Source organism: Orbicella faveolata, unplaced genomic scaffold (genome assembly GCF_042242905.1).
Source record: "Orbicella faveolata isolate gen_17 unplaced genomic scaffold, um_ofav_v1 contig_13, whole genome shotgun sequence".
Taxonomy (NCBI): domain Eukaryota; kingdom Metazoa; phylum Cnidaria; class Anthozoa; order Scleractinia; family Merulinidae; genus Orbicella; species Orbicella faveolata.
This window is the reverse complement of record NW_028301540.1, coordinates 25866629-25935878: the sequence shown is the minus strand read 5'-3', so window position 1 is coordinate 25935878 and position 69250 is coordinate 25866629. Positions and strand designations below refer to the sequence as shown.

General features: G+C 38.5%; 8 protein-coding genes across 13 annotated transcripts in view; 5 read left to right on the top strand and 3 right to left on the bottom strand.

Moving 5' to 3' along the window:
• The window catches only part of LOC110058672 (uncharacterized), a 6606-nt gene extending 3070 nt beyond the window's left edge, over nt 1-3536 (top strand). Inside the window, exons 4-8 of the mRNA XM_020765325.2 lie at nt 87-149; nt 389-490; nt 1191-1238; nt 1336-1398; nt 1784-3536. Of these exons, the coding sequence (XP_020620984.2) occupies nt 87-149; nt 389-490; nt 1191-1238; nt 1336-1398; nt 1784-2478 (971 nt within the window). The 3' untranslated portion in view covers nt 2479-3536. The remainder of the gene's footprint in view (nt 1-86; nt 150-388; nt 491-1190; nt 1239-1335; nt 1399-1783) is intronic.
• A 2196-nt stretch (nt 3537-5732) lies between these two features.
• Nucleotides 5733-12744, top strand: LOC110058579 (uncharacterized). Its single transcript, XM_020765230.2, has 7 exons — nt 5733-5868; nt 6528-6627; nt 6972-6992; nt 7897-8004; nt 8482-8538; nt 11668-11736; nt 12123-12744. Exons 2-7 carry the CDS (start codon nt 6537-6539, stop codon nt 12518-12520), a joined length of 744 nt encoding a protein of 247 aa, XP_020620889.2. The 5' UTR covers nt 5733-5868; nt 6528-6536; the 3' UTR covers nt 12521-12744.
• Nucleotides 12745-14720: 1976 nt separating this feature from the next.
• On the top strand, nt 14721-21517 carry LOC110058639 (uncharacterized). Of its 2 annotated transcripts, none has more exons than XM_089285201.1 (6): nt 14721-14916; nt 15042-15147; nt 17538-17978; nt 18139-19139; nt 19856-19934; nt 20363-21517. In XM_089285201.1, exons 2-6 carry the CDS (start codon nt 15060-15062, stop codon nt 20848-20850), a joined length of 2097 nt encoding a protein of 698 aa, XP_089141327.1. In that variant the 5' UTR covers nt 14721-14916; nt 15042-15059; the 3' UTR covers nt 20851-21517. The 2 variants fall into 2 exon arrangements, with proteins under 2 accessions (XP_089141327.1, XP_020620950.2); XM_020765291.2 differs by having other exon boundaries at nt 14722-14881.
• Nucleotides 21518-25471: 3954 nt separating this feature from the next.
• On the bottom strand, nt 25472-33843 carry LOC110058636 (protein lifeguard 2-like). Its single transcript, XM_089285202.1, has 12 exons — nt 33475-33843; nt 33363-33376; nt 30942-31006; nt 29962-30015; nt 29284-29334; nt 28805-28844; nt 28225-28262; nt 27752-27797; nt 27282-27323; nt 26758-26847; nt 26389-26436; nt 25472-25898 (listed from the first exon to the last, which is right to left on the bottom strand). The coding sequence occupies exons 1-12, from the start codon at nt 33563-33565 to the stop codon at nt 25746-25748; spliced, it is 732 nt and encodes a 243-aa protein (XP_089141328.1). The 5' UTR covers nt 33566-33843; the 3' UTR covers nt 25472-25745.
• Nucleotides 33844-38033: 4190 nt separating this feature from the next.
• LOC110058592 (uncharacterized) lies at nt 38034-47231 on the bottom strand. Of its 2 annotated transcripts, none has more exons than XM_020765247.2 (5): nt 46774-47231; nt 46017-46266; nt 43916-44157; nt 42285-42738; nt 38034-39979 (listed from the first exon to the last, which is right to left on the bottom strand). In XM_020765247.2, the coding sequence occupies exons 2-5, from the start codon at nt 46168-46170 to the stop codon at nt 39282-39284; spliced, it is 1548 nt and encodes a 515-aa protein (XP_020620906.2). In that variant the 5' UTR covers nt 46171-46266; nt 46774-47231; the 3' UTR covers nt 38034-39281. The 2 variants fall into 2 exon arrangements, with proteins under 2 accessions (XP_020620906.2, XP_020620905.2); XM_020765246.2 differs by lacking the exon at nt 46774-47231 and adding an exon at nt 46420-46476.
• LOC110058594 (uridine phosphorylase 2-like) lies at nt 46589-52947 on the top strand. Of its 2 annotated transcripts, none has more exons than XM_089285196.1 (7): nt 46589-46739; nt 48717-48851; nt 49875-50033; nt 50825-50939; nt 51039-51109; nt 51472-51601; nt 52113-52947. In XM_089285196.1, the coding sequence occupies exons 2-7, from the start codon at nt 48720-48722 to the stop codon at nt 52439-52441; spliced, it is 936 nt and encodes a 311-aa protein (XP_089141322.1). In that variant the 5' UTR covers nt 46589-46739; nt 48717-48719; the 3' UTR covers nt 52442-52947. The 2 variants fall into 2 exon arrangements, with proteins under 2 accessions (XP_089141322.1, XP_089141323.1); XM_089285197.1 differs by lacking the exon at nt 46589-46739 and adding an exon at nt 47829-47848.
• On the bottom strand, nt 47353-61156 carry LOC110058590 (max-like protein X). Of its 3 annotated transcripts, none has more exons than XM_089285198.1 (11): nt 61029-61156; nt 59577-59625; nt 59411-59476; nt 58047-58141; nt 57413-57512; nt 56823-56922; nt 56027-56063; nt 55512-55559; nt 55175-55291; nt 54354-54462; nt 47353-47949 (listed from the first exon to the last, which is right to left on the bottom strand). In XM_089285198.1, exons 1-10 carry the CDS (start codon nt 61065-61067, stop codon nt 54394-54396), a joined length of 720 nt encoding a protein of 239 aa, XP_089141324.1. In that variant the 5' UTR covers nt 61068-61156; the 3' UTR covers nt 47353-47949; nt 54354-54393. The 3 variants fall into 3 exon arrangements, with proteins under 3 accessions (XP_089141324.1, XP_089141325.1, XP_020620902.1); XM_089285199.1 differs by lacking the exon at nt 47353-47949 and adding an exon at nt 49264-51301; XM_020765243.2 differs by lacking the exon at nt 47353-47949 and having other exon boundaries at nt 53966-54462.
• A 72-nt stretch (nt 61157-61228) lies between these two features.
• Nucleotides 61229-68755, top strand: LOC110058589 (LIM and SH3 domain protein 1-like). The gene is made up of 6 exons (XM_020765242.2): nt 61229-61363; nt 61490-61584; nt 63631-63715; nt 65019-65187; nt 65624-65760; nt 67295-68755. Exons 1-6 carry the CDS (start codon nt 61295-61297, stop codon nt 67463-67465), a joined length of 726 nt encoding a protein of 241 aa, XP_020620901.1. The 5' UTR covers nt 61229-61294; the 3' UTR covers nt 67466-68755.
• The last annotated feature ends 495 nt before the right edge of the window (nt 68756-69250 follow it).

Here is a 69250-nt window from a genome sequence, read left to right as displayed (position 1 = left end):
ATACAACAAAGAACTTTGTCAAGTTTCCTAACCATTTCCCTCAATTAACTATGGTGTTGCTAACTGCTTGTTGTGTCCCAATCCAGACGATTCCAGCGGGAGTGGAGTGGGAAAAGATAGTGCAATTGACAGCGAAGAGGAAGAAAAAGGTCAGAGACTATACAAAATGTCTAAACGGAGTCTGAGGTTTTGCAATTAGAGTTCTTTCATACATTTTAGCATGATTTCAAACAGATTAAAAATTATACCTAGCCCAGTACAGGGAAATCAGCCATCATAGTTTGATTTTGTAAAACAATACACTTCAAAAGGACTAAAAGACAGAGACCCGTTTGAAATTAACAACATACATGTATATGATGTCCACTTTCTTATTTGTCTTAAGCAGAAGATGAAGAAACCAGAGAAGAAAACTTAAAAGACGAAGAAGAAAACAAAGAGAAGGACGGTGAATCAGACAAGCGATCAAAGAAGAAACTTCACGATGAGGGTAACATTTCAAATTTTTGTTGATGTTCCCTTTCTATGAAGCAGAATCTAAACGAAATCTAACGATAATCTTAGTTTAGTGTGTATTCCTTTAGGATAATCTGGATCAGGATCAGGATCAAGATCAGTGATCCAAGATCACTCGGATCATGGTGCATCAAAGGAACCGATGAATCCGTGACCAGAGGGTATTCATCGCACCCTTTATAGATGGGCCTTAAACCAAATCCAAAAGGAACATTAATTCAAAATTTCGATTTCTCTTAATTTATAACCTTTTTGCAACTTATGGTTTTAAGTTGGTGGATATAATAATATAACCTTATTTATATGGCTAGGTTTGAGAAGAGTTATCAATCTTAATTAATAACTGAATATTAGAGCAGCTTTCAACTGAGCATCGAAATTAATCAAGCAATTATTTTGGTTTTGGTTTAACTACGGTTTGAGATTGGATGAATAGTCTAATGGGTACGTTATTGGTTTGGTTTTAGTTTTTCAGATTAGATTTCAGCTATTATTTTAAAAACATGATCATTTTCTTATTATTATCTGGACTTACTTTTATTTAAAAAAAAAAAACAATTGTAGTAGCCAAGGAAGTAAAGCTTTCGACTTGGCCACTACCACTTTTAAATGATTCAGGAGGATAATACAATATTAAAGTGTAATATTTATAAATCATTTATTTTAAATTACAGTTGAAGCTGATAAAGGATCTCTCAGAGAGCTTCTAGACTCCAGTATAGGTAAATGATTTGGACTGATGTCTATAGATATCGTCATTTAAGGTTGCTTATTATTAACTAATGACCAATTCCATTGCTATTGATTATCGTTTTCAAGAAAATCTTGCCAAGGCTGGAAAAGCAATTCAAGCCATTTTAGACGCCACGGGAAAAAATAAAGGTAAGATCATAATATTTTGTTGTTGTTGTTGTTGTTGTTGTTGTTGTTGTTGTTTTGTGGCTGTTCTTATTGCTGCTGTTATTTACTTCTGAGACCTATTGTGTAAGATATTGACATTTTGGTAAGTTTTGAAAAAAGAAACATAAATTTATTGATTCGGCTTTGAGGTTTAGTGATGTATTATGTCCAAAAAAAGTAACAGAAAGAAACGAAATACATATTTAGTGATGTCAATACGGGTTGCTATAGCAGCTAATTTGAGTTTAATAATTATTGGACTTTTTGATAAATGCACTGTATCACTTCGTGATGAAACATAAAGGACGATAAGGTCTAAGGTAACTTGAACTAAATGTTATTTTTTTTTCTTTTGCATCATTTTTAGTCAGCCAAACTTGTCCTGGAGCATGCCCGGATGTCTGTGCACCCGGATGTATCTCAACCTGTTGCAGTCCTCCTGTTGACCCTATGGCTCAAGCCACGGGTCAAGTCCCGTACCCTTCCCCATACCAACCTGATCCTTATCAATATGCGGCTCAGCAACAGTACAGCCAGTACCCTCAGGTACCGCAGGTTCCCCAGGCTCAGGCCGCCCAGGCAATCCCAGCTCCTCAAGCCCCCCAGTACCCTCCACAGCCTGCAGCCCAACAATGTCCTCAGCAGTGTTCAGTAGTCCCTTGTCCCAGTGCTTGCTCATCTTCCTGTTGCAGTGCGCAACCACAGTACCCTCAACCTGCACAACCTGCGTTGAGCGCGCCAAATTTTCTAGTCTTACCTCCGGCCAAGCCCTCAAAACTAAACAACACCAAGCCGACCCAGCCTTCCAGCTGCGCCTCGCCATGCTCGCAAGCTTGTGCACCCTCCTGCCTGCCAAGCTGCTGTTCTGCTCCAATGGGCATGGGTATGGGCATGCCCATGGCAATGCCATACCCCCAACAGCCGCCAGTGATGCCTCCAATGCCACCAATGCCTCAGGTGCAACAACAAGCATGTCCACAAACCTGCCAGCCCGCTGTACCCGGCGGATGTGCACCGCAGGCTCAATGCCCACAACGCTGCTGTCCAAACGGACGCAGATGAAGGCAACTTAAATCGAACAGTATTGACACACAGGATTACAACACCTAAGAACCTAAAAGGTATAAACCTGATTTTCTGAAGGAGTAAAAACCTCAGGTTTTAGTGCGGTATTGTAATAAAACGAAAGCGTGTGTTGTCATAGCTATGGTTACGTGAGCTTAACTTCAACTATTATTAACTTAACTTAAAGCAACTCTATAAGGTTGCTGAACTATGCAAACCTGTTTTGTTATAAACTGTGTTACATGATATTGCCGCGTATTATAAAGCAAGCTTTCTTAAGATAATTCTTAAGAGCTAGGTATAAATCAATTCTATTAGACAGAAGCCCCCAATTTCACGGTGTCTTGTTATAAGCTTAATTAACTTTGAATAATGTCTTAATTAACTTTGAGTAATGCCTTTTATCTTCTTTCAAGAAATGGGTGACACGAGTAACCACCCAGTCATAACAATGGGTGTAAATGTTTCAAAATGCTGTTCGGGGAGTGTTTAAGGTTCTTTTCCTTTTTTTTCAAACTTGGTATCATAACCAATTTTTTTTTTTTACGTTATTTCTTTGTGTTTCGTGTTTTCTTATCAGCATAGAAAGCCCTCTGATTTAAGAATGTCGAATAAAAGTTTATTTAGCGGTCAGACCTGGCATAACTTTTAAGAATGCAAACGAGTCATTTAGCGGTGAGCACATTCCTAGCACTATTGTCGTCAACGAACGTAACCAGTTTGGACACTTTGTGATGTTTTACATAGAGTAAACAATGACGTGAACAAGATATTGGCGATCCGGGAAGGTAAATAGCAGCTTTGAGGTTGGTTAAAGAGTGGCTGTCCTTTGAGCTCCAGAAAATAATCCAAGCTGTCCAAACTGGTCTCGGTCATTTGTTAGGGCTTCTTGCCAAACATAGCAGCAAATAGTTATTCTACATGGCAAAGCTTTAACAAGTGATGTATTGGCTGCTGTCAGCAGCAAAGTCTACAGCAAGTGACGTGATTCTAAATAGAAATCGTGAGAACCGTTATAATGGCAATAGTTAATTAAATCATTTAACTTGTGTAAATGTTTTTGTCCTCTGTATTTTTTAGTTTTTCTCATCTTTGCTTCTACGAACGTAATAAGATTCTGTTGTTTGCTTGCCGTAAAATACCAGAAAAGATAACTATACGAAAACGAAGATTTATGTGAATATCTGCCACTTAGGAACAGACGAGCTTAAGATGAGCTAAAGAAAACCCCAATGATAAATTAAACCACCAAGGGTCCAGGCTCACGATATGGCCACTCGGTCAAAATGGCGGCGACAATATTGCAACTTTGAAACCAAAATTGCTAAGAAACATGATGATAAACATGTATTAATTGACGTTAGCATTTCTCATCATGTTTTGTCCATGAGGTGTTTCTTGACTGATCCACAGCATTGGAGCCACATGTTAATCGAGTTTTGCGGATTTTAAATTAACTCCTAACATTCTTCACTCGGACAAAGCAAGAGGAAATATACAAACTGAAATTAAAACATTTCGATCCCAAAAAGTCAAACTTCAAAAGGATCAACTGAAACGCCAACATTCTGACTGTCTGACTGTCTGACTGACTGACTGCATGACTGACTGACCGACTGCCTAACTGACTGACTTGCTGACTGACTAACTGACGGACGGACGGACGGACGGAACGACGGACAGACGGACGGACTGCCTGGCCGTCTGGTTGACTGACACTTATTTAATAATCTCAAATCTAGCTTTATTTTCCTTCACACGTGAGCATTGGTAAACCTAACCCCGGTTGTTCAAAGCATGACTTAAAATATTCGAGGCAATAGCAGTTTTTTGTTAAGTGTTTTTCGTTTTGCATAAAAGTTCACTCGAAGAGTTTTTCGTGTGGATTTGGACTGTGCAACATGGTCGACGTATTTTCGCGAACCTTATTAATGGGTAAATAACAAAATGGAACCCAACATTTAGATTTAGCCAAGCCTAAAAGCGGAGCTCCTGGGCCCAGTTGTTCAAAGCCCGATTAAACTAACCCAGGATAAGAGGAAATTTTGATTTGAGTTTTGTAACTTTGCGGTGAGGTTTTCTGGTTATGTTGTTTGGCCTTCTGTTTTGAGTTTGAACAATTTTAAACCACACAAAACAAAAGCAGTGAAAAACATTTTTATACTAGAAAACTTTACACTTCGGTTAACTTTTAATCCTGGGTTAGCGTTAGCCGGCTTCCGAACAGCCCTGACCTGATGACAAAAAGTTAACCTGACATGAGCTCGCGATCCAATCGAAAACTAGTATTTGATCAGCGGTCGACTTCAAAAAACACGTGAACTCGATAACCTCTAAACTTGAGCCGGCGATATAGTCAAGTGATACTAGTCAGCGGATACCTTGTTTTAGCAGGTGTCAATTGATCATAACATGGGTGTCCAAAATCAAAGAAGTACACTGGAAACCAAGGCTGCATGCCTCTGTCAACCTATTAGCTGGAGTATGGCCACCATCTTGCGCGACTCCGCCGTCGCCGTCGTGCGGACGCGCCCACGAGCAATAACCCTAGCCGCGATAAACATGAGAAAATCAATTCATGGGTTTCCTTTTCTTCCCTATATAAGTATGGGGCTCTGCTTGGGGCCCTTCGGGCAGCTGGAGCTCCGCTGACAACTGATAAGTAAGCTGGTAGTAGCGCGCCAGCCACCACCCTCAAAGACACATCCCACCCGGCAATGATCGACTTACCAAGAGCAGAGGAGAATCAAATCATGTTCGGAACTTTTAATTTCGGAAGGACGTCGGTAATACGATCAGAGATGTGATATCACATACTTCACCGGGAAATTATATCGCATCACTCCCTTGATTGATGGATCTTACTCACGGTTTTTTCATACTGATATTACAGTTAGTATTTCACAAAATAAAATACTGTTGTTGCGACTTTTTTGAAGCATAGAGAAGAATATCTTGTCTCTTCTATCGCGAACCTGTTGACAAAAATGTTTTAATCTTTCTATTATAATAGATTAAAGGGAACTGCTGAAGTTTTAAAATCTTCTTTCCTTTTTCAGTTCCATGAAATCTCTAGTTGATTTTCAAACAGATACTTGTAAACTTAAAACGTCTACCACGAAATTACTTTTTAATTCTTTCTTACTTTTTCATTAAGCATTTTTGGTTTAAAAGAACCTTGCCGCGGGTCGGAAACAAGATCACATCTTGATTCGCTCAATGATCTTATCATCAAATGACTCACCGGGTCAATGTGCATGCGCTGTTTACACAGACCAGGGCAAGTACCAGCTGGGCAAGTTAAATAATTCAGCGAATAGAGGAATTTCGGAAAGGTGATTTCTATAACAACCCTCTCCTCTTTACTACTGGACCAAAAAGGGGAAGGTATCGTATTTTCAAATTTCCATTTTGACATTTTAGATGTTAATTTGTTTTGTTTTAACTGTAGCTACTTGTGGAAAAGCAACTAAGCGATTTAAACAAAGAACCGCACGGTCAACTGGTCCGTCACATAAATACTACTCTTAACGCAAATAGTTCCATTTTAAAACGCGGACTCTTAGCTTAGACTGCGCGGTTGAATGTTTGAATCGAAGTCCTACGTTATTTTACCTACAAGGAAGTGATTCGTGAATTCAAAGATACCGTCAAAGCATTTAAGGGTTTAATGGCTGGTAACTTCTTCCATGTGTCGACATGTTAAAGAAGGAATTACCTGTTGTGAAGGGTTCTGACTTAATGTAACACGCCTATATTGTTAGAAATCCCGAACGGTTTTTTTTTTCTTCTCAAGTTCAAAAATATAGCTCCCTTTACTACATATTTCATTTCGTTTCTTAATAGTCTTAAAAGTCTGTTATTATATGAGGACAATATTCCCACGTGATGGTTTTCTAAGTTCTCATCAACTGGTTGATTGACATTACTTGACATTGTTGGGAGAAAAAATATTTTGATCGCACTTAGGGTTAAACCTTCGTAGTACTCCATTATGACCTCGTGATTGGTTTTAAACAAGTTTTTTTATTTCCCATATCTACCAGGGTCACGATATGCACTTTAAAATCACGAGCGGCGCGCTCTTAGCCGTGCTACTCTGCGTTTCATTCACCAGCCACCTCGTGCGGGCGAGAAGTTTAAGAGGTAAGCCTTGATATTGTCTGAGCAGTAGTGCAATAAATTCGATATTGAGACCGGTCGCCTGATTTGGAATTTCTCACACGGAAGGTAATTAATCAAATTAAGACCAAACCAGAAAAGAAAGAAAGTTAAATTAAAGACATTATTTAAATCATAAAATTAAATTTTTACCACCCGCCAATGAAGCCCATAATAAGACCCGAAAGAGACGTCGTCTGGCAAAATCCAATCATTTGAACACAACTATTTCCAAACGGTTTTGAAATAATTCTGCGCTATGAAGTTCTGTCTGCGAGCAGTACCAGCGAATTGCTACACACTTAAAGTACTTTGTTTGTCTCTCTTAGATCTAGCAAGTATTACAAAAGGTAAGTGTTTCTTTAACCAGCCTATTAAGTCAACTACTGAAGCATACTGAGAGTAGATATGTGTGATGGCATAACACTAACAATCATTACAGCTGTAAGCAGTTTTTGTCAGAAATGACTTACAAACGAGACACTTTGGGTGATTGTGTGTGGCTTAGGGCAAACAACACATGACCCGAAGCTCCACTGTGATAAAGTTCTTCTTTTTGAACTATAACGTACACCTGGGTTATAACTGAATAATTCTAAGGGTCAACCTATGTAACTGCTTGAGACAATCTGTGATCGACTGAACGAACAAAGACCTAGGGGACGCAGCTCTGATCCTTTACATTTCTTATATCAAGCCTTTTCTAGTTTTTGACTTTCCCGACGTTGTTATCACTGTGGTTTCGCAAAAGCCACGAAACATTTCTTTTGCTGTTTACCTTGATAATTTGGCCTCACTTCAAGACAAAGATTACGTTCTCGCTCTCTATCTGCCTGTCATTGTTAAGAAAAATTCGTTATTAATCACTCGTAAAAGTGATTAAAAAGCAAGTTTCCTAACAGTTCTGGTATTTACTAGTTGCCATTACAGTCCTTGTGGGTTGCCTGCTAAGTAGTAATGCAGTCACGTGGCGCCTTAACACCAAACCAACCAAAACAACCAACATCTAAGAACACAAATTTTATCAATAGAGGCTAATAGGTCATTTCCGAAATGGCTTTTGCGTCAGTGTCAAAACGAGGCCTCGTGCGCAACCAGTCATATGAAAATGTGTTTCGCCTAAAGGTTCATTTTCATGTATGTATCAAACTCATTTTTAAATGAAAGGTTTTGCACTGAGACTCATTTTGAAACAGAGGCACAAGGGTTGATTCTGAGATCAACATAAAATCTGCTACATTTGCTTGTTCTAAGATGAAGGTAAAGAGAACACAGAAGAGATCGATAGCGAGGCGCAGGATGATGGGGACGAGGCTACAGACACGGCCGTCGATGAAGAAAATGCAGATAGTGATGATACAGGTGAGATCACGTGACACACGTTTGTCATACGTCATTTAAGAAAAGCGCCTACTTCTTTACTAGTTCATTTACCTGTTCGCTTGTCGTAACATAACATCGATTTTAAGTGACCTCTGGCCTCGTACCTAGGTCAACAGAGTTATCAGATCAGTTCAGGAGGTTGCGGGTTCACATCCTATCAATGTCAAAGATTATCTGACCTCATTTAATATCATCTCCTTGCTGCGACTACTCGCAACTCTGAAAACTTTGACCAATAAATAGCACATTACTAAATATTTTTTCTTTCACTGGGTGTCTTAATCGTTCTACTTGATACAATCAATGTCAATTGTGCTCAAGATTTCTACTCGGCCCAGCCCTGTGTTTCGTCTGGTAGCTCTGTTCCTGTAGTTCAAAGTCCTGTTTCTCGGTTTGCTCTGTTTTACCAAACTAGAAATTTTAAAATTCTGATCGTCATGTTCTGTTCACCTTCAGATAATGATGAACAAGCTGTAAAGAGAGGTTATCTAGCAAACGAGTATGACTTCCAAGGTATGAAAACATAATGAGCATAAATGTTCGAGCAGTTAATGAGGGAAAAACGTAAGATAAGAAGCCATATTGTTCTCAGGAGCGGTCCCACAAGCAATTGCGAGATGAGACTTGGCCCATGAAGGTTTCTCTTACCCTCTTTAGAGGCGAATGGCAATAGACCTCGCTTACGTCGACCCTCAACAAGAGTAATGTATTTGCTTGGTTGTTTCGTTTGTCGGAGCTCCCGGCGCCATTAGTTAAACACAATTTGATGACGCAATCATAGCGAAGACCTAAGTTTAAATAAGTTATTTCAATTTATGTGTCAATTATAAAAGCATACTCTAAACGCCAAAATAGTTGTTGTAGTCTGTTATAAAACGTTTAACCCATTGTTGTTCTTTGGAGGGGCTGTATACATGTGGTTTAAATTGTTATCCATTTAAGACCTTCAAGTAATTCAGTTTTCAGTTATAAGTAGCGTTCAAAGGTGAAGGGAACACATTGTGGGGCACCGCCTATGATACTGAATGCTAAACTGGGGAAATGAAATTAGCACCGACAAGAATGCTTCACACTTTTAGTAGTGTTTTTCTTTTAATGGTAACTCAACTGGACTAACTACTGTTGGGTACTTTTGGGGGCTGCTTACTGGGAATGCTTGCCTTTATGCGTGGAGAAGGAAATATTAACAAACTACATAATATACGAAACTTAAAATTCACACTGTTTTATCTCATTGCCGCTAATAATTCATTAATTGGGGCTCTACAAAACGCCCATACACAACGAACCACAAGCGTATCACCATCGACACTGACCTTCCATGGTTTCATGAATTTTATCACGTGATCAAGGACTTGTCACACCTACATATGGCTTTGTGAGTGTCCATCAACTTCATTCTCTCTCCTCAACTCTTGTCTTACCTACTTCCTTAACTACTACGAACACAAATAAAAAGACGGAGAAAACTTATTTTCATCAGAAAGGCGTTCTTTAGAGAATGCATGTTTGCTCTCGGAACCACTTTTCTATTCAGTCAACTTTGCATTGATATCATTTTTGTCTTCTGCTTTCATAACAATGTTATTAGTGAGTGGTTGTAGGAGCCTGGCAATTTTTAGAATTAATGATCATGAAGAGATTTTTGATTACTTTGACGATTATTGTTTGCCACCTTAGGGAACTAAGAGCATGTAGATCCCTAACAAATATTTTGTCATTCTATTTGATGTTTGCATTACATTGTTAAAGATAAGAAACTGGAAGCCAATGAGACGCATTCATTTAGTTTCTAAATATAGCAAGGTTTGAAAGCACGTGGTATCAGATGTAATGGAGCTCTGTCGGAATGTTAACCAAGCTAAAAATGCAAATTAACAATTTGACGTCAGTTTTCCATGCGTCTGTCCTATTATTGATCATGAATTTCGTCATAACAGTGTCAAAGTGGCTGAGGATAGCCGAGTGGCCTTGAAATTCATTGTCAATAACAGGCCAGATGCATGAAAAACTGACGTCAATTTGCTTTTTTTTACGATAACAAATTGTCAAATTGTCCCGGCAAAATTTCCGCTCCCGCTCGTTGACCAATGACGCATCGTATAAATTATAAATTCATGCATCTGTCCGCTTATTGACAATGAAAATTAGCCAATGAGCGCGCGAGAATTTCTGCAGTTATCGTAAAATAATGGAATGATCGTCTCTCAACTTGCCACATTTCATCCACCGTATTCGCCAAAACTATTCAACTTGGTAGGCACAGTTAATTAATGCATACCGCTTCAAGCGCGGATCAGATAACCTACTAAACTCTATAAAATAATGCCTTTAAAATTGCTAACCAGCTCAGCTGATTAACCGGTTGAAACTCACTAAATTAATTCTGACTAACCACTTGTTAAGAAAAGATACCTGAAATCTATATTTGTAATCCAAAAGGGTCAGTTGCTGCGTGGCACAGTAAACAGTTCAAAAGTTGTAAATAGTAATAATTCAGTGCCAAATAAACTCAATGTTTATAGCAGACGTTTTCCGGCCTAGGCCCCTTCCTTGGGGCTAAGTTTAGTTTTGAATCAGAACTAAACTTAGCACTGAGGAAGGGCTAAGCCCGAAAACGTCTGCTATAAACATTGAGTTTAATTTGGCACTGAATTATTACTATTTACAATTTTTTACCTGAAATCTAGCCTGCCAAATAGATAAAAATTTGAATTTTCGTCAGTTGTGACAAATACCAATTAACAAAAAGTTTAAAATTTGATACCCAACTGTAATAAATGAAATTTCCTCAAATCAGTCGGTAAATTTTCTGAACAAATTGTAACACAGCACAACTTTTAAAAGAGTTACGCGTTTTTTTTTTTCGCCCAGACGTTCCTTGAACAAACTCAAAACCAAACGTTTCATTTCTGATCTTCTTGGCCTCTCCGTTCCTTTCTAACCTTTCTTATTCCAGGTTTTCAAACCTTCACTCCGAAGCCATATGTAGTGTGTTTTGCCATAAATCCAAGAAGAGTTAAACCTGCCTCAAAGCCTACAACACCACCGACGATTTCACCGACAGGTATACCACAACAAGACGAAACCTCACATTTACCATGTAGTAACTTCAACTATGGTTTTAACCCAAGTGTCTTTCGCAAGCCATATTGTGTCACTGGTTTAAAACAAGTCGTTCAAGGGGGGTTGGGCTGGGGCACTGATTATTCAGCAAAAACCCATGAAAGAAAAATGTCTATCAAAAATAGTCTATTTACTGATCGAATAAAACACCGATCACATTACTTTTTTTGCGGGCATTTTAAAAGTTAGTAGAATAATTTAGTAAATTAATTTACAGTATTTGGGACATCCTTCGACATTCTCCAGTTTTGATTGCATCACTTGGCGCGTTTCCAATGTTCTGTAAGATTGAGCTTTTCCTTAATTGGTATAATTGTCTAATAAACAATTAAAACCGGGTTTGCAAGATTACAAAGGGGAAATTCACAGTCATAGAGAAAATATATAACTTCACTTTTTTGCGAAATATTTAAACTTCTGACGACGAAAGGTGTGGAAATTTACTACGGAGCTGTGCAGATAAGATGTTGCATTAGAACGCCAATATTATCACAAACGGTCTTATTTCATTGACAGATGAAGCTGCGGAATCCGGAAGTGCAGAGGAAAGTGGAAGTGGCAATGAAGAAGAACAAGCGCCAGAGAGTAGGATAATTCGTTTCTTTGTTTGCTTGTTTTTTTGTTTGTTTGTTTGTTGTCTTTTTGCCTGCTTTTTGTATCTGCAGTCATTCCTATTACTTAGAATTTATTACTTTAGTTATCTACTAACTATGTTAGTCAGTCAGTCAGTTTGATTAGTGTTTGGGAGTTACATGTGATTTCGTTTGTTTTTCTCCTTTGATTGCTATTTCGTTTATTATTTTAGTTTTTTTTGTTTGTTTGTTTGTTTGTTTGTTTGTTCTTTATCTGCTTGTTCTTTATCTGCTTTATCTGCTTGTCTACCCATTTGACAGTGATAAGTCTAAACATTTCATCGCTTTCAACTTGTTGATAAAACTGAACATGTATTTCATCTTTTCTTTCCTACGCAGCTCAACCGATGTGTCCTCCACCATGCATTCGCCCTCCAGGACCAGAGCACTGGGTACCACGCCCCCGCTACGAACCCGGTCCCGCCATACCTCCTCCGCCACTTGAGCCACCCCCACCCCCACCACCCTGTCCTCCGCCATGCATGCAAATGTGCGCCCCAACTTGTGATCCGAGCTGCTGCCAACCACCCGTTATGATGCCACCTCCCCCTCCTCCGATGCCAGCTTGTCAACCATCGTGTGCTCCCACCTGCTGCCCACCACCACCACCTCCTCCACCACCCCCACCACCGCCACCACCGCCACCACCCCCACCGCCAATGATTTGTCCTCCAACATGCCAGCCAAGCGCTTGTACTCCAGCATGCCCTCCAATCTGCTGCAAGCGTGATCAATAGACAAGTTAGGATTTCGTCAACAAAACTAGAACTTTACGGACGCGCTGGTACAAGCAACCGAGGAACACAATTCGTTTATTGCTATGTCGTTTTATGGTCTACAAGATGACTATTCTGTACATACCGTACCGTGTAAAGGTCTTTTGCTTTGTATCTGAGAGCATAATTTGACGATTTCAGTAAAGTATTGTTAGTGATTCAATAAAGTATTATAGTTTATTGGATGGGGCACTTCGTCGATCTTATTTTTGTTTTACCCACCAGTTTAGCAAAAAAAAAAAAGATAGTGGGAAATTTAAAAGGAAAGGTTTATTATGCCGAATAATAAATAGTATTGTTGTGTATCCTGTTCAGGTTCAAAATTAAGAGCTTCTTTCTAAGTTGCGCCATAGTTGTGCCATAGTTCTTCCATTTCTGCATGTTCTATCTTGAATATCGAGCGAAAGAAGGTTTGGAAAAAGAAAGATCAAAACCCCGGGGGAGGTATGCTATAAAGATTTCTGCCGAGGGTTAGGGTATGATTTTTAAGGTTTTCGATCCTCAAATAGGGTATCATTTTTGCCACTGTTGGCATTGTGTTCCCAGTGTGGCTCCTTGGATAGGACACCTAAATTATATTAGCAATTATAATCCATCAAATATTTTCGCTCTCACGCGTTTGGTTTAAACGAGTCACGTGACTGAATATTCCCTAGCTAAAACTGGGAAATATCCAAGTGATATTCCTCAATTTTCAAAACCGCCCGTGTTGCAAAAAATATTTGAAGGATAATAAACACAACAGCCTCATTTGGCGCGAAAATATGCTTGTATATTTGTCCTTGGACATTATCTGTTCCTCAAAGCTCACATTTTTCCTCGAGCTACGTTCTATTCTCGGAAAACTGTTCGCTTCTGGGAACAGATAATTTAGGCGGACAAATATCCGAGCATATTTTCGCGCAAAATGGAGGCTATTGTTTATTTATTCAATTTGTGTTTGCTTCATCCTTAAATAGGGTCAGGGTTTAACACCCTTCGCGGTACACACCTATCCGAGATTTACAGTAGTACATTCCCCCCCCCCTTCCCGCCCTAATCAAAACATATGACATACGTTCATCGTGACATCGGTATCATATGATTATAACATTTAAAAAAAATGATTTACTTTCTAATCTAGAACATTCGCTTCAAATGTTTGAATATTAGTTCATTTAACAATTGAAGAAAGTCGAATATTTTACGGAGTGGAGATCTGGAGATCACCTGGTCACGTTATCGATTACCTCTTCCCGAAGCGACCTTTTCTTTCGAGAGTCCTGCGAGACATGATAAGATATTCCTCTTAGAAAGAATAAAGGTAATGACTTTAGATTTTTTGCGCTCGTTTACCAGCTTCTTCCAGACATATTTGATAAGACAAAGATCTTTTTAGGCCCGAGAGAATTATTAGCCACTGTCCGGAAATCGAGCCTAAAATCTTGTTTCCTGTTCGACGGTCATGGGAATTAAGACCTCCACTATTTCTAAGCAAAACGACAGAGCCAAATAACCCAGCGGGATTTTAAGTCACCAATCAGATTGGTGAGCAAAACGAGGGAACTGAGTACGAGCTCGAGATTGCCCAGTTATCGCTGGTGCCCACTTTTTTGCTATTAACTATGTATGGTTCTTCTAGCACAGAGTGCCGAGGTTGGGATTGGAGACTAGAACAAGTCAACGGTCGCTAAAACACCGCCAACGTTTAACGAAGATTAACGCTCAAACTCGTCCCCGGGGACTCTCGACTGGCAAATTCCAAGTGCTGACATGCGACTCAATCGGCTTAGGAACGTACTAATTTTTGGATTGTCCATACTCACAGCCCTGAAGGGTTTTAATAGAAGTTGGATTTCAATCAAAGAATCTATAATTTTACGCTTTATTTTTATCGTGAAACTGCTGATGATTTTAATTGAAAAGTTATGAAAATAAGAATTATCTTTTCTTACTTGTATGACTTTATTTCTTCCTTTCTACCATTGTCTCAATAGAAGCAAGGTAATTTTAAAAAGGTTCTTTAATTTAATTTTAAGAGGATAATTTTCTTTGTTAATTTTAAGACCTGGTCAAATTCCTTTATTCTTCTCTTCGTACCAAAAACTACCTGCAGTTTCAGTTCTCAGCGTATAAAACATTCATGTCCAAGAGCAAACAACCCGTTATTTTCTCTTTAGAAGCGTTTTGCCAAATATTATTTATCCGGTCTGCAAATGCCAACGAACCTACAGCAACCGCCGTGCTGATGACGTAATGCACATGGGCTGCAATCATTGACCCGTGACAAATGTTTTTTTACTTCTCAATTTAGCGTCAAGAAGAAATAGAAACATACAACTGGTAAGAGATTTGAAATTAATTTTTTTGTTTTTCAGGTAAAAATTGGCGCGCATTTGAGACGTTTGTGTGTCTTGTGTTTGACCTGACAAACGAGTATAGGTCGATATTTGGTACCTGTTGATTTATTACTTGTAAGGTTTGAGTTTTTTCTTCGCTTCAGATGATCTAGGCTGTCAAGATGGCCAAGTTGTGGCTTGCTTCAGCGATTCTGTTCTGCGTGGCGGTCACGGTCCTGAAGTCGGCAAAGCTAAACAATCGCGAATCAGGTGCGTGTAATAAGTCGCTTATCACCCGTCAGATATCAAAGATATTTCATGGTTTGCTTCGTGTGGCTAAGTTAGGGGGATTTTCTCTCAGCGTTTAAAATGAATAGGTCTAAAATCGATCATTTCAGACAAAGTAAGCTGGAGAGACATTTTTTTTCTATCAAATGGTTTCATGAAAGTAGTGTTCATATGTAAATGCACCAGTATGAAGTCCGACAGACAGGGGTTGGTCAAAGCTAAAAACTGTCCAATGATCACCATCCGCTAAAGCTTAAAATATTTAGGCAAACGATGCTTTCTTAGTATTGCAACGAGAGAAGAATAAAATTCCTCACTACAAACAGCTGCTGTTTAGTTGACATTTTATCAAAGAGTGCCAGTCCAATTCGGAGGTCAAGGACGAATTGAGCGCATTTATATGCGATTAACACCTCTAGTTGAAACCATTTTTAGTGAAAAGCAAAGCGTTTTAGCGATAGCTTAACAAAATTTCAAAGTTGGATCTTCTAAGTGGATAGGTTTGGCAATAATTATTTAAGGCAGAAAATGTATTTCGCCAAGAAAATTCTTATCACAGCGATGAAATCTCTTCTATTCTGCGGTCTTCATCGATGATGGTTTTCCACGAATTGCTGCTAATAAAATATTTAAGGAACTGTAACAAGATACGGTTACAAAACGCTACACAGGAAAACATGATTCGGAAAGTTAAAGCATTTTACCACGAGAAAAACACGTGCTTTGTAAAGGCAAATCTTGTCTCCCGGTAACTAGGACAAGTAATCGCATTTCAGTATCACTTTTTTGGGTTCTGAAATGTTCCCAGTGGGAAAAGCGGGGGAACACTTATATTCCGTTACGTAACTCGTCAGCAACTGAATGCTGCATGCTGGGGCAATGTTGGTAGTCCTGTGCTATTTTCGGCGATGTTGGCTATCATTGAATCAGCGGCCGAGATGAGGGTCTTAGCAAATTCACTTTTTCAATTGGTATATATCATACTCTAAAATTCTCAATTGCAATTTGCACCTACTCAAGTGTGTTGTTCAAGGGCTTTTAGCATTTTTCCAAGGCAGAACAACAGAGTTTGAAACGGTCTGTGAGACTTTTCAATTTGGCATCGCAACCTTGCGCATGCGATGCGTAACCCCTTAAAACCTGCTTTTATAGCTTAAGTCCACTAACAAGGAATTTTACGATAACTGAAGAAATCCTCGCGCGCTCATTGGCTAATTTTCCTTGTCAATAAGCGGACAGACACATGAATTTATAATCTATGCGATGCGTTAACGAGCGAGAGCGGACAATTTGTTATTCGTAAAAAACAAATTGACGTCAGTTGTTCATGCCTCTGCCCTGTTATTGACAATTAATTTCGTCATAACATTGCCAAAGCCCTTAGGCTATCGCCTCGTGGATCTACAGCTACTTTGGCAATGTTATGACGAAATTCATGATCAATACCAGGACAGACGCATGAAAAATTGACGTCAATTTGTTAAATAGACCATTCTATTATCGTTTCCACATATATCGCCTTAGGTTTGACTTTTCGAGTTTATTACTCATGAAAGTGCCCTTTTAACAAGAAATAAGACTGGTGGTCCCTGTAATAACAACTAGCAGCTCCCTGTTACATAGATTTATCATGCGGCCAACATAGCGCTTCAGTAACAATAGAGACAACTCAAACCGCAATAGTCACACGTACTCATCGTGTGCCTTTTTCATGAGTGCATTCTCCGCTATCCTAAAAGTATCTCGTGAGGCTGAGGGTGAGAACTAAAGAAGAGTAAACGTGCTTAGCAAGCTTTCAATATCTTTAGTTTGGTGCTCTAGGAGCTTTTCGTGTACGAGGGAAAGTGCTTATTCGTAATATTTTGTAGTTTTGACCAAAAGTGCAGCAAAATCGTCCCTTTGTAAGAAAATTTACAGCTTGTGATGTTCCTCTAGGTATGATGTAAACGCACGTCGGATGTTTCAAATCACTGCTTGCAACAAAGCCGAAGCGCTGCGCCTTCTTTTAGTCGTGCGAATTTATTATTTTTTATGGGAGGGGAAGATGGATTGGGTGTCTAGTCACCCCCTCTTTGGAGGAGCTAAAAAAAAAAAAAGAAAGAAAAAATTAAAAAAAAAAAATTGTGAATATCAAGGAAGAAATAAAGGCAAACACTCTGGAAAGGTACCTCATTGTAATTTCGACTTTGTGGTGTTACTAATATTTCTGGTGTAACAGTTTTCAATTAGGTTTCAATTCTCAAATTGCCACATGTCCCATTTATTCTGCAACGCCAAGATACCAGCCACTCCCTTGAAAAATCAGGTGTCCGCCCCTGAAATGCGCTATTTATGTAATGATATTTTTCGCTGTGAAACTATATGTTCTATAGGACGAGGAGAAAGAAGTGTACCAGCTTTACAGCAGATCTCCCGTCTGGAAGATGTGAGGAGCCAGATCGCAAAGCCGGACAAGAAGGGTAAAGATAATGATGTTAATAATGAAGATGGTGACAAAAAAGAAGACGGTAAAAAAGAAGATAACAATGAAGAACGTAAAAATGAAGATAAAAATGAAGCAAAGAAGAATGATAAAGGAGATAAACACGAAGAGTTGAACGATAAGAAGGAAGATAAGAACAAAGATAAAAACGAGGAGAATCAAAAAGAAGATAAGCCGCAAGAAGACAAAGATAAAAAAGAAAGTAAACCAGAGGAATTGAACGATAAAAAAGGAGATAAGAACGAAGAGCAAAAGGATGAAAAAGAAGATAAAAGCGAACAGCAGAAGGATGATGACCTTGACAAGAAAGAAGACGAGAAAAATAAACAAGGTGGTATTAATTAACGTAAAATTGTCTCCATAAATAATCAAATTCTTCGCTCAAGTACTGTACGAAATGTGTGGCCAGCACTAAGGAGAATTTCGATATCGGCTTCATGCAGTCGAGTATATTTGTAATCGTCTCGTTTGTTTATTTCTTGTTTCGGCAGCCAGCACGCCCAAGAAAGATTCTCCCAAGCCGAGCCTAAAAAAACATCAGGACAAAGTAGCTTCTGCTCCGGCTAAACTCCCCGCCCCCGTGCGGAGGCCTCTGGTGGCACGACGCCTCGTGTACCCACGTACGGGGTACCAGCCTTATCAGCACCCTTATAACACGGCTCAGTCTCCAATGGCGCCTATGTCCGCTGCGGGAGGAGCATGTTTGCAGCAGTGCTGGAAGAAATGTACACCGATATGTATTCAACACAGATGTTGTTTACCAGGAATGGGTAGTCTTCCGATGCCTGTCCCTCCCCCTCCTCCATCCTATCCTCCACCCCCACCCCCTCCACCTCCCCCTGTAATAATGTATGCCCCACCACCACCTCCCCCACCTCCTATGCCAATGATGTATCCTCCGATACAAATGTGCCAGCCATCTTGTGCACCAGCCTGCTGCATGCCTCCTCCCCCTCCCCCTCCTCCTCCTCCGCCACCACCACCACCCCCACCGCCGCCGCCCCCTCCCCCTCCACCCCCTCCACCACCAAGGCCTGTGCCAGTCCCACCTCGTCCCAACCCCGCATGCAATCCGGCATGCGCACCACAGTGCTGCATGCCTATGTCATATTCATACCCCGCACCCTACCCCGCACCGATGCCGTATTCATATCCCGCCCCTTCACCGCCAAATTACATCACGATGGGACCTGCCGCTCCAAGTGGATGCGGAGGTTATCCCGGATACCCGGGATATCCCTGTGGTGGCAGCCCGGGAACAGTAGCTCCGGTAGTACCCCCGAAATCCGCCACTGCAAAGCCAAAGAAACCTTGTTCGCCGATCTGTCTCAAGTTCTGTCTGACCATCTGCCCTAATGAATGCTGTAATGCTAAGGTCACAGGCGTGCAAGTCGTTAAACCGTCACCTTCAACGTCTGTCACAGTAGCTACACCATCCGCTGCCTCGTGCCCAGCTAACTGTGCCCAGATATGTGCAACTCCCTGTCCTCAGGTCAGTGTTAAAATATTTCTGTGCTGAACACCTGCCTAAATAACGTCATTCCAACCAATTAGCCCCAAACAGAAAGTTGTTCGAAGGCTGGATAGCGCTATCCCCCGGATAACTGACTATCCAGTGACTAAGTGTTGATAAAACAAACCACGCTATTCACTGGATAGTGATTTATCCGGTGGATAGCGTTATCCACCTTTCAAGCAACCCGGGCCTGGCTTTTACTTTAACTTACTTAAACCAAGTAATTAAATTGGTAAAGACGAAGCGTCATTGATGAAAACATGCGCTGATCTACATTCACCACTGCCCAATAACAATCAGATCTGTGATTGGCTAATATGACAGTTGGCGGTTCTTTACAGTAAATTGTCGGCGAACTTGATCATTGTCATCATCATTATCCTCAACAACAACATCAACGTCATCATCATCGTCGTCGTCGTCGTTATCATCATCATTGTCATGTTTAATCACCAAACAATACAAAGAAACATAAAATAACAAAAATATATATATAGGGCGAGGAGACCTCCAGAAAACCACCCGGCTAATAGCGGGGGCCAGCTCAGTCGTTTAAACAGTATAAATTTTAAGCGTTGTGCGCGCGGCATGGTCAATTATCAACTTGCAGTAAAAATGTTTATCGTGGTTGTCACTGACGTAACAATGAGTTGAGATAAATAATACAGATACATTTTCTGTTGCTTACGTAGAGTTGTTGCTCAGGAGGTAAACCTGGAAGCACAGCAGCACCTAGCACAGCCACTGGTCCAGCGACTACCGCTACCACAGGTAAGGCATTTTGAACGTGCGATATGCTCACAATCTTTTTTCTTATGAAACTGAGATGTCTTTATTAACGTTTTTTTGATGTAAGAAAGTAAGTTCACTACGGTAATTGTTTCAAAAGCTAAGAAAAGACCATAGAGGTACTACTTAACCAAAAATGAACAAATGCGTAACGCAACGTTTCAAGTTCGGAGCTCAAGCATTAAACGATGAGTAAAGGCACTAACTCCTTAATGGAAAGCTTAACTTAACGCGGCCAAAACTGCTGAGCTTACTGGAAAGATTCGGAAGCAAAGAGAGAACTCTAAAACGTTTTCCAAGAGGTTTTTCACTTCTCTGATTGTCCTAACAACCCGTTTTTCTGAAGAAGAGATACTATTAGAGGAGGCAGAGTTTCTAGACACTCTGGCTTACTTTCCTTCCTTCCACAGGACGCCCCACACCTGCCCCCACCACAAAGAACCCAAAGCCTGTTTCCTGTGCGGCACCTGCCTGCGCTCCTCAGACCTGCTTGCCTTCGTGCCCCAAGCCTTGCTGTGACAAACCCTTTAATGATATGGAGCTGGTTGCTGGCTGCCCTAGAGTGTGCTACAAACGCTGTGATCAGAGATGCCCCAGGCGCTGCTGCGGTCCTCATCCACCACTCAAGGGTATTGGACACAGGCCCAAAATCAATGACATCGTACAGTCCCCCGACTGCCCAAAGATTTGCGCCGATGTATGCGCCCTTGAGTGCCCTCACAGGTGCTGCGGTCCTGGCTCCATGAGGAGGTCCTTTATTTCGAAAGCGATACCTCGTTTGGCTTACATGAAAAATCAGTATGCTTATGGTCAAACAAGGAACCAGATTCCTTTTCAGTCACGGTACAGCAACACAAGACGATTTGGATTGAAGAAACGAGAAACAAAGCACTATTAAACTACCCCGAAGAATTTATGTAGGTGTACCCCTCAAGTGAGTAGTTTGCAAGTAGTTCGGTTCTGGTTACCAACGTTAAGAGGCAAAAGAAAGAAGAGTAGAAAAAAAGAGATGTAAACTGGAACAGGCACTTAGCAGAAACTGTTTGTAGTATTTTTGTATGACACGTAGCAGTTTTTAAGAACGTTCTTGTTGAGTGGTTTCCAACAAAAAAAGACAGGATATTTCCGATGAAGATAGGAGAAAGAATATTATCTTTAAGAGAGTACTAGTTTGCCTCATTTATCTACATTATTTAACTATGCGACACAACACCATGCGTACATCATGTCATGCATAAATTAGCGACGCATACATCATGAATACATATCATAAATGCACACATTATGTCATGAATATAATCGTCCAACGCGAATATCATTAACTGCATGTATTTTATCATGCATATATTACTGCATGTGTGTTTGACATGCGTATATTCACGCCTTTTTACTCGTGTACATACCAAGAGGGCATGCAGGCAACCAACTTGTGTGCTAATTTCGTTTGTTACGAACTGTAAATATACCTCTCCTGGCAAAGGGTAAGGTAGATTTGGAAAAGCTTGCATTGACGAGCAGTTAAGATCTAAGGGTTAAACTAATAAAACAAAATGTATAAATCTGAACACATTGTTTTGAGTGTTTCCTCTCTTGTAAAGTTAGAAAACTTGGACCATGACGAGAAAGCTCTGCTCATTGGTTTCTTCCCTGTCAATCAGTTTGGGTAGTTTGATTGTCATGTTAATTCGAATACACTATTCAAGGATCCTCTCTTCAGTGCAACTTACTCATTAGTATGACTAGCAGGTTCAAGGTTTCTTGTTTTTTTTAAGGGTAGCTTGTATGATCACACTCTTACCTAATTGCCTGATTGCTTACTATGTTGCCAACAAGTTACACTGCTTTTCGCAAACCCCAACCTGCAGTTTTTTTTTTAATCTCATGCAGTCCCTTTTCACTTCTCAAGGTAACTTTACTTTAACATTGCCTGGCAGCGTAATATACTCCCCCGCCCCGCCCCCCTTAAAAATCGACAATGAGCATGGAACATCACAGCGTGTCAAGCGATCAGTTCAGGGAGAATGCGAGTGATGACTAAAAAAAGCAGCAAGGCGGATGGAGGGTAAATTAAAAATATTAAGAACCGCAGCTGTTAAAACACCCGACATTTTAAAAAAATCTGTAAACTCCATAACGACAGTATGACGTCTAACAGAATTTACAACTGAACATGTTGGTTTTCTACGAACGTTTGTTGATTATGGATGACGCCCTTTATACGAAAACCCTTTTGAAGAGATACCCCTTGCCGGTTTGAGGAGCTTTTTCACAGACCAGTGTTCCTTACGAGTTGCGCCGGGGGCCCCGTCCACACTACGCTGGTGGAATTTGAAAACGCAGGTTTCTCTCTTAAAACGTATCAAACGTTTTCCGTCCACGCTACGTCGGAGAAATTTAAAAACGCAACAGTCATGGATCATTTTGATTTGTGTTTGAAGACTCGGTCACGGGAATCACATGATCAACGTGACGCCATCGTTTTCGAAAAGCTCCGTTTTCCAAATGTTTTCCGTCCACTCAAAAACGCAAAGGAGGCGTTTTCAAATTCCTCCGGTTTCAAAAGCGTTTTCGAAAAGCTCCGTTTTCGTGACGGATTAGTGTGAACGGTAAGCCTAACCGTCGAAATAAAGCTGTGTTTTCAAATTTCTCCGGCGTAGTGTAGACGCTGCCTAAATCTAATGTACCGGTCCGGGATTTCATACCTGGGCATGACAATACAGTAATGCGTCTTAGTGACGAATGACGATAACGGCAATGCCGCTCTTGTGTTCTAAAACTGCTTAACGGTAATAAAAAAAATAAAAACTTCTATATAGCGCTTATACATTGCTTTTCTGGACGCTGTTAAATTGCACCAAAAGCGTTCACTGGGCAAAGTATTCCGTCAAATTATTCCGCTCTAAGGATTTTACTTCCCATTAGTGAAAACTATTGGCCTACCAATTTCCCGAGGTCAATGGTATGGGTTAACGACACTTCCATTTACATGTATCCAACCAATCGTTGGGACAGATTTGGGCATTGGACAAAAGAGGGGCGCTATCCATTCGACCAAAAATTCCGGTTGCCATTTCCGGAAATTTCAGGTGGCGAATGGAACAGCATTTTTCCGACATCGCGCAGAATGCCTGGACATCATTAATTATTCATAGCCGGCGAAGCGGTGAATTTGAATGCGGACGAGTGTTCAATAGGTCAGAATAAGAGAAAAAAGGGCCCAAATGGCCAAGTTGGGTTGACAAAAATCGCTTTTCTGATTTCCTGAAGTTCTAACATGAACTTCGGCAAACGGCTTTTGGAAGAGTAATGATTAAACTACAATTTGAGGCTAAACCAAGGGAGATCAAGAAAGTATAGACTATCCCCTTGGTAATAGCTGTTATTGGAGTTGAGTCTGCGGTCAAACATTCTTTTGTTTTAAAAGGCATGCAAACGAGGCGAAAGGGTCAATACAATGCAGAATTGACCCTTTCGCCTCGCTTGTGTGTCAAGCCGCTGGTAACTGCAATAACAGCTGTTGGTGGTACTGATTTGTAGTAGTTGGTGAATGAGAACCACTATCCCGTTCAGTTTGAAAACTGCCTGGTCAAGTCGCGTTCGAAAATTGCGCATTCCAGGCAAGCAAGCCATCGTATTAAGCTCAGGACTGAATAACAACGGCTGTCAAAATTAACAATACCCATTCAAGAAAATCGCTCAATTATAAATTAGTTTCTATTTGCCGCGAACTTCAAAACTGGTCTCTCACCTAAGTCATTAGCCCCCAAATAAAACTATGCGAGTGTATCAAGTGAATAACGGACGAACAACACTACAACACGCGTAACCAAACCGCAAATTGTCCCCTTTTCCTGAAATGATTTCAGGAAAGGAGGTATCCCGAAGTTTTCGCAGATTTCTTACCGGGAATTTCTCTTCCACTTGACTCTCCTCCCGGAATTTCCGAAATTTCCGGAATTTTCGGTTGAATGGTGCGCTTTTCTGAAATTTAACAATTCCCGGATTTTCTCGAAACTTTCCCCGGAAATTTCCATACCATTTGTCCCTGTTTCGAAGTTTTCAAAAGTCTAGGTTGAATAGAAAGTCTCTCGTTCCAAAGTTATGACGTCAGAACCTATGACGTCAACAACCTCGCCGTTTTATCTTCACATGCATTAAGTTCCACACTATACAGTAAAACATTGCAGACAGATAACATAAATTATGTGTTATTTACTCTCTTGAAACATATAACTCTTTTTTAGTATTTATACCTTTGTAAGGCTTTCAAAACAAGCTTCAGTCTTTTTGTATGTTGTGTAGGGGGCAAAAAGGCTTCTTTGAAAGGACTTGGTTTAATCATTACCAGCTAATGAACTAAAGAGCTGATCGTTATTGAAGTAGAGATTTCGCGGGCCAAACCCCTAACGAAACATCCTTCGCATAAAACCCACCAGGGCCGTCCCTACACCTTACATAACCAGATAATTTACTTGCACGTTTATGCAAGACAATAGTTTCTTTTAGAACTAAAAGCTGGGAACTTTCTAAAGATCTTCAAAATGTTTCTCTGAACAATTAAGAACCTGTGGCTAAAATTAATAGCTCATCAAATTGACATGGTGAGCTCAACACACAATAATAAAGCTCAACAAGCGAATATGAAGAGCTTACAGGAATACTCCTGGGAAACTACAACTAAAATAACTAGAAATGTAGAGTAATTTCTTAAACTTAACGAAGTCCATATGCAATGAGTATTTGCAGTATTTAACTGGAATCCGACTCAAACTTCAAACCCATTACTTATGTAAACTATTTCTACCCCGGCCATCGTTATGCATCCTCACTCCCTTATGGATACCAGTCATTTGTAGAGAACACTTGTTCCGCAATACTGGCTGATTCCTGTGATCTACGTATGTTTCAGCTTTGTAGTTTACGTATGTTTTAGCTTTGCAGTTTACATAAGTTTTCACTTTGCAATCCATTTTTTTTAATGCTAAATAAAAATACAGTGACCCTTGAAAGGAATCAACATTTTTACGAAAAAGAGCCGGTCGTCTCGGATACGCTGTGCTTAGCTTTCAATTTTTTTGCACCAAAAATTCAGGGCTTTTTAAGGACGTCCAATGACTTTAAGCCATTCTTTTTACCGATGGTGCTATTATGCACCATTAAAGTCATTACAATTTGCTACGGGAATTTTAGAGATGATTTTATAAACTGTTTACCACTTGAGACTTTTGAATCTATGATAAAACTTTGGGGGGGGGGGGGGGAGGCGGGGAACTCTCATATAAAAGGACGGGGATGCTCGTTATACATTTTGGGGTTAAAAAAAAAAACGCAGTTTTGTATCTCTTATGGTGTTCAGCCTTAAAAGGTCCACACCGGAAGCTTTTGTGGCACGTTTTAGGGTATTGAGCCGAAAAAAAGATGACGAGAGATAATGACTTGTTTTAGAATTGGTACCTGTTAGGGTTCAAGCCACACCCACAAAACAGGATCTTGGTACCTCTTAGGAATTCTTTTCAAAATTTAACGAGCACCCCCGTTCTTTTAATATGACAGTCCCCCGGGAACAAAAAGATCAAACTTTCACGGCCGCCAATTTAAAGCACCATACTCTGATTCAGAATAGCTTTGAAGTTTGGTCTGAAACCCCCTCAAGAGAAACACCCTGACTAAAAAACCAAATTCTTCCAAGAAGAAACATGGAAAATGCACTGAAACGCTAATGAGAACCTAGATGCTGATCTCGAGGAGGGGAAGAGCCAAGCCGACTATGCGGGCTACAGTTGGTACAGCTTGTTAATCTCTCGCAGCTGAGATCAGCTGTAGGATGTACAAGAACAAGTTGACGATATCCAGGTACAAGTTCAAAGCAGCAAAGATGTACTCTTCGGGAGAGATGGAGTACATTTTGCCGCCTCCCATCATGATCTGTGTGTCGTACACTAAGTACTGAAAGAAAATTATAACACAACGAACTTCACACACCATTCTTAAACTCATTAATAATTCATAACTTTTAACAAAGGAAATCATGACTGTGATAGTCTTCTGATCTTAATTAGCATAGATTTTCACGATTTTATTTCTCCATTTTCTTTTTAATTTTAGTTTCAATTGAGAAGATATATCACACTCAAGACAGTGTTTGACCACATTTTCAAACACCTCGAAGTCCGTGTACATGTGTCTGTACATGTACAGAGGCTTTACATAACAATTACAAAATTAAAAGTATGTAGAAGAGGTTTGCTATATAATTTAATTAATTTTAAAAAAATGTTGAAAACCTTAAAACCAATTAAAACCAGTTAACTTTACTTTTACTTTTATAAATTTTTTAACCAGACGGTTTTAAGGTTCTCCATAATTGTCTTCGCTATTTTTTAAGTTAAATTAAAAATAGTCGTATCAGAAATATCCACAAGTTATCTAGACTTACCATAGCAAATATGAGAGCTCCAAGTGAAGCATAAACAATGGACAGGACCTAAAACACAACATTTGTACTTGTGATCACATTTCAGGTCAGTCAATAAGGGCCATAACCCATTATAACACCTGTTACAGCTGAGCATGCTTAATGGGCCCTTGATGTTACAGGTGAACTTGTTGTACTTGATACAATTCACCCATAAAGTAACAAAGTTGTTACAGGTGTGAAGATCAAGGCTCCAGGTGAATCAAAACTTAATGACAGCCCTGCATATCATTCAGATTTACTCTTGACATACTACTAGACACTTAAAAATTTGAAAATTACAATTTATTGGAGCTTTTTTATAATTTTTCTCTGGACAGTGGTACCTACCCTGCTGTGAAAGAAAATCATCAAAAAGCCAAAGCAAATGAGGATAATTAGTGCCACAAACAAGAAACCTCCCATCATGGTGAAGTCATACTGTCAAAATAAGAAGGTTCCAAAGAAACACTGAATAGATGATAATCTTATTCTTATACTGCACAAGGTCTTATATTGCACAAAATATACAATCAACATAGTTATCAGCATTGCCCAATAGCTCTTACTGCAGTTGAGCCTGCAGTCAAATATTCCTTTGTTTAAAAAGGCATACAAACGAGGCAAACAGGTCAATACAATGCAGAATTAACCCCTTTGCCTTGTTTGTATGTCAAACTGCTGATAACTTCAATAACAGCTATTCCTGGTCAACAACCTAAATGTCCAGCACATTAAAGTATTTGTCAAATATAGTGCAATACATGATTGGTGTCATCAGAGCCAGAGGCTCTTGTCAATAGATAATAACCTTAATAGCATTATTTAGTTGCCAAAAGCAGGGGGATTGTACAATGAAGAGTATCATCCCTTACCTTTGTTTGAAATGCAAAGATAGTAATTGCCAGAACAACAACCTATGATGGAAAAAAACAAGGGAATTACTACAATAATGAATACTTACAACTTTCATTTCAGTTTTAGTAACTTTCCACTTTTCAAAAGCATTATTTTCACATTGTGGAGGCACAGTGGCCTCATGGTCAGTGGGCTTAACCCCAGATTGAGCGGTCTGGGTTTGAGCCCTGGCCAAGGACAATGTGTTGTATTCCTGGGCAAGACACTTTATTCTCACAGTTCCTCTCTCAACCCAGGTGTACAAATGGGTACTGCCCAATTTAATGTTGGGGGTAACCCTGCGATAGACTAGCATCCCATCCACAGGGGAAAGGAAATATTCCTAGTCACTTCATGCTATAGAAACCAGTATAAGCTCCAGCCTGATGGGCCACTTGGCTCGTAAGCAGACTTTACCTTTTACCTTATTTTCACATTACAAACTTACAGCAGTAATTCCCACAGCCATCAGCACTTCATCTTTATCATACACACTGCACAAAAAAAGTAACAATAACAATCAGACCTTTCACTCCACGCATCTAGACTATAAATTTATAACTAAAAGCAAATGGAATAAGATCCACAGAACTCTTATCTCTTATCTTATCTGTTTACCTTAAAATATATTTTTGTACTGGATTTTCGATGACAACCAAAATTTAAATTCCCCTGACATTTCAGAAATTGAAACATGTTGAATTCTGCGCTAAACTAAAGAATTAAAAGATATGGTAAACATTTACAATTGTAATTCAGGTTACTACAGAAACAATTAATTGTATACCCTGACCACAAAAGACATGCAAACCACGCCCAGTGCTAAGCAAATCCTCACTTGATCCAAACTAGGGATACCCTCTCGAAATAGGAGTTCATATCAAAATTAATGAAATAGGACAAAATAAATACAGTAATCACCTTGAAACAGCACCAAGAAGATATCCTTCACAAAGTGTCTACAAACAAAAATGTGAGGATAATAGTTTAGATTAATTTATGATTAATTAAAACATTACTACCAAAGGATCATTAATTTATGAAATCTACAAAGTCACAAATATAACTGTCACTACTTTGCGACAATCATATACGGTTCTGTCCTTGTGTACGCAAAAACCGATACAAAAGACCCAACAACATACAACAGCTAAACAAAGCTGGCTCATGGAAAGAGGCAGTACAATGGTAATATTCCCTTAGTGCAAAAACTGGTACACCAGGACACAACCCCATATGCTGTCAGTGGAAACACATTGTAGTCAATAACGTTTTGAGCTGTTCTCACATTAAAAATAAACAAAAAAGAGGAAATCTTAACAAGAAAAAACTTTAAGAGATACATTGCATTTGTATTTGTAACAATCAGTTTCTAAAGAAAATTGTCCCAAAGAGCAATTTGCTTCTCCTGCTCATCTTGCTATGTACGAACTACGAAATAATGCATAAAGCACAAGCAGGGTAGCAAATAAAAGCAGAATTGAATGTACTGTGTACTTACAAAAAGTGAAAGAAAGATCAGGTTAGTTGGGAAATTCCGTCTGTAACAGTAAGAACATATAAATCAATTTCTGCATGAACAAATTAAGCAACTAATTTTGTTGTCCAGGGTTGTAGAATGGGACATTCCAGGTTTCTGTGATATGAAAGGACCTGTCTGACAACCGATACCCTATTCTCCAATTTTCAAGGCAGATACTTGAGACAATGTTGGCAGGACTCTATTTATGAACACCATTCGAGACCCCTGGGAGACTAGTGACTTAACTGGTTAGTTCTTGTGGATCAAGAAGTTTAGGTCTCAGTTGTTGTGTTCAGTGTTCAGTTGTGTTCAGCATGAGTACCCATGACAAGTTAGGGCCACCTGAATAAATGCTGGGTAATCTGCAACAGACTCAAACCTCCTTATCCTTTATCAGTGTAGCTGTTATATGTACACAATAAAACGAAAGTTATGATCAACACCGAAAACCAGCTAACCTCACATTTTCACAGCAAGCCATGGCAATCATGGTGACAAATGTGACCCCCCTGAAAACAAAATTATATCTGCAAGTAAGCATAAGATGTAAAACACTCATTATATACCCTAACGGTAAGTTATAGACTTACTTTTATCCCATTCAGTTTATAGCCCAAGCACACAGTGGGCACACCACAAATTGAAGGGGGAAAAACAAGGCTCAGTAACTTACAGGTAGAGTCAATGAGACGAGGTACAGTTGTCTGATGGGTGTTACAAACCACTTCCAGTCAGGTGGAGTGGTTAAATATTGAGTGGGACATTAGCCAACAATAAAGCAAGTCTATTTAAAACTGCTCTTAAGTAGTATTAAAACATGTTTTAATACAAGTTATCAAAAGTTAAATAAAATGAACACTTTCGAATGCTTACTGTATTTGCTTTACAAACATTACCAAAACTTGGAAACAAATTGTTACAAAACATTTTGGTGACACTAACAACAACTTTAAATGTTAGTTGGCTGTACTCATACAGTTTGCTACATTTATCAAAATGCAAAACAGTAACTCACAGACATAATAAACACATTTATCTATAGCCAGAGCAATAACATTTACCTAAAGTTCTACAACATTCTATAAACAGTTTTTAATATAAAGTTTGATCTAGTAATAACTACATTGTATACTTACAATGCTCCATAAAACAATCCTACATGATTATTTGCATATTGCTGAACGGGCTCACTGATGAAGAAAAATATTAAATAGAATTATAATAATCACTTAATGACTAGCAGTAGCTCTAAACTCAAGAAACAGGAGGTTTTGTTTCCCCTTTATTGTTGCCTGGTGAAGACCAAGCCACTAATTAAAATCTTCTTATAGCCCACTTAGAACTGAAAATGACATGAATTTCAAGTCCATCTTTGATTGATGGGTCAACTTTATATTTTGCTTACAGACATAATTTTATATCTTAAACTGTTGACTCCCAAATTTATGTGTACAAAGCAACAAAAACTTCAGTGGTTTTTATAATTATGATAAATGTGTGTTCTCCTCCAATAGAAAAGGGTAGCTTGGATAACTGGCCCCAAAAGAAATAGTAAGCCAGGCTTTTAAAAAGTAGTTTGCTACAAGTGACAATAACCATCTGCTGTACTTCATGATCTTGGCTGGCTACTTTGGTGGGCTAATGGCAAAATCAGTTGCCCTTTCTCAATAAAGCCACCCATTTACCTCACCAAGAGATAAATGGGTTTGCTTAGGGCCAACACCCTCATCTAGAAAACAAAATCAAGTTGCAGAAGCACTAATGAAACTTCAAAATGAACTAGATCTGGGAGAGGAAGGGCCTCCAGATGGAAGGATTATGAAGCAGTACAGTGGAAGCCGAAAGGAAGCTGTAAGGCTGACCTCCCTTACACCAAAAATAAAGCTGCCTACTTCAGAACATTGTGAGAACCCTTGGAGCCCCTTAAGATTCCCCTGGCAGAGCCAAGGCAAATATTTCTTGTCTAGGGGAACAAACTTCACCATTTTCTCATAGGGTCATGATAAACAGTATATTGCGATGCTTGGTTACTGAAAAGAAATTTTGGAATCCAAATTTTTCAAAATGACCTCCAATGATATTATTTAGCATAAAACAAGGTAAGCTATCTACCTACCAATACAGGAAGAAGCATATGAAAGCTATTGTAACCACCAGCTGGCAGAGGAGTATACTGTACACCTAACAAATGAAAATGAGCTGTTTATTCAAAGAGGTACTCATACATGTAGCTCATGATCAATGATCATCCGGCTAAATCCCATACATTCATGACCATGCATTTCCCAGGTGCTCGAGCCTTTATTATGGTTTTAGAAGCCAAAAATAATGGGCTCATGTACAGAATAGAGGTTGTAGAATCTCCCCATATAACTATTTGTCATTTTAATGCAGAGCAAACAGTGTTGCAGTTGAATTGTCCAAACTGAATGGTTACTTTCCATGCAACTCTGCTTTGCTGATGCAGAATGAACCAACAAGGAATGGCAGTCTGCTTTGAACATAATTTACAAATAAAAGATTGAGGCCAGGACACCACACGAGTGGAAGCTAGGTAAGCTGGTAGCACCCAAGAAGCTATGTATATACACAACATTTATTGTGCGGCACAAAATTTTCGCAGGAGTTTAATTTTGCAGGTCAACAATTTTTTGTAATTTGCAAATTCAAACTAATTTTTGTGATTGCAAAGGACTGTTTTTTTTTAAGCAGAAAGTCACATTTATTTGAAATACTACTCTTTCGACATTTTTTAATACATTGCATTTGTAATGAGTCATTCCATTACAATGATTGCCATAGAACTGATTACCATGTAGTGTAATGTTTATGTCTTGCAAGTGGCTGATAGTATCTTCAGATGATCCATTTCCGTAAACATTTGGAAGCTACACCAGATAATGTGTACTAAAAGGATCGGTGATCGAATGTCGATCAATACCCTTGATTGATACCCTTGATCAATACCCTCAATTGACCCTGGATCGATGCTCGATTGACAACTCCATCAACACCTCGGTTGACATTGATCAACACTCCATCAACATCTCTGTCAACAGTCAGTCAAGAGTCAACTAATTTTTGATCGATTGATATCAATCAGTCGACACTCAGCTGACTAAGGACCGACTGATAATCAAGTGTCGATAGAGATGTTGATCGAGGGTATTGACCTTGAGCATCAATCAACACTCGAGTGTGGATGACTTTAGTGCACATGATCCACTACACCTGTAGTGCACCATGGGTAATTTAATCATTTTATTTGAAGAGACATTTTTAATAAATAGCATGAACAAGATTCAACATGTAAGGTTTGTAAGTATTATTTCAACAGTAGAGAAAATTGTGGAGAAAATTTTTTCCTGGGAACTTTACTTTTGTGGGAACTTTCTTTTGTGGATATTGCTGAAAAGACCGCAAAAATCACCAGAATTAGAATTAAGGTGGCTCCCTATAGTTTTACAATTGCACGCATACATAGCTCAAGTACTGTGTGCATGCTCAAAGGAAAACATACGTGTTTTTCAATTTTTATGACATCAACATCAGCACAAAAAGCAAAACTGACAGTGAATTTTCTTGTGTTTCCTTAAGCTAATTTTTTTTTTAATTTGTCTGTTGTTACCACACCTATAAAATTCCCTATTTTTGTTAAAATCTGTCAGAGCTAATCTAATATATTTTGAAGAATGACAAATTACAGAATATTGGAAAAACCGTCTGAACAACCTTAACTTTTTACTAATTCAAAATGTCAGGCAATATCATTTCCATGATGTGGCAAAGTATGAAAAAATTTCACAGAAGGAAAGTATAAATATTAAGGAGTTTAGGCCAAAATGAGGAATATATCTGCCTGCCTTTAGATGAGATGTTGCCATGGTAATGATCTTAATCCAAAAATTGACAACCAAAAAACAAGCCTTATTTTAACAGTACCCATACTGGTAAATCTCTACGGGGAAAACTCTAAGAGAAATTAACAAAGTTTCCTTTTCTAACTTGCGCTCTATAGGGAGGGTGTTTGTAAATACGCTAGGGAGCCCCCTTAAATGCATCTTGTAAATATGTGCATCTATTAGAATAAATTAGCCTATATTAAAACTCCATGGTTTTCTTCACAGCTTGCGAAGAACGAATTACTAGGAATTTACAGGGAAAACTCAAATACCTCTAACCTGGAAATGCAATATCAGATCACGATTTCTTTACTTTCATCTTAAGCTCACAGTTTACAGTTCTCTTAATCACATTCATTATTGTTTTGAATTGAAAAATAAGGTAAGCTTAAGCTTAAATTATCTAAAATAAGAATTCATAATGATAAAATGACTGCATGACGTCTGAAGCTAGCTAGACTTGTACTTCCAGACGATTTATCAAAAGAAGTAACACTTCACGTCAGTCCACTCACCGTAAGATTCAATCATAAAGCAGGTTACCCTTGTGTTAGGACAGTTGAACGCAAATCTGCATGTCTTCAACTGTTCCAAAACAGCTGTTTCGAAATTCAATTTCAATAAAGCGAGCTTACCTTTCGTATGAAGCCTGTCAGAAGAAAAAGAAGCACAATTTAGTAACGTAGACAGAAAAATTACATTGAAATTTCGTTTCTTTCGGATTCAAAACGCTAAAAATAAATTTACCTGCACGTATTGAGACGTCGCTGAAAGCCATGGTATTGTCGAACGGGCCATAATCGGCGCCATATTTGTTTGCCTCCGGATCGTAATACATTTTGAGATATTTCAAGCTCTCACTGGATGCTTTCTGAAAAGAAATGATCGCTTTTGTATATCGGCCCTCTTTTCAGTTTTTCATAAATATACAAAGTAGGATGAAAGACCGCGTTTATATGAATCTTTCGATGAAGAGCCCGATAAAGTGAAAGCCTTCCGGGTACACTGCGCGCCAAATTTGGATAACATGACGTCACCTCAGCGGTGATTGGTCTAGTTTACCCGCGTGAGCCAGTGAATGTTACGTCGCGGACTACGTCGCGTGAATGAAGAAAACAAAAAAAAAAAAACAAGCGACTGGTGGTTTCCATGTATTCCAAAATTAAGATGATTTCCGCAGAACATTCGAGCAATAATGGCAAAAATTAAGTTACCAAAAAAACCTCTTGGCACGGTAATACTTTGTGACTTCAGTTTTAACTGAAGTTCTACTTAAAGTGGAACTAATTTTCATTGTCAATAAGCGGACAGACATATGAACTTACATGAACTTATTTATGCGATGCGTAAACGAGCGTGAGAAGACAATTAGACAATTTGTTACCCTAAAAAACAAATTGACGTCAGTTTTTAATGCGTCTGTCCTGTTATTGTCAATGATTTTCGTCATAACATTGTCAAAGTAGTCTACGGATCCACAGCTACTTTGACAATGTTATGACGAGATTCATGATCAACAACAAGACAGACGCATGAAAAACTGACGTTAATTTGTTAAATCTAGACTTCAGCTCTCAAGCTGACCTCGTGAGGGAAAGTTATCCGTGAAACAGACCTTTCGTGTTGGTTAAAACACAATAGCACACGCTTTAAGCATTCTTACGAAGTTTGACAGTCATTAACTTTCTCGAGAATGCTTAAGAATTTAATAGCGGAGTCGAGTCACTTAGAGAAATGAACTATTAAAAGTGAGTTGTATTAAATAGTATTCCAATACTTACCGTACTATGTGTAGACTTCTAGTAAATAATTTTTGTACTTATTGCTCGAACTTTGAGCGGAGTCCGCCTTAAAATTAGTCCAACTCGTGATATTTGAAACGGACAGGTTACATGTTATAGATTTGACAAGGGTGAACAAAACGATTTTGACGAGTTCACGGTATGCTACAATTGGTTGCATGATTTTACAGCAATCATTAATTTACATTTAATATTATTCGGGGAGTAGAGTAAAGGGGGGTGGGGTGGACCCCCTTTTTTATGCATGAAAAAAGGCGTGGGCCTTGAAAAAATATACACCACAGCCGAGGGGTGGGTCAAGGGTAAAACAAGCTGATCATATAATGATAATAATTTTATAAGTCTGACTCAAGTCTTGGAGTTAAAACAATCACCAAAAATAGTTTACGACCCATCGACCGAGTGAGTTATTTCTTCCCCAACCAACTACTATAACTCCAACGCTCCAGCTACGTGATTACTCGTTAAAAATTACTTATTCTTCTGAGGTTTTAGGACCATCAGATATAAGACCCTCTCAGAACCTGACCTTTTACAACGTTTTAGCTCAAAAAGGTTCTTCGTTTGGTAACAGAACATTCAACAAGGTTGAATTTCAAGTCATTAGAGTTGCGTGACATTGAAATGGCGGCCCGAGGAGGCTCAATGTCACGTGGGTCAACCCGGACTTTTTGCTAAACGAACAACTTCAATGTATTGAGAAGCTGTGTTATTTTAGTTTGTTTTGGGTTTGTCTCGTGATAATCCGTGGCTGTTCAACGTAACACTAAAGCTTAGCCCGCACATATCTTTGCACTCGTTGTTGGTTTTATCTACGGTTCTTTAACAGTTGTTCTCACGAGTCATGATTTTGGCGTGCGCGACATTTCCTGCGCTTGCAAGCTTGCAAGAGTTAATCGCGCCGATCAAAGGCCGTGGAGTGAGTGTAATACCGTGTTCGGTACATTCAAAACTTAACCAAACTCTAACAAGCTCTTTCCATTACACTTGTTACACTATTTAGCCTAGCAAACAAAAACAGCCATTCGGTTTTTTAATCCCGCGTACCATTTAGACTTTCAGACGTATTCCTCTTGGAGAAAAACAAGATGTAGAGGTACAGTTAATCTTGTTTTAATAGTTAAGGGACTGGTCAAACAATATGGGGGGGGGGGAGGGTGGGTGGGCCAGAGCATTTGGAAATGTGGTGGATAAAAGACACATGGCCCACCCCTTCCTTTTGGCACAAAACTAATTGACCCACCCCTAAATGGAGGTTGAAAATTACATGCCCCACCCCCCTTATAAAACATAAAAATTTGGTTTGCATATTAGTCAATGGAAACAAACTTTATTTCTTAAACAGATACAAAAGCATGTTAAAACTCTTTTAGCTTATATACAAAGGCATCAAACTACTCTTTTAGCTTTTATTGCCAAGTTTGCTTAATGGCACATCACTGTCACTGTCACTCCATCTGTTGGAAGTAAGATGTGCTAGAGGGATGTTGTCTTCTCCTCGAAGATGAAGAGAGCAACGAGGAAGAGAGTGGAAGGGAGAGAGCGCGGGTGATCAAAGTAGCAGCGATTAACACAGCGGAGAAGGGAGCATTGATCAACTTGAAGAGCAAGAGGAACTGATGACGGTTGAGCAGGCAGAGTTTAGGGAACAGTACAGAAATGCTTTTTTTTTCAATAATTACGAAACGTTCACGATGAGAAATACATAATAACCAGTTACAGTTCTTGTTTATAATCCATGATAAATTTAAGTTGCTTTTACTTGTAGTCTCGTAGAAGGAACAATAAAGCTGTGAAATGCAAAAAAAGCATTCCTTTCATATTGTAACAAATTCATTCTTTTTATATGTGAAAAAAAGAAACAAAAGGGAAGTTTTTTTATCATTTTAATTTCAGTTAGATGTAATTTTAATAGGTACAAAAATAAATTACACATCGGCAACGCTGCAACGCTTTAAATGTGTGGCCAACTTTTGCAGCAGAATCAAGTTTTCCATTCTTAAAAACAGTACTTTTAAGTAAGCGCCTATTCCTGTTTTAAAATAAGATGACCCACCCCCACGTGTCGCTGAAAATCGAACGACCCACCCCTCTCTAAGAGCTTAAAAACTCATCACCCACCCCCTCTCTGCTCCGGCCCACTCCCCCATACTTTTTGACCAGTCCCTAATTTGATAAAACAACACCAACAACAACAACAACAAAACAAGCCATCAAGTGTCATTACAAAAAACGTTTTCCTGATTGATTTTTCTTTATAAAAATGGAACACGCGTTTTTAACTAAAAATAAAGTAAATGAACACGGCTCCTCCCTCTCTTTAGCCTCCCACACCCCTAGGGGACGGGGAGGGGGAGGTAGCAAAATTCTACACGGCGAGGTAGAATAAGGACAGTTTCTATTGGCCCAGACGTGAAATCACCCCTTTGTTATCAAGTTTTCTTTTCTCGTTTTGAGATTTTTCTGTTAATTTAATTTACAAGGTCTTTTTACCGCTTTTTCAAAGCGCGGCCTCACACTTAGAGATGAAAGGATTTGCGCAAGACGTCGTTTTGAAAGGCATCTCATGAACGGCCTCATTTTTTTTCCTACACTAAAGTATTCTTCTCATATCCAACAGCATCACGTGGGCTTATGCACTGCACACTGAGGCCCCGTCCACACTACTCCGGAAAAATGTTTAAGGTCATTCCCCAGTATTGCATTGCGCATCCCTACTGCGCATAATTTCACGCGTGATTTACTGATTAGCGCGCGCGCATTAAAAAATGGCGGCTTTTTCTTTGCGGCGGGACCTTGCAATAGAGGTAAATCGTCATTTTCTCGAAAACGAGTACGGTGACCTATCATTTTTTTTTCTGTTGTGTTGAATTGAGTAATAAATTTCTCCGTGTAGAATAAATATAGGCCAATTCTCAGTGTTGAGCAAGAAACAATCGTCGGAAACGTGAATTTAGCAAGCAATCGTGACTATAATCACGGTGCTATTGTAAGGATTTATATGGTATAAACAAGGTGCTGTTGCTCCTAAACGAACATGGGGACCCCTCATTTTTATTTTAAAATTTTAGTTCCTATAATATAAACAATCAATAGACAAAATTTGACAAAAATCCCAGTGCAAGTTCTATTTCAGTGGAATGACCTCAATGACACTACGCGGGAGAAATTTGAAAAAGCAACTATCACCAGTCATTTTGGATTTGTGTTTAAGGGAAACTCTGGCAGGAAGTCACATGACTAGCGCGAAGTCGTCATTTTCGAAAAGCTCCGTTTTCAAAATGTTTTCCGTCCACACTAAAACGCCAAGCCTGCGTTTTCAAAATTCTTCCGGTTTGAAGAGCGTTTCGAAAAGCTACGTTTTCGTGACAGATTAGTGTGGACGGTAGGCCTAACCGTTGATAGAAATAAAGCTCCGTTTTCAAATTTCACCGGGGGAGTTTGGACGCGGCCTTAATAATCCTTATCTGAAATTATTTCACCTCAAATAACTAGAAAACAATATGTGATACGTGGCAAGTTTAATGGTACCTTAACGCTTAGTCCCGTTAGATAGAAACTTTCATGACGAGACCATTGGCCTCGGTAAAATTCTCGGGAAAAGTACTTCCGTAATTCCTCGAATAATTATATTAAAAGGGGGGACGACTAGTTTTACTGCTGATCCTTTATAGCTGATTGTTGTATATGACGTTATCAAAATTCTAAAACTACGAAGTAACTTCTTTAAAAGAATTTCGGTCAGATTAAATCAGTGAGATCTTTCTGTCGATACGTAACTTCGTATCGCGATCGGAAATAAACGCTTCAAACGTTTATCAAATTTGTCAGCCCGAGTCATCTTGAATAAGTTCAAAGTCAGAAAAAGTCAAAATCATATAGCTCTTTTAAAAAAAAATCGATCTTCTCACGTTATATTTACATCATCAGATTGACAAAAATTCAAACCCAATATTACAGAACAGCTTCGAAAAGAAAACTGAAAATGCTCTTAGGAATCTAATGCTAACCTCAGCACATGTGTCGGCTTAATCATTCTTGAATTTTCTCTAAATGACCTGTTTTGTAAGAAACTGTGGTGTGGGTCTGAATTTGCCTAAAATTGCCTCTTTAGTAACTAATAATTACTCTAAAATCTCTGTTATCGGTTTCTTTCCAGCTATCAAACCTATTTTATCATATCGCTGAAAAAAAAATAGAACACCTTTCGTTTTTTTTTTTTTTTTTGGCAGAATTCTCAAACCGTCTTTCTTCAGGTTGACGATATTTAAGATCAGCAAAAATGTCGAACGAAACTTAAGTCCTCACTTTGTCTGGGAATGGTCGTGGAAGCCGAGGTAGGTCATTTTGAGGGTTCTTCGTCAGTCTACAAGCAATCATTTCACGCCATTTCGTAAACGCAAGTTGAATGCTTCCTAACCCAGCTCTTTTTTCGCAAGATAACAACAAAGTGTATTGACAAGTTGAGAGCTACTTTACCATGAAACTACGAGAAAAGTTTCAGTTCTTCCGTGTTTCGTTATACTCAAATATTCGCCATACAAAATACATTAAATTCTAGCGTTTTATGACCACAGACTATGCAAAAACGTCAGCACTAAGTTCAGGAAAAAAACGTGCAATCGGCTTGTGTTTTATGCGCGAGTTTCAGCAGAAAAAAGGTGTGTTAAATGCGCTCTAATAAATGGTATTTTCCTACAGTGAGAGGGGGGTGATTATTCGAGAAAATACGGAGTTTTACCAACAGTTTTCCTATGCATCTTCTTCAAAATGTTGGTTGACATGTGCTTCGAATTCCTTTTGGCCGTAGCTATCTGGAAAGAACCGCTCACACACGGGACAAATTTTTCCTCGCGAAGAAGTAGCGCCAATAAAATCTTCTTCCTCTTCGATAACTTCAATGTCGCTCTCCCCAGTCCACGTGTTCTCGGATAGAAGTGTTGTCATGGAAACCGCTCTTCCCTCGGGCGCTCTTGATGAAGCTGCTGAGAGCGGAGCAGTATTTCTCTCTCCGGTTACCCTCTTAGTAACGATTGCAGCTCCGCCGGTTTCGTCACTTCTCTTTGCTCTGTACAAATTCGATTCCTGAACGGGGATACTCAAGGGCGCGTCATCCCCCATTACCCGCTCGAAACTCCCCTCTCCCTGGGGTAACGAAGTCGCTCCTTCTTCCGGCCACTTCGAGCCTCTTCCCTCGGTATAGACAGGAACATTTTGAGTGACTTTCGGAGCGCTGACCAAATGCTCAAAATCCTGAATGGTTTTCTCTGTGATTTCCATCAAAGTACGCAAACTGCTGTTCTGCTTGTCCAAGTGCTCTTTCACTTGTCTCACCTCAGCTTTTTGTTCTTGAGCCGTAGACAAAATGGTGTCCACTTTCTTGTGAAAAACAGCGCTTTCCGGCGCAGTAGCTCTTTTCACGGGAGCTTCATGTTTTAAAGTCGGTAATCCTACAATGAAAAAAGGAAGTATTAAATAGACCTAAATCGTAAAGAGGGTTTTTGGGCCCTACTCAGACTCATTTTAAAATGAGCTCTGAGAGGGGTTCAAAACATATTTAGCGCCAGGAACATAAACTCTATTACTATTATTATCACTTTGGAGGGCATCGAGAAAATATAAACTGAAAAAAGGACAAAACAGGTCTGAACAATCACGCGAGCGTTTGCAAGTTGAAGGTCAAGTTGAATGGCTTTTATTTTCCCTCACTGAAAATACACAATACATCAAGCGACGCTGGCTAAACATTACAAAATCTTGCCATTTGAGTCTTCAAAATTTGTTAAAGACATGAAAGGAAAGTTCGATAAAGCTTATTTGTACGTGTTGAAATTAATTTGTACAATTGCTAAACTGACAGTTTAGCATACACTTAATTGGTTGAACTGAGTACGTCGCAAAACTTACACGCACTTCGCCACTACAGGCGGTATTGACATCTGAAGAACAGACGACTAAGAATGTCCGAACAAACACGTTTCTGTGAGGCTGAGCTATCCTTTATGTAGGATGTCAAGCTTTGTTCGTTGAAAATGGCGCCGTGATTTCTTTCACCTACGCTTCACTGCAAGATTAGCGCCGCGAACACTGTAAGGCCCGGTTCAAACGTCGAACTTTACATGTGCCGAACCTAATACCAATTTGGGTCGACCCAAATAATTAAGTTCGGCAGTTGATTCACACGTCGAACCTAATTCAGTCGAAATTAAAAAATAAAAGAGACACTATTGCAAACGGCGGTTATTGCTGACCAAAATGGCGGAAAAAATGTGGGAAAGACAAATTGTGGAAACGAAGAGCTTGCTTTTCTTGCAAGTGCGATCAAGGAGGGTAGAACAAGTCGAAGAAGGCGACTCCAGGTGCAGTTAGCATGAACAACCGAAGATGATTTTGAATTTGGCTTGCCTTCCATTATTACTTATTCCCAAAGGAACATCACAGTTCCTCGTCCAGTTCGTTCCTGTCGTCGGTTTCTTCAAGATACATTTATTTTGTCTTTTTCTCTCAAAAACATGACTCGCAGTACGCCACCGAACTACCTGCTTTCCAATCCGCTACACTCTCATCGTTTTCAAATACGGAACACCGCATACGGAAGAGGTTTATGTACATCAAGCAAGTATATTTCGTGCTCTCGAAGCAAAAGGAACACAGATACATATCTTCCCGCTCTTCCCGCCATTTTGTTCCTAGCCTGCGTAGCTTGGCGGTTTTAAGGCAATTTGAGCGCGCTAAGAAAGCTGCGAACGGCTTCGCCGCTCTGTTTGCTCGCGCTCAAATTGCTTAAACAAAATTGCTTAAACCGCCAAGCTACGCAGGCTATTTTGTTCCAAAAGATCAAAACGCGGTACGCATGACAAAAATAGGAAACGTGCAGAACTCTGGGTAAAAATTAATTTATTTAATGTATTTGTAATGTATGCATTAGGTTCGGTACATGAAAAGTTCGACGTTTGAATCGGAGTCGCTCCGTAGTCGAACTGACCGACTGGCCATGTCGAACTTAATTCTCGGGTCGACACGAATAACATCTGTCGAACTTAACTGATTCGAACGTCGATCTCGTCATGTACTTAATTGGGGCTATTAGGTTCGGGTCATGAAAAGTTCGACGTTTGAACCGGGCCTAATGGCTTTTTTGATTTTGATTGGCTGCTTAAATCATACGATTGTTTGATTCTCACTTTTCATTGGTTTATTCCGGCGGGCTAAAATACATTTTATTTTATCCCGCCAAATTCTCCATTTTAGCCCGTAAAATGCGCCACAATGCCCGACAAAGTGTTAATAATTTTCATTAGTTTACCCGCTTGCCCAAAGATTCTTATTTTTACCAAAAAAATCAAGCGCTATATCGTCTGGCGCTGTTCTAATATACATGAAAGCAATGCATAACTAGTATTGCGTTATTGTGAAAAAAAAAGATCTATTACTATATGGCTAGCTCGGCTGTGTGCGGGCAAGATGAACTGAATCAAGCGCTGTGATTGGCTACCCGAACGGGCAAGGTGACGCTATTTTGCCCGCTCGGGAATACCCGCTGTGTCGGGCAAGAAAAAGGTATTCTTTTCCATGTAATAAATCCTTTATTGACCAAGTTCGTTCGGTCAAGATGGCTGGATATTGGCCTCTATCCTTTTTTTGCGTGTTTATGGGCCTCGACTCCGTCTCGGTCCATAAACACACAAAAAAGAACTTGGCCAAATATCCAGCCATCTTGACCTCATGCTTAGTCAATAACACATATTTACTGACCTTTTGTATTTCCGCCATCAGTTTCCCTACTCTGCTCCCTTGCTCTTAACATTTTATTCTGAGTCATTGCTTGCTTGAATACTTCGTAAAATCGATTCAGTTCTTGTGCTTGATCCTGGATTTTCTGCCTCAAAAGTATCACCTCCGCTTCAACTCTTTTCCTTTTCCCTTCCTTGTCCTCGTAACCTTCCTGTTGTGTTAATATTACATCTGTTTCTGTCGTTTTATCCTCTGAGGCACTCCCTTTAATCACTAAAGTTATATTCCCAGCTGAATTTTCTTCTATCCATTTTTTCAGACTATCCCTGTCTATTAACATTATGAACAACTGACCGTTATCTTCTACCACTTCCAATCCAATCTTTTTTAACTCTTCAACCAATGTAATGTATTTTTTCTCTCCCAACTTCCTCTTTTCCTCAGAGCTTGGCCCATGTTGTGCGCCACCTTCACTCTGAGAAAAAAAAAAATTAGGTTGATAACTAGAAAAGCAGTCAGAAACAAGCAGACATAATAGATAGCCAGACCGAAAGCCAGCCAGCCAGGCAGACAGACAGAAAATCAGAGATAGAGACAGATAGGCAGGAAGTCATTCCACCACTGATGTGTGACAGGCAGCTCCAATAGACAGAGAAAAACAGACTGGCAAATAAAAAAGAAGAGAAGGGGAAGGAAGAGACAATAAAAGGGAAGAAAGAGATGTCCTGACACAACTACCACAACACAATACGAAACCAAACTACACCACATGACCAGGCAAGACTAAGGAAGGGAAGGGATGATAAGAGAGGAAATAATGGAGGATGCATGAGGAGAACAACAGTTCTAGGTGGAGGATGATATAAGTTGGTTGCTCTAGGTGTAGACTGGTAGGTAAAAAGACATACATACATACAGACATACAGACAGACAGACAGACAGACAGACAGACAGACAGACAGACAAATGGACAGACATTCAGAAAGGGAGTTTGCTGGCTGGTTTTTTCATTTTCATAATTTATATTTCTACAATGAACCCTTCTACAGACCCAAACAAGATTCTTCTAGTTCCTAGCACACATTGATAATTTAGTTTGCAAGTTGGTTCAATACTGCAATCAAGTTATGCAATACACCTGATTAATCAATATATTGTACTTAAGTTTTGTATGAAATGTGTTCTCTTTTATTTTTTTGCTTTGTTTTGTTTACTTTTTGATGTAAATAAGTAATGTGTAACTTGAACTATAAAAAAAATAAATTGATATTCTTGAGCCATATGTAAAAATGAAATAACATTTCAAACCATTAGAACCCCTGGTCATATTTATATGGCATAAATTCAACGTGAAACAATAAGTAAGTTTATAATAAAGATAGGAGACCCTGAACATGCTCAGATTGGTCAAAAACCCATGTTTTATCAGAGTATAACACATAGAAAAATACTGTTTTATTGTTTTTCACATTACCTCTATATCATAAAGCAAATGAAGAAGCCTAACCCGTGTATTACACTGTGGTAAAACACAGAGAAATGAAGAAAACACTTCCCCATGGCTCATGTTTTCTACATTTCCCTCGTGTCCTTACGCTTAGGCTTCTTTATTTGTTAAATTACAGCAAGCTTTGCTAGAGACAACCACACACCTGAGCTGAAGCTTCTTGACACAATTTAAGAGATTGCTTTAAATCTTCAATCATCTTTTTGAGTTGTTCATTTTCACCATATTTTTCTTCAAAAGCAAGATAGCTCTTCTGCAGGTGGCCTAACAGTTCATCTCTCTCTTGATAAACCCTTTCATGTGATCCTTTTCTATCTCTCTGTTTAGCTTGTAGTTCAGATATTCGAGTCTGTCCCTCCAAATAACGTTTCTTTAGATCTTCAAAAGCTGATGAGTTCAGATTCAAGAGGGCAACATTTAGTAACTAAAGTATCAATGAGCAATTTTTACAAAAAAACACCAGTCTGCAACTAAAACCTGGCTGCTGACATGTTACAATCTCCCTGCATGGTTTCTTAGTTATTCATCTTTAAAAGTGCACTAAACCCTAAAAAGGACATTCAATATTTTCATCAATGAAAATTAGTATTGTCAAAATTACTATTAATATAAGTGCAGTGAAGCTGTAAAGAGTGTGAATGAAAAGGCAATCAGAAGGTTGTGATGTTAAATTGAAAAAGCGTTGCAGACTTCTTCAAAGTCCCCCTCATCTGGTCTTGGAAAAATCAGTAAAGACAAGTTACTAATAGGTTCTCCCTCCAGCATTACATTTACTTGTTGATATCCTCATCTTGGCGACTCTAGAAGCAACTTTATTAAGCTACATTTTTTGTTCTGTTTTGACCGAAAAAGAAGCAAAATTGCCTCGAAAATGCCCCTTTAACTTAGTACCTTACTGTTTGGTTCTAATATTTGTTTTCACACGAAAGAATGTCTAAGATCCTAGCTCAGTTAGTTCTAAGAATTACATCTTGTGTTTAGATTGATATTGATTGCCACAAGAAAATCTTGTGACTGTATCTGGTAATGCTTAATGTTCTCCCATAATATTGTTCATTAACTTCATTCCACGGGTTTAGGGTAAAAGGGATACCTTTTTTTCCAGAAAAGTTATACGAAAGGGGTACCTTTTCTGTTTAAATGGTGTACAAAAAAGGGTAAGGGTTGGACCTCAGGGTTGGAGCCCCCCCCCCCCCTATTAGACTTTATAGAATACCCCCCCTCCCCCGGGGAGGTATTGACTGCAAGTTAAACAAAATGATGCCATGTTGCAATTGATCAAGATGACGTCCAAATACGGTAAGAGCAAAAAAGTGGCACACAGGATGATAGCCGAGTGTGTCACTGGTGTTCTTACCACACTTTGATGTCATCCGTGAAGATCTATTACTGAACAATGTACCACAACATGGTATCTATTTGTTTTGTATAATTAAGAAACAAAAAATGTAAAAGATGATGTCATCTATGCGTCTGTCCTCCAGTTGATCATAAGTAAAAACCAATCAAAATGCCAGAATAATTCAACAGATATAAAATGCATTTATATAGCATCTTATCAGTGCTGCAATGTTGTTGTGCATGAATCATTCATCTTTTCATAATATGTTGACTTATGATTTAAGGCAGGCAGAAGCAATGTCAATAACCAAACATTGATGGCAAATGCCACGATTTTGATTCCTATTTTGAATTAACTCTATAATCGTATCGATAACAAAATTCTCGATCGTGATTGGTTCTCCACGCGCCTATTTGTTAAGAGTTATCCCGTTATTTGAAATAAAAATTTCCATTCTAAAAATGTATAACGTAGCTGTATAGAGATCAAATCAGTTTCTCAATGATATGGTTGTTTACTTTTCAAATAAAACAACCATTTAGAGATTGACACGGTCTGAATCTCTATATTGTTATGTCATCAGAATGGAACTTTGAATTTGCTTTGTACCCAGAAAATGTCTTAAGCATGAAAAGAATGGTGTGGGTGGAAAGGGCATCGTCTGACTCAGCATTATTTTGATGGCAATACTTGTAAATCTTTAAGAGGTATTCTACTGCAGCTTACACCAGGAAAACCTTGAGTTGCACTTTCATTACCCTTGCATGTAGCTCAAGAGTTGTGGGAGGGATACCACATTGAGCAAGCAACTTGCCTTCCCTTCTTTTGGCTTATTTTAAGGTATTAATAAGCTTACAATTCAACTTTGTCCCATTTGGCAAAGGAATCAATGCCCACTAACTACCTTTTCTGAGGGCAACATGTGCATCCCTCGACACTGGCCCACTTCCATTGCTTTCATCTTCTAGGCCCGGGAAATCAAACACTTCTTCCTCGTCCAGTCGTTCATTGCGAGGAGACGCCGGTCCTTTTCGTCTCACATTTACCTTTCTTTCCATAAAACCTTCTACTACAGCACAAATACCTTGGAAATATGTGGAGTTTTCTGGATGAATACAGCAGCGTCACGACGGTTGGTCTCGGCAAGGTTCGTTCTAAATTATACGTAAAGGGAAAAACAACGCAAAATTATCTCACTGTACAAAAATAACTATTTCGTTTTCCGCATCAGAAAACCGTCACACCGAAGCAGAAGTCGGGATCACTTCCGCTTTCACAATCCTTAAAACGTTTCGCCATGAACTTACGTCTGCTCGCGGGCGGATATTTGACGAAAATAACCGACAGGGACTCAAGGGACTCACTGACCTACATTCTCGTCCCCATGGCCTTGGCCTCGTGCCAAGGTTCCGCCGGCTAAGAGAAACGAAAGGGCTATGGGGACGAGAATGATATGAGTCAATTACGATGTGGCTCAATTACAACTTACTCAGTCTATTGTTGTCGGCTTTCGCACGTAATTTCGTAGTGCATTAGGAAATTGCAAACGAGCAACAATTATCGAAAGTGATTACAGACTAGGATTGTTGCAGGGAAGATTAACAGGTTGTGGGAGAAGCTAGCAAAGGTAAGGATTGCATTTGTACAAAGCTAAATCATACCTTTCGCCGCTAAGTTCTCACGATAAAATAATAACATCAGGAAGCTTACGCTGCGTGAGTAGTTTGTTTCCGTCTTCACAAACTGAACAGAAAAACTACACTGAGGTCCTATAGTATGAAGACATTCGCTTTCTAGGATTATTCGAGAAAGGTCAGGTTTTAGGCTTGTGATTTTCATTCGAGATTTTGTAATTTGGACGTTCTGGTGGCGTGAAAGACAGACATAAACACCTTAAACTTTGACCTCGGTGTTCTTTCGACACGTGCAGTGTACTGATCGCCTGCAGGGACAATGTGCAAGATATTTAGAACATCATTAAATAACTAACTTATTCATATGGTTGCCAAGTCACATAATATTATGTATACTAGAGTGAAGGAAAAAGGGGTGTGTTGTGGGTGTGTTTGTGTTGAAAATCAGCTGTACTTACCGTACCGATTGCCAAGTGCCCCCAAGTGGACAGTAAGCAACAGTACACCCTTTTTTTTATGTAAGGACCTTTTTTATAAGAACGTCGAGGCTGAGATTAACCAAAATTTTAAGAACGTATTAATTAAGAACATTCCTCAGGCTGAGAGTCGATTAAGAACGTTTTTATTTTGCTAATCTGTATGTAAATGACAAGCATAAAATAAAGGTAACAATAAATGTAAAATTAACCCCAATATCAGTAAGGGCATGCTTTGTATAACATTAACATTGGTTTTCTCATTGCATGACACACATCTCTGTTGGTAATGATCAGCAGTTCTTATTTATAACTGTTGCAAAATAACTTCCACACCATCAAAGCCATCAGGTGATACAAAGTCTAAAGTACAATGTATTATCAAGGTAGTTGACCTTGTATACCATGTAAATGTAAGAACATCTTAAGGAGGTTTTCAGCGTCAAATTGCAAATAAAGATAAGAACGTTCAGCCTCAGCTCCAAAATTAGACGTTCTTATAGAAAAAAAGTGTATCAAAATACAGCCAAAATGTGCAACCTTGGTCATGCTTGGTGCTCTGGATAAGTGCGTGATCAAGGGTCCAGGTTTCAAGTCTGGCCTGCACCAATGTGTTATGTTCCTTGGTAAGGAGTTATTATCACATTGCATTTTCTTTGCCCAGAAATATATGTGCCAGTGATGTGTCAGGTCAGTTTGACATGATTAGTGCTGTGAGTATTAAAACCTGCAGAGGACAAACATACATGTACATGTACCATCCAGTTGGCGCTACAGCATGCATTGTAATATTTTTATTTAAAAATCAGAGTTATGTAATGTAAACTAAGGTAACATAGTAAAACCTGGTGGCTCTTTGTCTGGAAGCAGGAACTTATTTCTGGTATCCAATAGAATAAAGTGACTAGGAACATTTGAACTCCTCACTGGATGCTATGCTTGTCTATTGCCAGGTTTGCCTCTAGCCTTTTTTTGCTCATAGGGTAGAGAGAGGTACTGCAAGTCTTAGTCAAAGTAAAGGGTCTTGCACAAGAACACTACTCAAATACTTTGGTCAGGCTGAGACTTCTCAACCCAGAGTCCAGCTCACTAACCATTGGGCCACCGTGCTTCCTAGAGTTTACAAGTCTTCCTGTGCAGTGACCTCATGGTTAGTGTGCTTGTCTTCGGATTGAGCGGTCCGCGTTCAAGCCCTGGCCAGGGACACTGTGTTGTGTTCTTGGGTAAGACACTTTACTCTCAGTGCCTTGTTCCACCCGGGTGTACAAATGGGTACCGGTGAATTTAATGCTGGGGGTAACACTGCGATGGACTAACATCCCATTCAGGGAGGAGTAGAAATACACTACTTCTAGTCATTTCATACTACAGTTACAGAAACTGAGATAAGCTCCTGCCTGATGGGCCACTTGGCTCATTGTATGTAGACTTAACCTTTACCTTACAGACTTCTTGCTAATTACTATTATCTTGGGATCCTGTGATTCATTGCAGGAAATGGACCCATCACCAAATTCACAGTTTGTGAGTAACCCTCATTTGAAGTTGCTGGATGATGACATGCTCTTTCACATTGGAATAAAGGCCGGTGATCATCAAAAACTCAGAAACTTGTTTGGTGATGTCAAGGTGAGTTTCTTAGTTACCGCATCTTTCAACTACATACAAACTCCACTCAAGTGACAGTTTCATGCTTTGCTGCCATCAATCATTCTAGCGGACTTCACAGGGAGCACAAGTTTACTTCAGTGGGCTCAAAAGAACACATCTCTGAGTTGTGATTGGTAGATGTGACCCATTTTGTTTGCCTGTTTTTTGTTTTTGTTTTCAAGGTTTGTTGGTTGCCATAATTATGATCACGGCAGACAAAAATGAACTGTTACTAAGCTTTTGAACTAAAGAGTAGAATATTCATTTGATAATATTCAGTTTTATAAGTACTTATAAATGTTTCTGCAAGTTGTGGTATATACAAAAAGAATAAGTTTTAAATTTCTGTTTTCCTTTGTTGTATTTATGACTATGAAGACAGAAAAAAATGTGACATCTCACATTTTATTGGTGTTTTACTCCAAGAATATTATTCTCTTCTGGAGGGTGATCATATTTATATAAGGAGCAAGTATGGACCTTGGCCCAGTTACAAATTATGTTATATTGACAATGACAAGCAATAACGAACTTTGATATTGCAAGTACGTACTCTGATGTAGGTGGACAGAGGCCACCGAAAATTCAGTAAAGAAAAAGGAACAAATTGGATTACAAAAAAAAGTTTTAGAGAATGTCTATCACTGATTACAACACTGGAAGCGATATCGTATTACTTTTAAACGTTATTTTGTTGTAATTGCTAAAATAAATAGCTGTTCATAAATATTTGCAACTTACAGCATTTACACCTTGCCAGTGTGCTGGTAGTTATTTTCTTTTGTAACATCTTTAGTTAGTTAGTTAAATCTTTTAACTGGATTGTTTTGGTCACTCAGCCCCCCTTCCGCCTCCCCCATTGCTAATGAAGTCAAGGAAAGTATTAAATAAATTGACAGACTGAAATCATTAAATTTTATTCAAAGATACATGTACAAACTTTGCCACTTGTTGATGAATCACTGCATGCTTGCTGACCAACCATCATTTTGTTCCTTATAGTTTGTTTGCATGGGAGGAAGCACTGGCCGCATAAAGCTCTTTGCTAAGTTTATACAAAATGAACTCAAGGACCATGTGAAGGTTGACAAGGAGCCTTGTAACATGTCAAAGTCTGATCGCTATGTGCTGTACAAAGTTGGACCTGTCTTAGCTGTAAATGTGTGTAATATTGAGAGATCACAGATATTTACGCAACTTAACATAAAGCCTTAAGAAAATTCACTTTACATGACTTGAATGAGACTTTAAGTTGTGACCTCTTCGATACTGGTGCATTACTGCACACTGCATTTCCAAGCTACACTTGTATCAAGCAAACTGTAACCAAGTCATGTTGTGAATTTCGGTAGATGGTGAAGATATGCTTGCAAGTGATTGTATGAAACACTCACTTCCATGTGTTGTTACTACTTTTCAAGTTGTCTTTGCAGAAAGCTGTGATTATAATAATTACCTGTCCCATGAAAATATTAAAACTGCATTTCTGAGGGCATGAGGGGGTGATGGATGCTTTCTGGAACAACACAATTCGTGTCTTAATCTCTTGAATATTACCAATAATACTGCTTACCTTTAGAAGTTTAATATCATAGATGACAAATTATTCCCCCACAATTGTGGGTTTTTAACATATTTGTAGCAAGAAATTTCGCACCAAACGTTGCCATGGCAATTTGTAATTTTGAATGTGAAATTATAAATTAATGCTGAAATTTTGTGTTAAAATTTAAGGAAGAATAGACCATTTTCGATATATTAAAATTCTAACTTGGCTCCGAGGCTTGGGGGAGTAAAACAAAAGGAATCACATCGACGCTAAGTGATGAAGAACTTATTTCTTTTGTTTTATTTCCCCAAGCCTCGGAGCCATGTTAGAATTTTAATATATTGAAAATGGCCTATTTGTCATCCCTGGTATTATTTATTATATGTACTTTTGATCCAAACAGCATGGCATTGGAACTCCTTCCCTGATGGTTATTTTGCATGAAATTCTCAAATTGCTGCACTATGCTGAAGCACAAGATGTTAAATTCTTCCGCATCGGCACATCAGGAGGCTTAGGTATATAAATTCATTTCAACTGAAAATTTGGAAATTACCTTGTTATATATCTAGAAGTTAAATTTTGGATTTTAATGACAGAAACTTTTAATCTCAAAGGTTTGGAACCTGGAACAGTTGTGATCACAAGAACTGCTGTTAATGCTCTCTTAGAGCCATTTAGTGAACAGGTACTTCAAGTTAAGGATTATTGTATAGGTAAGAAGGGTAGACTGTAGAACTTAAGAAGACTCTGTAGGAGTACAGTCTAGCCTAGAGAGTAGGATTCTGCAAAATCTTAACTAAGATCTTTAACTGTGTTACTTACTTTTACAGAATTCTACAGGTTGTTATGACAACTTTGAGAGACTTCATGACGGTTACTATAAACAGTATATCACATATTAATATTTTATTTTGTATCTACTGGTTTAACCGGTAATTGTGTTATCCAATAAAGTCAATATTGTTATTATTATTACTTTTATTATGATTACAACTACGACTATGATTATGATCATTATGACTATTATTATCTGGTTTCCCATTTCAGGTGATTTTAGGTAAAGTGGTGAGATTTCCAACGACCCTTGATGAGCAGCTTCAAAAACAGTTGTTAGATTGCAGTGGTGAAATACTTACAGCGACTGGAAACACAATGTGTACACATGACTTTTATGAGGGTAAAATGATGTTTTATAATAATTATTGCAACTTTAAACCTATTTCTCCTGAGTGAATTTTTCCTGAGATTGACAATTATAAAATTCTACCTAATTTTGCAGGACGGTTTTAAGTAGCATACCAGTTAAGTGTGCAACAATTCAATGAAAAAAAATGATATTCTGAGATCTTTTTGTATCTATCTTAGTTAATTATTACATCTAATCAATGGATTCCAGAGTATTTTTGCCATCTTTTGAAGTTAAATGGCCAAATCAGTTGAAAGTAGTTCTTCCATTTCTTAGGATTGATGTGTGAAATATATTTTAATTTCTTACTTAATTTCATCTGTTCAGTAATAAATTTCTTGATCATGGCAAATCATATGCAGTATTCTGCCACCCTTCAATACTGATGAATCTAATTTGTTGTAAGTTGTTTCTTTTTTGGGGTAAACTTCTCTCTTAATAGTATTGATGAATGATTTTTACCAGACAAGTTTTCTTTTTCACAACTGGTACCATCTTTTAGGTCAAGGAAGGCTGGATGGAGCTTTTTGTGACTACACACTAGATGACAAGCTCAAGTTCCTTCAGAAGGTCTATGACGCAGGCGTTCGAAACATAGAAATGGAAAGTGTGTGCTTTGCAGCAATGTGTAACCGTGCAGGGGTACCCGCAGCTGTTCTGTGTGTCACTCTTTTGGATCGTTTGAAAGGTGACCAGGTTGAACTGGCACCTGAACTACATGAGGACTATCAGATGCGACCCCCTAGACTTGTTGCCAAGTTTATAAAGAAGACTCTGGAAGAAAGCAATGGCACTGGCTGTTCCCTCAGGAAACGACAGAAGGCCAATTGAATTCATTTCTTCTGTGCATTGTCTTTTATTCTTAAAAATTGCAAGAACTTGGCTCTAAGTTAATCCAGAAATCTTGAATTTGTTGGTCTAATTTGAAGGCAATTAGGAGAATTTACTAGGAATAATATGCAATGACTGCAGGCATGCATGTAATGGGGCCAATGAGTTGGCAAAGAAAATTGCAGGTCAATTGTTTATTGGTCTACTTCAACTCGACTTTTGAAATTTGGTCATGTAATATTATTTACTGTAAATTATTCAGACAATGTAAGTAGTAATTAATATAATGGTTATGCTGTACTTGTATTATTGATAACAGTGTAAAGAGGAAATATTTTTACAATATTATACTTTACAAAGGGAAATAATGTTTTGGCCAGGTATTTTTTTAATGAATCAGTCATGATCATTAGTGTGGCTGCATGTCAGTGTGAACTACAAGGAAAAATATTTTATTGACAGTTACTTGTCAGTTGAATAAAAAATAAAACAGTATGGAAGAACAATGCATAATAATTGTAATTCCTGAAATAATAATATACATGAAAAATTACTCAATTCTGATTGGCTGAGAGCAGTGCAGTTCAAGTGTACATGTAACACCAGTGCAAATTACACGTTGTAATTCTGGATTATGATTGTCTGAAAGACAATAGGAAATTTTCTAAGCCAATGATATCATGTAAAATGATGATGAAAATTTTGTGCAGAAACTTTGAAAAAAGTTTTCTTGAATGAAAAAAAATGGCTTCAAGAAAGATATTCCAACACTTCCTCCACGCAAATGTTTTCATGTTTATACTATTAATAAGTAATAACGGTTTTTCTTGTCCAATTTAGAAATAATTTGCACTTGTGAGTTTATCAAAAAGCTGAAATTGTACTCACCAAAGCAACTCGTGCAATTTCAGCTTTTTGAAAAACTCACAAGCAAATTAATTCCAAATTGAACTAGAAACCGTATGATTACCTATACTAATAATTTCAGAAATATGCTTACATCACCTACAAAGATTTTCTTTGGCTCTTGATGCAATCTTCAAAGATTGCAAAAAAATTCCATAAAATTATTACTGAAACATCTGCATAGGAGGCTAGATTTGTAAAGCTACCCATAACACACTTATCTTCCCTCTCTTTTCCATGCTAGTCAGCTGGCTACATCTTTACCACAACATCGGGGTACAATGAAACCACATTATGGGGCTCCACTTTGGGAGAGCTCTGACTATGATGTGCTAGGCCGAAAATCTTCACCATACTTTTGTCATTAGGCAAGGAACTTCACTTGCCCATCGAGCAAGTTAGCGACAGAATGCACAATCCACTGGGGCCAGGCCTATGAACTGTGCATTAATTGAATACTTCTTTGTTCACAGGCACTGCAATGGGAATGGATTTTGAGCTATCTGTCATTTTTTTTTTTTTTTTTGAGAGGCAGGGGTAGAGTGTGAACAATACTGTGAGGCAACAATACTGAAAACACCAGATCCCCCCCTGACTTCAACATATCTATCATACTCGTTATTGATATTTCTAACATAATCCTTTATTCTCTTGTTATATAATGATCACAGTGTTATTTACATGTACACAGATAAAATATTTACAGTGTGGTATACTCAAGAACCTGGAAAAACTTGGCAATTTCTAGTTAACTGTTTAGGTTGTTCTTTGCCTTCCCTAACTACTATGATTGGTTGAAAAAAAATAGTAGCCTTCTATCTGCAAAAAAATATACTTAGATAAACTGCATTCCTCTAAGACTGTCCTTCCCATGTAGCTTATGGGCAAGTCTATCTTCTACATTACGCCTGTATGTATACAGTAAAGAAGCTCAGTCAAGATGTCAGCTCCAATATAGATATAAATGCCAAAATATAATGCCACTACAGACTGGTGTTCCAAATACCTGGATTCCTCCTTTGGGAAGCTGTCAAATACTTTTAAACTTATTGCTGCTGCAGTAACCCCTGGCTGTTCAGACTTTTGAGAGCGTTAATCACTATCTCTTGCAGATACTAAGATAATAAAAGGAGAAAGAAAAACACCAAATAAGTAATCAGGAGACTATATACATGTGAAACTATAACAGAAGTGTGATTTTCCGCTGGTTGAGGAATGAATGAAGTGGGCAACTTTTTTCTCACACACGGCTAGGAGTCTGAGTACAATTGTATCAAGGGTTTCAGGTCATGTGGCTTGTGCAACGTTCAGTTTTTGTTTCATCATCTGCCATAGCCTGACATGCCCACCCACCTGTGAAGTATTTTTAGAGTCTATTAAGTTTCAGTGAATTTATTCTCTAGCCACTTTTTTAGTACTGTTGTGAGACAGTTATGTTGTTACGTTAATAAAGGTCACGTTGCGTGGTTTGGTTTGGCATGGCTCCTAGCTGTGTGTCAGAAGCAACTTGCCTCTTACAAGTGCAGTGCTGAATTAAATGTGTAGTGTTGGAAACATATGCAGGCATTTTTAAATTCTGTGAAGCACAACCTAGTGGAAAACCAAGCTTGGGAAGGTACTTATTTCTTTTAATGATTTTTTATTCTGGTACTTCTTAAAAGTACATGTATTAAAATTTCCCAAGTAACCAACGTTTACATGTACCATAAAGCAATGATTGTATCTTTTCTGCACAGGACAATACTTTTACCTAGTGAATGCTGTGCACATTGTAGGACTGTATGATACAATGTAGTAAAGCCCACATAGATAGTAAAGACCACTTACCTGAGGTTTGCAGTATTCTTCAAGCCAGCTGAATATGCAAGCTGACAGGGCTTCAAAATTGGTGACATTGACTGATGCATTGAATGATATGAACTGGGTCTCCATGATCTGACGGAACTGAGAAAGGAAAATAGACAATTAGCCTTCAAAGAATTTGATATCTACTCCAAATTCATCCATATTACTAAGGTCATCACAGCTAGATGCGTTGTTCTACCAATATACAGGAAACTCAGCCTGCCCAGCAAAATCACACTGTAGCATTAACAGCTAGCTTGGGGGATCTACCAGTAGGACCCTGCCATGTAAAAACATGATAGTGGCTGTCACTACTTACCACACTAAATTTGGCCTGATCTGGTACTTGCTTCTGCCCTTGTGCTGGCTGTAAACAACAACAACAACAACAACATTGGACGGTAATTAATCAGGAAAACTACTTACTAATCCATTAAGAACTAAGGCTTGGAGTTTTACAATACAATGTATTTTTCTTTAGTACAAAAGGTTGTGTCATTTCCAATCCAAATAAAACCTTTACAGTTCTTAAGTATGTTTTTGTTTTGAGGAGAAATACAACTAATAAATTACCAAAGAGAAAGTTTTACAAAAGTTTAACAAAAACATTAACTGTAATCATTACTGTACATGAAGATGACCAGATGGTGGTTTTTGTTCCCCCACCAATTAAACAAATAAATCACTCCACAAATGCTGCTTTTTGATCTTAAATCACAAGAATGCATTCATTGTAGTTTGGAATGTAGAGAACAGGTTGCTTAATAAGTGTGATCAGTGTCAAACCAGTACCATGAAGCCGGACAGAATATTAAACAAAAACATAATTTGTACCTGATTCTGATGTGCTTTGGCTATTTGCTCATAATTCCTGAGAATAAAGAAAAATGCCCCATTGACTTAATAGATCCACCAATATTTAATATTTTAATGATTGCTATTTTGTTTGGTTCTCTTGAGAATGCCAATATTCTCCAAAGAGTCTTGTTTCACAAATCTGAGATTTAAGAGGAAACAGGACTACGTGACTGTAAGCTACATGTAGCTTCCTACAGTAACAAGGATCAGCTATTGGAAGGGATCAGCTACAGTGTAGTAGGGGACCAGCTACTGTTTGACTTTGTTTTGACAAAGGACAATTGCTTGAAATGTGAGCATTGCAAACTCACTATGGCAGTTAATATCACCTTCAACTTCATGAAAAATAGCTAGGTAGTTTAAATTTTCAGTACTTTCTTTGTAACAACAGCAACAAAAATTGCATATTACATTTTATTTAACTTTACATCCGGCAGTGTCAGTTAATATAATATGCCATTTCTGAATTGTCTTTAAAAGCTTCTTTCTCAAACCAAGTCTTGGTGCCCTCCTTTCATATGAAAATGAGGTTAATTCACATGCAAATTAAACTCATTTTCAGATGAATGGTAGTGCACCAGGCCTTGTTTTGATAGAGAAGCTTAAGTCAACTCAGAAATGGGCTATCAATTTAGGCACTGTCAAGAAAACAGGAAAGAACTTATGGCAAACTTTCCCTTGATGTAACATGAATTTCAGACTTAAAAATAGCCTACATTATAGGAAATGTGCTACAATTGCTACAAGAAATCAAAGACAAAGACAGTCTTACGTCTTCATGATTTTTAGAGCCATCACTTCTTTTCTGAGTGCCTCTAACTCCTCTTCTTGTTTCTTCCTCTGCTGATGTAGGAATATGATGTACTCAATGGCTGAAAGGGAAACACAGCATACAATAAACATAACAGATAGACATGCTACAGAGATCTTCCATGGATAATGTTACCACATGTACAACATGGATGTTAACATGGAAGATAACAATAATGTATTTAGAAAGCCACTCAGGATGTCCATGTGAGAAAAATCTGCAACACAGGATTGGCTATTTCTAGACACTCTGGGAATTTCCAAAACCGGGAGTGATCTAAAATTAACTAAAGAAGAATTACATTGGGAAGAAGGCTTTTATAAGGGATTAACTCTCTTGCCTAAATTAACATCTCTGACCGGTAGTAAAACCTAAGACAGTACTGCAACACCTGTGACAGGTTGAACATGTACCATCAGTTAAGTATGTCTTTACGGTAGTTGCATGATCCACCTTCTGTGGCTTGAAATAAGTTGACGTGATGCTATTCAAGCTTCACTGTGTCTGTGGTCTCACAACTTATAATAATTGTTGGGTCTTGTCTTACTTACATTTCTGAAGGATGATGGCCTTACTTAGCTTTTGCATAGCTGTTGCTGTGTTTGGCTGGTGGCAAGTTGGTACGATTGTCTGCAGATCATCATACCCCTTCTAAATATGACAAATAAACAAATGAATAAATGAGTTCCTTGTGCATTGGCAATGTTACTTAATCAGAAATCTGTTTCTTAATTGCTTAGTAATTTACATGTATCTTTCAGTTGATATTGTAGTTAAAACTAATGATAAAAAGTTGTGATGTTTTGACCTGTCCGAGGTCATTTTCAAGTATGAGTGAAAAATACAAAAATTAGCATAAATATGATTCTAACAGTAAAAACAGTTTTCTTAAAAAATGTCACGAACGGTAGAATGCAATGAAGTAAAAAAGTGTCATTAAGATAAAATACAGAAGTTTCAGGCTCAGTTTTTCATGCTGGTAACTGCATAATGCAAAGTCAAAACTGCTGATGGGAAAACATTTGCCATGATGCCAATATTTCAAATCTCACTGCGGTGAAATCCTACAGTTGGTAAACTGTAAATGATCATAAACAAATACTTTAACATCCTACATGTTGACCACACTTGTATGACGACACACAGACCGCATCATGACAGTCATAAAACACAAGAACAACTGACCCTTATAGCATCCCTCCTCTTTTGCTCAGCTGCACTGTGCGCAAAACGTCTCTGTTCTTTGGCAACAAACACATCAGTTTCCTCATCTTGTGAATCTAGAGAAAAAACATGAAAATCATTTTATCAATTGATACAAACAAAAGGATACTAAGCATTATTATTATCAGTAAATCCTTCTAGTCCCTGTGAACTCTACAGGACATATGACCTTAGGAGGTCTGCCAAGTGTGTAAGTCTGAGGTGACTGGGGTTTTTCAAATTCATCTACTACTTCATGTGTTTCTCTTTTTATTCATCTCTTTGTAATAATATTCCCAGGTTTCCTTCAATTCAATTTCAAACTAAAACTGGTTGTTAAAATATTACACCAAAAACTGTTAATCTAAGTGTAAACTAGTAACAGCAAAAATATTATATTTGTTAGGAAGAACTTTTGATTAAGAGTCTCTCCTACCAGTTCATTTCAAAGAAAAAAATTGTATTATAACACTGTTTGAGCAATCTGTGTCCATGATTAAAATCTTAAAAAAGGAGTTTAAAACTGATCTGAAAATATGTTAAAACTGAATTCTTGACCACTTTCTGTGGTCTTCTTCAGAGAAATGTACCCTGCAAGAGCCACAGAATGCAAATATGTAGCTAAGACGTCATTGTTCATTGCCCCCTAGGGAGGAAACCAGTGATGCATAAGCCCTTGGGAAATGTGCTTTTACATTAACAGAGTTAATGTCCAGGAGTGAATATAATGACTCTAGAAAAAGCGTTTTGGTCTTTTTTTTTTAACGCCTGTTTCCAAAATGCTTGCATAATTAGGGTGTATGTCATGGCCAGTGGTTTCGGCATTTTGTTTTACTGCGGTAAAGTCTACATGTGAGCCAAGTGGCCCATCAGGCCAGAGCTTATCCCGGGTTCTGTAGCATGAAGCAACTAGGAGTATTTCTACTCCCCCCTGGATGGGATGCTAGTCCATCGCAGGGTTACCCCCAGCATTAAGTTCGCCGGTACCCAATTATACACCTGGGTGGAGAGAGGCACTGTGAGAGTAAAGTGTCTTGCCCAAGAACACAAAACAATGTCCCCAGCCAGGGCTCAAACCCGGACCGCTCAATCCGGAGATGAGCGCACTAACCATGAGGCCACCGCACCTCCATATTTTGTTTTACTGTGGAGCCAATATTCCCATTCTTTCCAGGCTTGTGTTCAGCCCCCCAAGACTTCCAACTTCTTTTACTCTCTCCAGTGTATGTAAATGGCACATTCTGCAACTTGCTTTGTAAACGATTCCTTTCAACTGTTCTTTTGTCAGCCAGTCCTTTACACTCCTTTTTTAAAATTTTAAATATTATTATAGCTTGCTTGTTTACCAAAATGTGCTCTGGAAGAATCCTCATCAGGACTTGCAGGTTCTGACTTAACATCCGTTGAGTCACCTAAGAGAAAGAATACAAATACCATTGATTACAGTTTCAAGTTATTAGCTTTCAATATCGTAACCTTAAAATAACAGTAAAAACAAGCAGTTTTTTTTACCTGCTTCTTCATAAAGTTGATCATTACCACCTGGAATCACAGTAACAAGCTGAAAGAATAATAACAAGAATGAGTGTCCTGTGTATGTATACCAAGAGACTTACCAGATTATTAAATGTTCACGAGCCTTAACACAAGGAAAATCCACAGAGATGGCAGCACTTTCAGAATGAAAATTTAACTCATCGCCAACTGATGAGCTTGGGAAAGGTGCCTTAGGGATGTTTGAGCTGGGTAAGCTATGAGCCTTGAGCAAAGCATACAGGTATCCATGGCAACCTTGACAGTGGTAACCACCAGGCACCGTCACACTGACAGAGTCAGTAGAGAAACTTACCATATATTTACCGTCATCAGCAAAAGGGAGGGAGATGAGGGAGCAAAAGCACATTTCAAGCACAAATGGTACTCAAGACAAACTACATGTTCTTACAGAGCTGGCAAGCAGCAACGTAAGCCCTGTAAAACCCCATATGAGACCCCACAGAGAGACCACTGGCCAGCATTGGCTCAACTCAAACTTTGCCTACATTACATTTAGCCACATAAAAAAAAAAATCAGATGCTACAAGGTAGAAGTAGTATAAGAATCTCAGACCCCAAGGCTGGAAATAATTGCCGGTCATCCAACACATATAGAGCTGACTACTGTAGGTAGTACTGTATCATTCGATCAACCCAAATGGAGCTCTCTTCAGGCTAACCTGAGTGATATTTAGGCTAACCAGAGCAATAATTAGGCCTAGATGTAGTCTGTAGAGCGCTAAAACACAAGGATCAATCCCCTCCAGCCTTTAACCTTGAACTCTTGATCCACAGTATGTAGTCATTTCCTTATGGAGATCACCTGACCCTTTCTATAATGATTTCTTACATCTCCAACTCTGCCAGACTATATGGAAGTCTCCCACATACAGATGAAATCTCTTGGATACGAAGGAAATCTTGGCTGATTTTTGGCAATTTCAGGGGTAAATTTTGGATATTTGATGCATTTTGTGGCTAGATCGGCAGAGCTCTACTATCAACAACCGTTTTTGAGGTTGAGATCTCCCAGATATTTTTGGTTTTTTAGGTTGGCATCTCAGCCCCTATAGCAGGTCATAAATTTTATCTCCTTGAGTTCAATAATTTATGCTGATTTATGTAACTTATAAAATGCAATGAACGTGCAATAAAATCATCACACTCAGACACTACATCAAATGAATGCAAAGAATTCAATAAAGAACGATATCTGGGAGTGTTGAAGAGGGAGGAAGAAAGAAATATCAAATAACAAGGAATGTTCACAACATTCATTTGCGCTTGTTTACATGTATGAAGCTCATATCTAAACCATAAAGCTCTCGTCACGAGAGAGTTCGTTGAGACATCTGAAATAATGGACAGTTCTGCAACTTTTGTTAATGCCTGTGGAGGAATGAACAAACTATTTCCACTCTTTCTAACCTGACTGTTTGTTCCCCAATCTTCGACTTCCTCCGCCATTTTGAATCGAAAGGAAACCACTCGGATGAGGGTTGAACATCCCGGATATACGGTCAGTTTTGCAAAGGTTTGTGGGTGTGCTCCTCCCAGAACATTACCAGATTTGGTAAAAAAGCTAAAAGCACGGTCAGCTGAAAGCTATTTTTGGATTTCACGCTGTAGTACGGCGTTCTGCGCCAGTTTGGATAGTCGAGAACTGTTTTGTGCTGATTTTAGAATCTTCCAAGATGAACCCGCGGTGTGCTCGATGTACCAAGACTGTCTATCCGATGGAAAAGCTCAACTGCCTTGACAAGGTGAAGTGTCATGTCCCATGTTGGGAGTAGGCCTCGTTTAACTCAGCTAGCCAGCATAAATTTTTGGTTTTCGTGGCGTTGATTCGTTTCCTTTCTGATATTCTGTTCCTGTGTTGTGATATTCAGTACTGGCACAAGACCTGTTTCACCTGCGAGATTTGCAAGATGACTTTAACGATGAAGAACTACAAAGGATACGATAAAAATCCCTACTGTCAAGCGTGAGTTGTAACTTTGTAGTTCTTTGGCACTCTTGCAGAGTGGTGTCATCTTAAATGTTATTATGTATGCATTTGACATTTGCATAGGAATAACCGTTAAGACTCCCTGTGTGTGCACGAAGCTAATCTTGCGTGTATCCGTGTTGGATTCTGTTTTCCAGTCTCGCTTACAACAATATCGTAGAATCGACCATTTTGCTTTTGTAGATCCCTACGTAGAAGTAGCCATTTTCACCGCGTCGCTGTCCAACGATTAATAAAGCGTAACCTTGATAGCATTGCTGCATTGATTACCCTTTTGGCTAATTAGATAGCTCGTGTCTTGTTCGTTAAGGTTTCCGCAGTCCAGTATCGAACGTGAATGAATATCTTTACGAGTTCGTGTGATTTTGGATCAGCGAAACCTAATTAGGTAGTCACGCGCTGAATACCAATAATTTTCCTTTTATTTCGCGTTGCTGAAAGCTTCTTTCGTGCACAGCTGTGAAAATTGTAGCTAAGCCACTGTTTTGCGATCGTGCATCAGAAGAACACATATTTACACAATACTTGTATTGTACACACAGCATCGCTCAATCGTCACACCCTATGGTTTCTTGTCATTCCTTTGCATTTATTTTGAGGTGAAAGGTGATTTTTTTGCGGATCGAATAGCGAATAAGTACTGCACCTACAAATTGACAAGCTGTAATTTAGTTAACGCTCTCTAAATTTTATTGCAAGCCATTATGAGATTGTCGAAGATAAACTTGCGGTGAAGAACATGAAAGACCGATGTGAGGAAAGATGGCTATTACAGAAATCTCCTTGTCGACCTCGGAGTGAGCATTGAAGGAATTTCCTCATCTCGCATAGTAAATGTGTTGTAGCGTCTAGTACGAATACTAAATAAATAAGTAATGGTTTCATCAGCTGATTTAATGAATAAATAATAGTACAGCTGTAGTTTTTATTGATCTTGGGTAAAGAATATTCAACATGTCTTTGTTTACATAATGTAGAGATTACAATCTTTAGTAATAATAGCTCATTGAAATTTAAGGCTTCAATGTGAAACGTTATCGTTTGAATCCAGTTATTTTCCACTCAAATCCCCATGAATAAGGATATTTTACGCGTACATGGGTTGTCGCACATGTTGAAAATTTGAGGTCTTAAAAGGCTTGTTTACATGGAGAAATGTTATAAGGTCATCATATTATTTAACCTTTTAATTCCCAAGAATTTTCAGTTCATTGGCAAGTAAACACAGGAAGAAACTTGAAAAATAAGAAAAAACTTGGCAACTTGATCTTTTTATATCACAAAATTCTTAAAGTTAACGTTATTTTACCCCAACTTCCTATACAACTACCAAAGAAAAAAAATGAGGCATTATTAAATGTGAAGACCATACACTCATTAGCTGAGCAGTTAAATAATCAGTTGTATTATATGGTTTCGAACTCAAAATACTTAACTAAGAAGAAAAATGCTCCTACTACATCTATGCCAACTCTCCCAGATTATTTGGGAGTCTCCGAAATACAGAATGACTCTCCCTGCCTCCCATATGGGATATCAAATCCTCCGGATATGAGAGAAAGCACGCAAAGTACATTTTTCACACTTATTCTGGCCAATTTTGAGCATTTGCAGGGAAACATTTTTTGATGTTTGTCACATTTCTGTGGTTTAATCGGTGGAGTTCCACTTTTAACAATTTTTTGAGGTCTTCAAGGTAACTTTGGGGATCTCCCGAATTTTGATTTTTTTTCTTTTTAGCTTGAAGATTGTGAAACATGCATCCGCCCTGCAAGACGAAAGCTTTGGTTAAGCACAAAGTTTTAAACACTTGGCATATTGTAGGCTGATAAGCCCACAGAAACTTATTGTTAACGTCTGCCTTTAAATGAGTATTAATCTGAAATGTTAACAGTTGTGTAGGGTATGATGCTCTTATGTCAACCTTATAAGTCTTGGGGCAATGTTTACGCTGTAAAACCACCAGAAGTCTTCAACTTTATTTCTTTGCTTATTACTAATCACAAAAACTGTTTCTTTCAGGCATTATCCCACCACAAAATTTACAACAGTTGCTGATACTCCGGAGAATTTACGACTGGCACAAAATACAAAGAAACAGAGCAATGTGAGTGGTTTTTTTTTGGTTGGTAGTCTAACAACTGCATTTGTCAATTTTGCAGCCTCACAGTTTGAGCATGACCTGCAAATGTTTATTGCCAAAGTATAGATCGTTTTCACTGTCAAGCAATAAAAAAATAAATCGAAAACCATCTGGTGGAAAAAGCTATGAAACTATGATGTTAAAGAAGATAACTAAATAAGCCACTTCTCCAAGTTTTAGGCCTGTGCATTTCCCCAAAGTTCAGTTATTTGTCGAAATGTTTTGCCGATATTTACAGAGCCCAGTGTGAAAACGCCATGTTGGTGTACCTCCGTGGTACACCAATATGGTGGCCCGAAAATAGTATAAACATCTGGAACTTACTTTGGCTATCTAGGCGACTGATTATCAGTAATGATCAAACAAGCATTTACATAAGCACTTTTCCTAATGCTTTAACTTCTAAAAAGGCTCAAAAATCATGGGATAAGTATATAGTTTTCGACAAACTTGATCATAGCCTTGTGTCACGCACCTCCATAACTCTGAAATTCAAAATGCTCTGAATTCCAAACGAAGCACGTTATTGAGCTGTAAAGTTGTAAACAGATATAAATATACCGCCCCTTGTGCCTGATGAGGACAAAAACTTTGCTGGCTCTTTTGTTTTGGATTTTAGAAAGTGATGACGTCATGTGAAAACAATCTATTGTACTACAATATTGTATTCAGCAGTAATATGGCTGGGCATTTGAACTTATAAGCTTGTTTTTTCCTTTTATAAATAAAACTGCCTTGGAAAGATATTCAGCTGTATTATATAATGAGCAAAGTTGAGAGTTTCTTAAATATTTGTGCTGCATTGGTAGGGAAGTGAAACACTTAGCTCTTTATCAACATAAAGTTGACAAAGGTAAATTAACCGCCATTGCAATTTTGTGAAGCTGACATTTTGAGTGGTAGACCTGTGGGAATGTGCAAATTACAGCTCCAGAAATTTGCTACATGAGACAGTTAACAACAAGGGTTTCGTTAAATTAAGGGCTGGAGACTGGGCAGATTGACTGGTTGTGAGGATGATTTTGCCCGCCTGGTTTGACCTCTCAAAGTATCATTAAAATAGTTTTGCCTGCCTGTTAAAACCAGTTACCCTCCTGCTGAAAACTTTAATGAAACGTCTGTAATAATTCACCTTTATTAACATCAAATTGCTAAATAGCTCAATATTTTATATTATACAATTTCAATCATAAAACTGAAGAAAGGTCAACCCCAGATGTTATTGATGAGATATTTATGACTCAATGTCTTTCTCCCTGTGATCTAGATTCAATATCACAAAGACTTTGAAGCACAGAAGGGACATTACACAGCAGTTGCTGATGATCCAGAGACAAAGAGAGCCCAGCAGAGTAGTAAAATAGCCAGTCAAGTGGCCTATACCCAACACTCATCAGGGCAAAGTCGCCTTGGTATTCAGCAACGTTCAGAGGCTGGTAGGGATTGATTACATCTTGAGAAGAAACAACTTAGGAAAGCAAAGTGGTTGTTCCTGATTCACAGGACTGTCATTAAGGGCCGTAACCCATGACACCTGTTAGGACTGAGTATCCTTGATAAACCCTTGTTGTTACAGATGAACTTGCCTGTTGATAAAATTCACCTGGGAATTTCACTAACAAGTTTGTTATGGGTGTGAAAACCAATGGGTGCTCAAAACTTAATGACAGCCCTGCATTCAGCTGTGCTTCACCTCCAACAATGGATTGGAAAGCTCCCATTTCTTTTTTCAAAGAGAACATTTTACTTTAACTTGCCATCTAGCTCTGTGTCCCAAAAGCTTCCTATTGTCCCAGTGTGGTGAAATTTACTATGGAAACATGTATTTATACACATTACTGATTTATTTTCTTTCTTTGCGGCATTTGTTAGAAGTGAAACAAATCCAAAATCAGCGGCGTTTGTCTCAGGAACATCCCATGGCAACTGAGCAAGTTCGCCAACCTCCACGTGAACCAGAACCACCAGCGCCAAGTATGCCAACTGCCGCACCAGTGACAAGTGGGCCGGTTAGTGAAAGAAACATTTCATAATTGCTTGGATGTACTCGCTATCACACTAGTAGTTATTAGAATCATGTACTAGTGCTTTCAGGGCTATTGCAACTGTGCCCAGTTGTTCAAAAGTTTGCATCCAATAGATAACTCTATCTATTGGATAAATCACAGTGTTGGAAACTAAATTTTGACAGCACTCACCATTTAGGTGAGTGACTCTCAAAATCCACTTGCCTAGTGTAATTTTCACTCTCCCAGAACAATCTGCCACCCCTCCAAAGAAAATCTCAGCAATGATTCACAATAAACCATCTGTTTTTTTTCAGTATCTTGTAATCATGGGTGCCCAGCTTGCCATTTGGTGTTGAGCTTTTTTGTTCTGGTCCTCATAAAAGGCGCCTCCGTTATGTAAATTGTCACTGCGAGAAAGTAGTATTTCATTTTGTCTATTTATGAAACACCAAGTTGGCAATCTCGAAAGATAAAAGAGATTTTAAGAAAAATGGAAAATAAAAATTTAGCTTTAATAATTCCAAACATGAAAATCATACTTGCCAAACGGGTGAGCAATCGATAATTTGCACTTGCCTGACACTTTTAACACTTGCATTGGCAAGCGTGCGAGCGCTAATTTCCAACACTGAATCATGATTATAGTTACAGTAACTGTATCTATAACTATTTTCTTTGTACCCTGACGAACATGTGGGAGTCATGACTTACGTGAGGTAGGAAAAATACATTGCATTATAAGCTAGCCTGATGATTGACAGATGTAGTAGAAAATATTCTTAGCTTTAGAAATATGTAGGAACTCTTATACAAAGATAAATGGATGTGGAATTAACAATCAAAGTTAATTATATTTCAAACTTAACATAGTGATGAAATCCATGTTCCTTAAATGAGACAATTTTCTGTGAATTTTGCATGTATTTCTGTGGCAAACTGCATGACTAATTTGCATTACACTGCAAAAATCGTTCTTTACTAATTGGTGGAGCTCCAAAAACGGGGATACGATCACTCTCGATAAAAATGAAACAATGTATGGCGTGACAGATAACTTCACTCGTCATCTTGGCTTAAACCTCTGCATTATTATAGCCAAAAATTATTTATATACTGCCTCAAGAAAAGAAGAAGAGTTTTATTTCGATGCTTTCTTAGCGATGCTGACAAACAAAATTAAAATTGAGAAACATAAATCTAAGTCACAAATTAATATGTGAGAAAGCCTCCTATTGTAGCTAACATGAAAGATATTAACAAATTGTAATGTAAGATATTAAAAATTGTAAATAATGTTAGTATTGTAAGTTTTGTTAGTATCGATAAATTGTAAGTTACATTGACGTTGTAAGTAGTAGGTAATTTTTGTATGTAATGTAATGTAAGATATTGCAACAACAACAACAACAACAAAAAAATAATAATAAAAAAACTGCAAAAATCGTCATAAGAAGTGTAACATGAGATCCATTGCATTGCTAAAATTAGAATAAGGGCCATTGCCTAATGCTATGTAATGTTTTCCTACCTACAGAAATATCGTGCGTTATACGATTACAGTGCTGCTGATGATGATGAGGTCAGCTTTGTGGAAGATGACCTTATCAGTGAAGTGACGGTGATTGACGATGGGTGGATGGAAGGGCGAGTGGAGAGAACAGGGCAGTATGGAATGCTGCCATCAAACTACGTGGAGAGAGTATGAGCATTGAACTAAGCTTCATTTTGCCACAGACTGTGCCTAATAAATTTGTTCCATTGACTAGGAACATTGTGGAATCACGAGGTCAACTTTTGATAACCTTGCAACTGTGTCAGTAGAATTTCTTAACTAACAAACTTAATTCATTTTGAAGTGTTTTGGGCCTCACGTTTGTTCTTTAGAGTCCGAAAACAAGCAAAATCATAGTTATCTTTAGTGTATGTATGCTTGTATGATGGTTATGACATAACCGTTATCATTATTTTTGAAGTTTCACATTCACCTTGAAATGAAAGTACATGTTATACGGTCAGCAATGCTTTCGATAAGATGTGAATTGGGTGTCTGCCTCGCAACACCTTTCAGAGAACAAATACAAGAGACCAATGAGAACTTATTTTAAAGGTCTTAATTTTGAATCATGTCAACATATACCCACCAAGTGGAGGGGCTGAGTATTACTGGAAACACTGAATTTGGAGGTGTTTATCTGGCAGTGAAATATGAGGGTCCCTCAGATCAAGGCACATCTGAGAATAACAGCATGGATCTCTTTACTTTCAAACTATTCCTGATCTCAAAACACTCACCCTACCTTATGCTGACTGGTAGAAGAAGAAGTGAGGGGCTCACATCTGAAATACTTGTGACTCAATCTGTAGGTCGATAGTTTTCTGCGAGAAAACTATTAAGACTTAAGGAAACAGAAAAAAGTACTATTGACTCTCTAATACTGACCCTTTGTGCCACAGAAGTGTACTATTGAGAGGAGGCATGGGCTTTCAGTATTAAGGGATCAAAGTCACTTTGCTGGTTTTGGTTTGTCTTTGTGATAAATTCAACCGCTGGTAGTCAACCTTGTTAATAATATTAAACTGATATCTATCTGGCTTTCTATCATCTTTGAAGTGATTTTTAGGTACAACACATCAGTTAAATATTTTTAAACCTGTTTTGGCAGAAACCTCTGCTTTCAATTTGTTAGAATGAGCATTTAAACTCGGTAACATTTTCTCTGAAGATTGCAGAAACTGCAGAAGTTTCTGCCTAACAAGTTAACAATCATCAAGTTGTATCTAAAAAGTGTCAACTTGCTGCTGTTAAGTCTGATTTTTTATTGCCTTCCATTGTATTTATCACCTTGGCTTAAACTGTTACTGTTGCATGTTGTAGCTGACAAGAAAGCTAAGAGAAAACAATTGAATTAAATAGTGAAAGGACAGGAAAAGTATCTGACTTGATCACTGTGTTGTGGAGCAAAATACTGTCCATAATAAAGAGATGTTTATGCTATTGTTATCTTGTATCTTTAGAGTGAGCTTTGAACTTACTGCTTAAGTCCCAGACATAATTTGTTAGGTGGCTGCTTGAAACTACAGTTGAACCTTCCAGAGGTGACCACCCAAAATATCAAGTCTAGGTGGTCGCTCATGGGAGGTGGTCGTTCACGAGAATTTAGACCTTATTGGGACAAAATTTCAGAGGTTCGGCTGTATTTGTGTAGTTCCAAAAATATCCCTTGCAGAAGGGATTTTTTATAAGACCCCCCCCCCCCCTTGCCCACCCCACAGGAAATTCCAATTAAGCTTCATATATTTCTTTAATTTTTTTTTGGTCTTACAGAACCCACCCCCAGGAAATTCCTATCCCTTCTGTGGGGGAGTATGGATTTTTTTCTGGAACTGCACATTGAGCACAAGTTGCTATTATGTGTAGTGGCTTCTAGTAAATCTACTGGCCACAGATTCTGATCTGTGACTCAAAATACAGTAAAAAGAGTATTAAATA

Coding starts and splice junctions, on each gene's coding strand:
- LOC110058579 (XM_020765230.2), top strand. CDS start 6,537: ATGCACTTTAAAATCACGAGCGGCGCGCTCTTAGCCGTGCTACTCTGC. Junction 6,628..6,971: donor GCGGGCGAGAAGTTTAAGAG/GTAAGCCTTGAT, acceptor TGTCTCTCTTAG/ATCTAGCAAGTATTACAAAA. Junction 6,993..7,896: donor TCTAGCAAGTATTACAAAAG/GTAAGTGTTTCT, acceptor GCTTGTTCTAAG/ATGAAGGTAAAGAGAACACA.
- LOC110058639 (XM_089285201.1), top strand. CDS start 15,060: ATGGCCAAGTTGTGGCTTGCTTCAGCGATTCTGTTCTGCGTGGCGGTC. Junction 19,140..19,855: donor GTGCAACTCCCTGTCCTCAG/GTCAGTGTTAAA, acceptor TTGCTTACGTAG/AGTTGTTGCTCAGGAGGTAA. Junction 19,935..20,362: donor AGCGACTACCGCTACCACAG/GTAAGGCATTTT, acceptor TTCCTTCCACAG/GACGCCCCACACCTGCCCCC.
- LOC110058636 (XM_089285202.1), bottom strand. CDS start 33,565: ATGTATTACGATCCGGAGGCAAACAAATATGGCGCCGATTATGGCCCG. Junction 27,798..28,224: donor CTTCTTGGTGCTGTTTCAAG/GTGATTACTGTA, acceptor TTTTTTGTGCAG/TGTGTATGATAAAGATGAAG. Junction 25,899..26,388: donor GAGCTCTCATATTTGCTATG/GTAAGTCTAGAT, acceptor ATTTTCTTTCAG/TACTTAGTGTACGACACACA.
- LOC110058592 (XM_020765247.2), bottom strand. CDS start 46,170: ATGGAAAGAAAGGTAAATGTGAGACGAAAAGGACCGGCGTCTCCTCGC. Junction 44,158..46,016: donor ACATGTTGCCCTCAGAAAAG/GTAGTTAGTGGG, acceptor TGAACTCATCAG/CTTTTGAAGATCTAAAGAAA. Junction 39,980..42,284: donor TGATGGCGGAAATACAAAAG/GTCAGTAAATAT, acceptor TTTTCATTGTAG/GATTACCGACTTTAAAACAT.
- LOC110058594 (XM_089285196.1), top strand. CDS start 48,720: ATGGACCCATCACCAAATTCACAGTTTGTGAGTAACCCTCATTTGAAG. Junction 51,110..51,471: donor TAGAGCCATTTAGTGAACAG/GTACTTCAAGTT, acceptor TTCCCATTTCAG/GTGATTTTAGGTAAAGTGGT. Junction 51,602..52,112: donor TACACATGACTTTTATGAGG/GTAAAATGATGT, acceptor ACCATCTTTTAG/GTCAAGGAAGGCTGGATGGA.
- LOC110058590 (XM_089285198.1), bottom strand. CDS start 61,067: ATGGCGGAGGAAGTCGAAGATTGGGGAACAAACAGTCAG. Junction 59,626..61,028: donor ATTGGGGAACAAACAGTCAG/GTTAGAAAGAGT, acceptor TTATTCTTTCAG/CTTGTTACTGTGATTCCAGG. Junction 54,463..55,174: donor AAGAATACTGCAAACCTCAG/GTAAGTGGTCTT, acceptor TTATTATCTTAG/TATCTGCAAGAGATAGTGAT.
- LOC110058589 (XM_020765242.2), top strand. CDS start 61,295: ATGAACCCGCGGTGTGCTCGATGTACCAAGACTGTCTATCCGATGGAA. Junction 61,364..61,489: donor AGCTCAACTGCCTTGACAAG/GTGAAGTGTCAT, acceptor TGTGATATTCAG/TACTGGCACAAGACCTGTTT. Junction 65,188..65,623: donor TCAGCAACGTTCAGAGGCTG/GTAGGGATTGAT, acceptor GGCATTTGTTAG/AAGTGAAACAAATCCAAAAT.